The following is a 72,089-nucleotide window of genomic DNA, read 5'->3' on the forward strand; positions in this document are numbered from 1 at the left end:
TTCTGCTTGTGATGTACTATATTAGTCAGTCAAGTTTAGCTCAAAATGTATAAGTTTTCCATTAATGCGTTTAACTTAGAATTGTGGTAGATTGGGAATTGTTTGCTTGAACTCTGTGGTTTAAATTATGCATATTGAATTTGGGGTATGGATTGTTTGGAAGAACTTTACCATGTTGATCTTCATAAAAGGTTCCTCTTCATTTCTTTAATATTTGGTTCATATATATTGCTAAATATGTTAACACTATATTTTTAAACATTTTATGGTATAAGAATTTGAGAAGTTCTAGTCGTGTTAACATTTAGTGTTAACGCTCTTAATATCGTTCTTTGTAATTAAAGGTTTGAAAGAAGAATCATTCCAAGAAAACGAGTATTCTAATAAATATAGTCGACAGAGTGTAAATGACCGAGCTATTCTTGTAAGCTTAAATCATTTCCGTAAATTGTTAATTTGATCATGCATTTAGTCTTAAAGGGAAAGTATAAAAATAGTATATATATATATATATATATAAAGGAGAAATATATAACAGAGATAATACTAGGATAATTTTGTTTGAAATAGTTTCAAGAATTGGATTAGTTTGTTGATTCCCATTTTTTTAGAGTCAAGAATCGGTTCTCTTGATTGTGATAGTTATGTGACTGTATTTTCAAATTAATGTCTTGTTATTACGTTAATTAGTTACAAAAGGTCATGGCTGAATTTTGGCCGAGTTGTTGCTCGTGTTTATATGTCAATTTTAACAAAAAGGTTTCACGAAGAGTATACTAAATAGGCATAGAATATTTTATGCCTATTAGTGAAAAATAATCATAAGAGAGGAAGTGATGCGGATTGCGAATTAATTCAAGAACATTGCAAGAAATAAAAAGAGTGCTAAAAAATTATGAGAGGATGAATTAGGAACTAATTTAAGACACTTTGTAATAGAAACAAAATATAATAATACACAACTAAATGTCTCGAATCTAAAAAGAAAAATAAATGGAATATCCTGAATACACTAGTATGCTTCAGGTTGGTGTTAACCAGTCAATTTCTTTTTTGATTATGTACACGTCCGCGTGACATAGTTATGATTTTTCAAGTTAAAATCAAGGTATGCGTTCGCGCAACCTCAACCAAACTTGTCTTAATAAAATAAACAAAGCGTTATTGATTGTGGACACGTACGCGTGACATGATTTTGACGCGCCAAAAGAAAAGAGTATACGTACGCGTAACTCAATTCTTTAATTACGCATAATTCAAGTGATTTAAAAGTGATAAAAAGATAATTGGACATAGGTTTTAAAAATGAGTAATTAAACAATAAAGCCAAGTATAAATTGCTAAGCGACCATGCTAGAACCACGGAATCCGGGAATGCCTAACACCTTCTCCCGGGTTAACAGAATTCCTTATTTAGAATTTCTGGTTCGCAGACTTCAAAAGGAAAGTCGAAATTTCCTCGATTCGGAATTAAAAATAAACCGCTGACTTGGGACACCATAATTTATTCCAAGTGGCGATTCTGATAAAAATAAATAAATAATTCCATTTCGAATAATGTCACTTTAATTGGAAAAACACTCCATTATATCATCTTTCGGGTGGTAAAATGGAGGTGTGACAACAGATTCAACTTATAATTTTACCCAAAGGCTTGCCTAAGCGTTGGACAAGGATCTTATAGGCATAATATCTACTAGATTTAGAAAAGCAATGAAATAGTAGGGTCTGAAACATACTGGTTAAACTCGCTAAATAAGGGTAATCAGATTGTTAAAAGAGAGGCAAGCCTTAATGAATTGGTTACAAGTTCTGCAACTAGCAGTACCCATTATTACCAATTTTAGCTCTATACGTGAATGAAACGGCTCAGGTTCGATTAGGAGTTCCTATAGGCATGCTTTATACGCGTTGTTGATTTTGAACCTTGTAGACATGGTGTAAAAATGCAGAAAACCTTATTGGCATAGTATCTAAATGCATAAGACTGGTTTTAATCCTACAAACATGGTATCTAGTTTGCAGAACTTTGCTTAAGGCTTATGCACATGGTATCTAGGTGTAATTGAATACGCAGAATTAAACAATCCTATAGGCATGACTTCTACATGTATTTGAATATGCAGAATTCAAAATACCTATAGACATGATTTGTATATGAGAATTGGATATTCAGAACAACTTATAGGCATGATGTCTATATGCATTTGAGTATGCAAAATTCAAAATACCTATAGACATGGTATCTATGTGAGAATTGGGATATACATAATTCAAACTGACCTATAGCCATGATTTCTATATGCATTTGAATATGCATAATTCAAAATACCTATGGTATCTACCCTTTTCATACATAGTTACCCACCTTTTTCACTAACCATCCCCAAGAGTTTATTACAAATTATTACAGACCGAAATAAAATAAGAATACATTAGAAAAATATAAATAAAAGTACAACTAGAGGAAGCCTGATTCTGACTTCCTCACTGAGTTATGAGGTAAACCAACTCCAAGAGATCATGATCCAAAGATTTTCTCCCATTTGAGTGTGTCAAAGTTCCCTAAGAGTCGCAATGGGACTCCGGGCAATGCTCACACCCAAATTTATTATTAGAATAGGGATAAGTGTAGTGTGGAAGGGCCAGCCCTCAAGTGTCCAAGTTCAGAGAGAGCTCAAAGGGTCCCAAGGCAAGGCTCACAGGAGGGGGGCAGAACTTAAGACTAAGAAGGTGTGCAAGTGAAGAACAGAATGCTAAAGGGGGAAAGGAGAGGGAAACAACTACAAATAAGTACCCATAAGGGGTCCAGGAGAATAGGGAAATTGTGAAGAGCCTATTGCTTAGGCAAGGGCAGGCTTTAGGCATGCCCAGCAATGGAGAATGCTAGCATACCTATAAGCCTGCTAGAACACACATTATTAGAGGCTAGGATCCCAGGGGATCAAGTTTGATTCATGGACAATAATTTGCAGTATTGTCGTGCCTTAAACCATAGCATGAACACATAGGGATAGGGGTTTGGGATTCATAATAGAACAGGCAGAAAGAAATTTCAGCATGCTAAAGTAAGTGTTGAACTATACAGAAGCAGTAGGCAGACATGCATACAAAGGTAGTAAATAAACACAGTGTTATAGTGTTGAAAACCTTAAATCAGGACATACCAGTTTTTAAAGAAACAAATAGAGAAAAGCAGGCAGCAGGATTTACAAATAGACCACAGTACAAGTAACAAGAGAAAATACTTTTGAGTATGGGTATAAATTCAGAAAGACTATGAGTGTTGGTGTGTTTGTGTCAATGAAGAGCAGGTATTTATAGTGTAAAAACAGGCAGAAAGAAGGTAAGAAAATAATTAAGGAACTGAGTATCAATTAAAATCAATTAGTACGAGACTTCCTTTAATTAATGAGTTTAAACTTAAACGATAATGAACAAAATTATTTAAGGAAAGGGATCAAGTAAGCATCTTATGCAAAATAGGCAATTAGGAGTAGATACATAAGAGTTTACTTAAGGGAAAATTTTTGAAATACACGATTAAATAAATAATATAAAAATCAATTAGTACGTAGTAAATCAAGGAGTCAGAGATTTGTAATTACTGGTCCATGAATAAACTAAGTCAGAAAGGCTAAGGAATGTTTTCGACCAAGTAACATGGAAATCAGCAATAAAGGAAAGAAATCAATCAGGCTTACGAAAAGGAAGTCTGAAATTAATCAAAAATTAAAAGTCATTTTAGAGGGAAGTTTAGCACTTATAAAGAGCACACAAGTATGCGAGGCTAAATTTAGGACAAAGAAAAACGTCATGCAATTACAAAATCAGTAAGTAGTAGACTATAGGAACATGGTAGTCACATAGGTCAGTCTCAGTAACTCAGCAATGTAAAAGAGAGAGAGAGTATCAAATAGAATACAAAGGGTCCAGTAGAAAGACCTTAGAAGAGTTTAACAGGGAATCAGAACCATATAAAGAAACAAAGGTCGAAACAAAGCTTTGGAAGCCTAATCGAGTAGTAGATGAGATAACTTCAGAAACTCGAAATAGGTTTAAAGAAGTTAGGGCTTTTTTTTCTTTTGAAATCAAACAAGTTCAGAGATTTCAGAAAGGAACTGAGACCTTTAACATGCATCTTTCAGTAGAAGAAACTCATGAGAAACATAGTAAAATAACAATATGCAAAACACAGTAGAAGAACTCATAAGAACATAGTAGAAGAAACACATAGGAAGACACAGTAGAAGAACTCATAAGAACACACTAAGAGAGACACATAAAAATCACAGTAGAAGAAACTAATAAGAAACATAGTAGAAGAAACACACAAGAGAAAAATAAAATCAGAGAAGCATCTAAATAACTTAACAAAAACCCTAAATCAGAAAGATAAAGGTTTTAAAGCATAGTTTGTTGAAAGAAATCTCGAGAAACCGTTTAAAAGTTTGGGGAAAACACGGATCTAGAACAGATCTAAAGAAATCAGAAGAACCTCAAAAGTTAGAGTTTCAGAAGAAACCAGATGGTGAGAAAGGCTTGGAGAGTCGTTGATCTGAGCAGGAGAAGTCGAGATCAGGCTCGAATAGTCATAGCTTGTCGGAGCAAGGCCGGAGGTGGCCATAGAACTCGAATCAAACAAGATCTGGGACAAGATTCTTCGTGGTCAGGCCTTGAAACTTCAGTAACCAAACGTGTAGGAGTTATAGGAGGCCAGTATAGGACTTCTATGGCCTTGGAAGCCATGGATTCCGGTGGTTTTAGGGTGGAAGTGGAGGAAGACAGCTAGGGTTTCTGAGAGAGAATTTGGGAGAGGGTAAACCCGGGGGCGGCTACCGGTGAGAAATGATTAGGGGTTAAGGGGTATTGGGAAATTAAAAAGGAAAGGGTGAGTATGAGCCGTTGATCTAAATGATCAACGGCTGGGATTGAAAGGGGGATCCGGGTGGGTTATTAAGAGGGTCGTGGGTCGGGTAAATTTAAGATTTGGGCCAGGTAATGGGAGCTGAAATTGGGTTCAATTAGGGGTGCCCAATCTGGCCAAAATTGAAATACAAATGGGCTATCATTTAAATAGTCATTTTCCCTTATTTATTTTATAAAAAATAGTAAAATAATTTCTGGAAATAATTAAAAGGTACTAAAATGATTAATAATGTATAATTATAAAAATAAAAATACTCGAGTCAATTTTATAATTATAACCACAATTAAATTTTAAAATAGGCTAATATTGCAATTATATGCAATTTAGCTTTTAAAAATACTAAATAAATTTGTAAAATTATGAAAAAATTATGTTAGCTATATTTTAGTATAAATATGAGAATATAATAAGTGAATTGCCAAAATGACAATTTTGGGAATAATTATTGAGTTTTTCTTGATAAAATAGGGCAATAAATTGATCTAAAAATCTTTAAAAATTAATAAAAAATAAAAAAACCCTTGAACATACTTATATATGTATATATATATACTATTTTAGCGGTAATTTGCATATAAAATATACAGGAAAACTTGGGTATCAACAACAGTATCAACAAATCCGCCCATCGAGTAACATCTCAGGACTGTACTAGCCCTTCGGGCTCAATCTCACATCACAATGGGTACCCGTGCTCACTAGGAGTGTGCAGACTCCTGGAGAGGCCCCTTACGGCCCAAGCATAATAACAAGCCATCTCGTGGCATCAAATCTAAGCCCTCGGCCTCATATCAATCAAGCCACCTCGTGGTGTACATATCTCAGTCCCTCAGCCACAAATCAGTATCAGTGTTTCCTCACAATGTAGGCCCCCGGCCTTACTCAGTCAAAAATCATCACAAGCCTCTCGGGCAATAGTAAAACAGTGTTTCTCAGCCCAAACATCATTTAAAATATCATTTAAATCTTAAAAGCTGAGTAAACATGGCTGAGTAATAAAACAGAGGAAATTAACATGACTGAGTTCAAGTATAAGGTCAAAACAGTGAGAAAATATCAATAAAAATCCCCAAAGGGTTCAAATAGTTGGCACTAGGCCCAAATATGGCATTCAGCCCAAATAATGATGATAGCAAATAGTTTTCAATCAAATATGCGGTAAAATAGTCATTCAAGACGGACCAAGTCACAATCCCCAACAGTGCACGACCCCACGCTCATCATCAAGTGTGTTCCTCACCTTAATATAGCACTACGATGTGCAATCAGGGGTTTCAAACTCTCAGAACATCATTTACAATCATTACTCACCTTGAACCAGCTAAATCTCTAACTTGTAACGCCTTTCCCCCTCGAATCGGCCTCCACGTGCATCGAATCTATCTAAAATCAGAACAAGGACTTCAAAATATGCTAAGGGAACAAAGCCCAAGCGAAAATAATTAATAAAGGGCACAAATCCCGAAATTACCAAAACCCAACCTCCGGGCCCATGTCTCGAAATTCAGAAATTTTTACACCAATAGATTTATTATCTTCCCACAAGTTCATACATATCAAAAGTTCTCAAATCCGACCCCAAATGGTCCTTCAAATCCCCAATCAAAAGTCTAAATTTTCAAGCCCTAATTCTTCAATTTTAGGCTTAGATTCCATGATTTTCTAGGGGGAATTCACATAATAATCGAGTTTTAAGTCCAAGAATCTTACCTCCCAACGATTCCCCTTGAATCCCTCTTCAATCTCCTTCAAAAATCTCCCAAAATGACGAACTATGGAGGAAATAAACCCAATCCTCGCGGACAAGATGAGTTTTAAAACCTTCTACCCAGGGATAAATTCCTTCTTCGCGAACGCGGTCAAAGCCTCACGTTCGTGAAGCACAAAAATAATTTTGACCAAAATCCTCTTTCGCGAATGCGACACAACCATCGCGAATGCGATGCTTTACCCAGGCAAACCTCCGCGAATGCGTTCAGCCCCATTGCAAATGCAATGAGTTAAATCCACTGAAGATCAGCCTCACCATTCTTTCTATGCGAACGCGACACCTATCCTGCGAACACGATGCACCAATCCTCAGCCCTTTGCGAACACGGAACTCCCATCGCGAACGCGAAGGCTTAATCTTTGCCTTCCCCAACTGACTCTTTGCGAACGTGAGGGTCCACTCGCGAACGCGAAGGGTAAAATCCCTGCAACAGCTGAATAGATTTTCTGCAATTTCTCAACTTCAAAATGATCCGAATGACCACCCGAAACTCACCCGAGGCCCCCGGGACCTCAACCAAAGGCACAAACACATCCTAATACCTTATTCAAACTTGTTCCAATCACCAAAATACCTCAAACAACATCAAATCACTCAAAACACATCGGATTCAAGCCAAGCTTTCTAAAATCTTCCGAATTATGCTTTTCATCAAAAACCCAACCAAACCACGTTCGAATGACCTAAAATTTTGCACACATATCCCAAATGACAGAACGGAACAACTGAAACTCTCGAAAGTCCATGTTGACCCCTATATCAAAATCTCGCCTATCGACTGAAAATCGCCAAAATATCAACTTCACCAATTCAAGCCTAAATCTACTCCGAACCTCCAAAACTCATTCCGATCACACTCCTAAGCCAGAAATCACCTCCCAAAACTAACCGAACCACCAGAATTCACTTTCGAGCCCTCTAACACATAAGTCAACATCCGGTTGACTTTTCCACTTAAGCTCCCTCAAAAGAGACTAAGTGTCTCAAACCTTACCAAATTCCTTCCGGACTCAATCCGACCAACCCTATATCACATAACACGGATAAACAAAGCATAAAAAACAGAAATAGGGAAAACGAAGCGGTATCTCATGAGACGACTGGCCGGGTCGTCACATAGGTGCTCACACTCCTCTTCTTTTTATTATACTTCTTTTGAATTCAATTAATTTGTACTTAATAGCAAACTATTTCTCTTTTTACTTTTATCTTTTTTTGAATTCAATTATAGATTAGTTTTAATATATAACAGTCAACTTACTTAACTTCTTTTGAATTCAACAAATTTGTACTTAATAGCAAACTGCTTCACTTTTTACTTTTATCTTTTCTTTTGAATTCAATTATAGATTAGTTTTAATATATCATAGTCAACTTACTTAATTTTATTCTTTTTCAAATTCCTCCCTTAAAATTAAAAGCTTCAAATTATAATTTATCGCGCTTCAGAAGTAGAAAAATACAAATTTTTCTGCCACAATTTTCTTCAACAATCACTTTGACAAAGTAGCGGATATCCGTCAACTCTGACTCGGCAATGACAACTAATTAAGAGTTTGAGGCTTTTCTTCAGTTCTTTAACTATTAGCACACCCTTAATCTTGATTTGTTTAGTAAGTTTTTTGATAGTTTTTGAAGTTTGAACACCTTTTTGACCATAGACACCTTTTTTAATTGAGAAAGATCAAGAAATTTTAATGTTTGAAACAGTCTTAAATCAAATATCTTCCCTTTCTATAGCACCTATTTTGCGAAGAAATCTCTCTTTGTTCGATGTTTTCTATTTTTTTAGAGCTTCTTTTTACTTGTACTTGGATGATAAGTCATCATAATCATTGAGCTTCCAAAAAGTTGTCCGTCACATTTTATCCCTAGTAATAGTAGCATATAATGGTGTCCACGTCGTGCTCAAATCCTGGGACCACCTCTGCTAGCTTGTTCACTATTGACTTTGCACACCCCTTAGGAAATAATAAATAAAGTGTATAATTTATCATGATACTCATATTAATTGGTGTATAGTCTTAATGGATTTGAAAAATGATTTGGAATGAGAAATTAATACTAAGGGCAAAACATAAAAAATAAATTATTTTTCTCTTGAAATGCGAAAAGTGACAAGTAAAAATAAAAATTTATTTTTAGAATACTTAACAATTAAAAGTGAACGAAGGAAGTAATTGTTAAGAAATGATATATCCTTCTATCTTTTAAATGGAACTGGTAACTACTTTTGAACAATATTTTCTGATGAGTTAATTTATTTTATAGGAAAAATTCACAAGTATTGATTCCATGAGCAGGAAGTCTTGTCGCCTCTTTTTGCAAATCCCATGGATACTATTTTTCACTTTTTTTATTTTCACTCTAGCGTTCATCATGTCTTGTGATGCTGTTGTGAGGGAAAAAAACTTATTACACACGATGTATACACTAAATTTAGTTAAATTAACTATATGAGATAAACTAAGGTCTAGGTTTTATTTTTGATAAATAAACAATTTATAAACGGTAATACAGTCGTAAGAATTACTAACGTTAAAAACCTTTTAGGGTTGTCATCTTTGTTTTGTTTCTCGCGCCAGTCATCTTCTTGCTGCATTTTGTGAGTTGTGTCCTGTTCTTTTATTTCTTCATTGAAGATCGAAAAGGTAATTTCCGAAACGAAGTGGTAGGAGTTCAAATTAAAAACTATAAGCATAAATGAGTCGGCTTATAGCATGTTAGTATATTGTAGAAGAATGCTTCTTTGATGTCCAAAATTTGTATTGTAGGAGTGCTAAGTACATGTGCATGTTGAGAGAACTAAACTTCATACTTCTGTTATACTTAATATATTACAGAAGAATGCTTCTTTGATGTCCAAAATTTGTATTCTAGGAGTGATAAGTACCTGTGCATGTTGAGAGAACTAAATTTAAGGTCGTTCTTAAAATGCATAACTTCAATATTCTGATGACTTGATCTTTTATATTTTAATGCATGAATTTGGGTGTATTTTGTTGATGCGATTTAATATATATTTTACTTTTAGGTGGTTAAATAATTTATAAATATTTAAGACTCTTCTTTTGAATATCAACATTGTGAAAAAATAAAGTCGATTTTTTGGAAGAGTAAAAATTATAGATAGATGAAGTTTCTAGAAAATTATGGAGTAATATCTTTGATATTTGTTGTGCTTAAGAAATATCCAAATATTCTAGAGTCTTGAATATTTAAGGAAGATATTAGTAGGAGATGATAGAATTGTCTAGATTAATATTTTATCTAGAATCATCCATATACAAGTATGAATAGGAGCAGTTTTCGGCATTTGTAACTAAGCCAAAAATCAAGAAAACCGTTCTTTCCTAAACAAGTTCTCCTATATGAAAACTCTCTTCTTTTTTCAAGATTCTCTTCTTTAGTTGAATCCTCCAATCTTGGTTAATGATCTTGGGCTAGTAAAAGTTATCCAATAATACTTTTCTTCTGCTATTCTTTACATGGTATCTGAGCCATAGTTGGCTTCTAGATATATTTGCAAGGTCGGGTTAGTGGTTGATTCAAATAGTTTCTCTAAATGGATTTGGTGGTCGTGCTAATGGACTGGGGATGGAGTTATTGAATCAGTCTAACTACAAGGTATGGAAGACTTGTATGGAGTCATACTTGATGAGGATTTGTGGGAGTTGTCAATGGGATTAACACAAATCCTCATGCTGATGCACCGAAAAATAGCAATGCGCGTAAGAAGTAGAAGCAGATTAATGATAAGGCGGAGTTTATCCTGAAGGGTTTTATCTCCCCTAATTTATTTGATCATATAATAAGGTGTAAATTATGTCATGAAATATGGAGGACCTCGATCGGTTGTTTAACAAGAAAGACGAAACTTGACTACAGAGAGAATGAATTGATTAATTATTCCATAGATTAATGAACAAGAAAGATGAAACTATGCATAGATTAACTATTCCATGTTGAGAATGGTATAAAATTGTGCCAAAGTTGGCGTATAACTTTGTACAAGGATTAACCAACATGGATAGAAAATATATATCAAACATGGAATAACTATAACAACTCCCTTATACCATGATTATTTCTTCTTATACACCATACCAAACTGACCCCTACCTGTAAGCCTAGAAATCAAAATGTTGAATCAAGTCAAACTTGGTTATCTTAGGCCACTATTAAGGAACTAGGTGTTTCAATTTCAACCCGAACCAATCATTCTCGCAAGTTATAAAATAGTAAAAGCATATACGGGAGTCTTAATTAGAGGAACGGGGATCTAAAAAGCAAAACGACCGATCGGGTCACTACACCTATATAAATATATGGTCCCATTAATATTATAAATTAATAATTCTTTAAAATTATAAAAATATCTAAGACAATTTTGTAAAATATAATTCTAGTATTTTTGTTTTTTATTAAAATTTAAATCTAGTTGAAGCTCATCTCTAACTTTTCATATTGCAGCCAAAAGTTCTGGTGTTGTCTTCTCGAACTGCACCAAAAAATTGGGAACATTTCTAGACGTGATAAGTACTTCCTTACGCGTAACTGGTTCCAAAGGTATTGTATCGTCTTCAACTTCGTCATCAATATTGTTTTCTCCGATGGTATCCATAATTTCTTCTAAGCTCTGGACCTCTGAACATGTATCATTTTCATCCGGATAATTCAACAGGCTTGACATCCATTTTATTGCTATAACCAAAATGATTAATCATGACCTCAAGTTCATTAATCTGTCATTGTTGATTTTGTGACACTTTTAGATGAGAAGCCATTGTTGGGTAAGTTTGAAGAAATTCTCTACGTTGCTTATATAGTTATTCTCTCACCGTCATACATTGAATAATTTTATTAAAAATACAATGACTAATATTTGATTATTAAGAACAATAAACATTACAATAATTTATTAAGTACAATGAATAAATAATACAATGAATTATTTAACAAAAAATATTACAATGAATCATACATCATACATTGTACATTATGTATAATTTATTTATTTTTTATATTAATTCAATAAATATGATACATAAATTAGTAAGATACAATGATTTTGATGTAATCAAAATTAATCTTCATTGAATCTCGAAAATACTATTTAAATTAATAAATATTAATTTATCTATTAAATAATACCTCTACAAAATAATAATAATATTCCATGGTCCCGACAATATTAATTTAGAGGGGTTCTACTGTAATTAGTTTTATATAATTTAATTATCTTAGTAATAATAAAAATAAAAATATATAGAGAGATTTTTTATGAAAAATTGTGTTTCATTCTCTGGTTATATACAAATACAAATACAAATGCAAATACTTCTAAATACTATTATTAGATATAACTTATCCCAATGTTCATATTTATTCTACTCTCCAACTCAACTTTAAATTTTAAACTGCTATCCAATGACACTTAATAATTGCATGTAAGATATATAAAGTTTAATAATATGTATATAAGTTTTTAAATGATATAGGGTACACGCGCAAAACGCGTACCGTAAGACTAGTATAGTAAATAACCATCAAGTATTAATAATAAATATAAGGCCAAATACATATACAACTCATCCAACTTGGCACCATTTTTTATTTTGGCACTCTATTTCTACCTTGTTCCGTTTTGGCCCTCCAACTCTATTTTATATGCTCAATTTTGGCCCTCCAATTCTATTTCTTATGTTCCACTTTAACACAAAGGCTGAAATCAATGCAAAAATATTGCGCGGGTGTATACACAAATCTAAGGTGTAATAAATATCCAATTAAATGTTGCCACCTGGTTTTTTCATCCATGTCAAACGGGTAAATACTAAAATACTTGAACTCGGCCGTATTTTTTGTGGATTTATTTCATCTAAACGGGCCAGGTATGAAATCGGAAGATGAAAGCTTTGGAACATAGAGAATGAAGATGGGGCAACAGTGGATGAAAAAAATAATCGGGTTCAGGTATTTTAGTATTGACCCGTTTGACATGAATGAAAAAACCATGTGGCAATATTTAATTGAATATTTATTACACCTCAGATTTGGGTATACACACACGCTATATTTTTGTACTTGTTTCAGCTTTTGTGTTAAAGTGGAACATAAGAAATAGAGTTGGAGGGCCAAAATGGAACAAGGTAGAGATAAAAGTGCAAAAATAAAAAATGGTGCCAAGTTAGATGGGTTGTATATGTATTTAGCCTAAATATAATTTTAATTGCCGAATCTTATTCTATAAGTATATTATTTTGTGTTGCAATTGGATCATTTTGTCAATAAACATGTTTGTCTTAGAGATTGGCTGGGCGACTTTTAAATTTTTGTATGGGGATCTTTTGCAAATACCCACCCACCACAAACTATTTACCCATTGTTTATTTTAAAATTTGAGTAACAATTAAACTTATATTGTGATTTTAAAGATATGCGATTTAATCTAATACCAATTGATAAACAAGGAATTAAACAGATAAATTGGAGAATGAAATAAGTCAAACCAGTACACAAGCTAAATATCGACCTTGACCTATGACAGTCTCGAGGTGGGATAGCAAATTATAAGACAACTCTGATGAACAGTAAGCAAGAAAGTGATGAACATATATTTCTTATCAATGAACCGTCCATTAGAGATGAATGAGCTCCCCTTTATATAATAGGGAATCCTAAATAAGTTACACTTCTAATTATAGTAGGAAATTATATTGGACAACTGTCTAACCGCCAAGGACCAACCCGTTCCGAAATTTACACTGTGATCTTTGGGCCATTATGGGTATCTCGCTCTTTCTCTTAGTAAATTATAACGGTATTATCTCGAAGTAGGCCTTCTTCCGACCTCAAAAAATGATATGTACCTCAACCTCGATATTGGAAAGGAGCTTCGACCCGATCTCGGTGTCCTGGCCTCCCGATGTGGTATCACTTTTTCCATCGAAGAACGAAATTGGGTAGTCCCGATTTCCACCATATACAGATAGTCCCATCATTTCTTAGAATAAAATAACAAGAAACGACTTGAACCTCGATTTTTGGAGGCCCTGATGATGATGTCATCCCCATGACGTAAGCACTTGAGGTGACCGAAACGTCCCATCGGTTCATTTATCCAAAACATTAAATGTTTGCCAGTGGCGGTCGGCCACTAGTGCCGCCGAACTGTCACCGTGCGCCTATAAATACAGGGTTTCTATTTGAATCAAATATTTTGCTTCCACCTTCAAAATTCTTGATCTCTCCCTCTCTCCATCTCTTCTCTTTCTCTGCCTATTGATCCAACCCTTTTAGCACCAAAAAATATAAGACTCCACCTCTTTCTGCTTCCTCCAACCTGAACCAATGGCAAAAACCTCCAAAACAATTCCTCAAAAGGAGAAAGCTTCCTCCTCTTCTTCCCGACAGGACGGTGATAAAGCGTCGGCCCTTCACGAGTTTGTTCCTAGCCCCTGTGTTACAAAGAATGACTTCAAAGTCGAGAATCCCCCATCCATCCCTAGCCGATGTGAGCACATGTCGAGATATTTTTGTTCGATAACGGAGAAACACCTCAAGGCTATAAGGAGGGATTGTGGCTAGGGAGATGAGGTTGTGGTACAGATCCCTGCTCCCAAGGAGAGTATCACCACTTATGTAGAGGTGTTCCTAAGTGTCTACAATTACCCCTTCACACTGGGTCCCATCGATCTAGTCATCATTGATTTCTGCAAGAGGTACCAGGTCACTCTTGGCTAGATTTACCCCTCGTTCTGGCGTATAGTGATCATGCTCCGTTTCTTTTACAGCAAGGCCGAGGGGTTGGAGTTCACCCTCAACCATCTCATTCGATTATATCGACCTCGGCTTTTTCGAGGGTTGATCAAGCTCTAACGCTAGGCGACCAAGGCCTTTTTTGCTAGCAAGGATGAGGATAAAGATCGGGGTTGGATGAGCTGGTTCGTGCGATTGAGGACCTGCGACATCATCCTATAGGAGAAAGTGCCATTCCCGGAGAAGTGGAACCTCGAATATAAGTGAAGTTTTTACCCATTAGCCTTCGTACTCCGTTTTTTGCATTATGTAATGCTTTCATCTATTTCGTAGCGGTCACTTGGATGCCTCATGCGGTCACCGACCACTAAGACCGGGGTCCGTAGACTAGCCTCGACTTCCTCTTATGCCGAGCGCTGCTGGCGTGACTTGGCGAGGGGCATATAGGAAGCTAAACATCATGGTAAATTCATCTTGTAAGCTTTTGACGCTTTCCTCTTTATCGAAGATGCCTCTTTACTCATACTTGATTCTCCTTCATGCAGGCATTGGAGATGTCTCTGAAATGAGGTCGGCCCCGTTTGGGGAAAAGACCGAGTCCCCGATTCCAAAATCAGGGAAAGATAATAAGAGGAAAAAGGTCTCAAAGACCGAGGACTCCCAAGATAAAAAGGCTCCAGCTCGAAAACGCAGGAAAAGTCTCATTCCAGTGGATATAGAATCGTTCAACCAGCTAGATGATGAAGAAGAAGACGAGGGTGAAGACTCGGTGCTGGTAGATCGAGCCAGGAAGCCGCTTGAAGCTGCCAAGCCCTCCGAGCCGGAGACCCTGCCTCGTGATGATGAGGCTTCGAATAAAGATGCGAGCAAAGCCCCTGAATCGCCCGAGGTCGAGATTGTTCCTCGGCCATCAACAAGCACACCGGAAAGGGCAGGTTCCGAGATCCCTAGGGCTGAACAGAGCGCCCCGAGTGATTTGCTTGGGGCCATGACAATAGGTCACTCTCCCTCGATGCCGACTTATTATAAGGAGGCCATAAGGGAGGCTCAGGCTCTGCAAATGCCTGACTTAGGCGGAGTCCCCAGTGAAGAGGATCCCTTCCGGGATTGCTTTACCAGGGTTGATACCGCCGCCGATCTCAACGATGCATCTACCCTTTTCGAAGAGACTCAACGTCTTTTATCTTAAGTAAGTATTAATTCCTATTGTTGCAATTTTCTTTTCCTTCTCCCTTTACCCTAACTTGTATCTTTCTTTCTATGTAGGCTTTCACCAAGTTTAGGGCCGACCTGAGCCAATGTGAGGCCGAGCTCCAGAAGACCTCAGAGGAGAGGAACGCTTTGAAACTCCTTTGCGGTCAAATGGAAAAGGATCTCAGGGACCTCCGGGCAGACTTGGCTAAGGCTCGTAAGGATGAGGCCGAGCTAGATAAGTAGGTAACTATCATTTTGAAAGAGTACGGTTTACTCGACCCAACTATGGAGGCTAACACTTCAGTATCTCAGTTGCAGCAAAAGCTGGAAAGGATCAAGCTGCTCCGAGGGGAAGTCGATCAAATTAAAGCTGACTGTGATCGATGGAAGGAGAACATGGACTGCCTTGTTGCGGAGAAAGAGGCTACTTTGGCCAAACTGGCATAGGCTGAGGCCTAACTTCGGGGAGCTAAAGATAAAAGTTTGGCCCAGTCCAAAAGGATCGACGAGCTCGAGGTCAAGCTTGTTGAGGCCAAGGCAGAGGTCGGGGAGACGAAGATCGTGGCTGACAAAACCATTGCCATATACTTGGACGATGCTGAGGCTACTCAAATGTAGCTAAGGGGGGCCTACGACCTAGAGAGACGGAGCAATGATTTGGCCAAGTGTCAATCCCGGAGGGAGACCCTCGAGGAAATCCACGCTCGAGTTTATGACCTCTCTGAAGAGATAACTCAAGCTAAGGCGCTTGAAGATGATGCCAGATTTCTCGTCTCCTCCTCCTCCGACGATGATGATGATGATGATGATGAAGGCCTCCAAGGCGGGTATGACAATAACGAGGGGCCGAAGGAGAAGCTGCTCTTGAGGGAGAAACCAGCCCCGGGCATAGTTAGGATTTTTTTCTTTTTCTTTTTGTAAGACCTCTGTCGGTCTCTTGTACATATCTTTTTTCAAATATATGAAAGAAAATTTCTCTTGAATACCTTCTCGATCTTTATATATATATTTTTTCCCTTGTAAAATTTTAGCACAATCTTGTGCTTTGAACGTTCAAGACTTTGTCTCGGGTGGCTTCCTCGAAGTTACCATGGTCGAGTTCGAATAAGGTTCGAAATTTGAGGCATAGACCCTTAAGGGTTTGTGTCGGATAATGGTGAGTCCCCAAGCCATAATCAAGTTATTGTTTATTTGGGCTCGGGATAATCGAACCCTTGGGTTTGGATTAAGTGAGAACAAGATCTCGAACTCTAAGTGTATTTGACCTTAGGCTCTTTTAGATTGGGCCATTATGGCCTCTAAAAGATGGTTACTATTCCCCTTTTTGGCTTTAAAATACTTAGTGAAAATTTCTTTATGCCTTAGCATGTATGTTTTACCCATTGGGTTTTCTTAAGGGTTCGATGTCGATTGAAACCCTTATATTTTTTGTGCCTTAGCATGTTTGTGTTAAGATAATTTTGATACCTCTTAAGGTTTTTTAAGGGTTGATTTTATCGAAGCCCTTTTATTATTTGTCGAGGGTATCCTTTTTTAACCGGCTTTTCAAAGAACTCGAAGGCCTATTTTGATTGTGGGGTTCGGACGTCTCTGAGCCGCATTAATTTGGCCATAGCCTTTGGGTATGCCTCTTGGGCTTATTCCCCAATAACACTTCGAACTTGTTCGAGGTGTTAGTTCCCGAGAAAGATTGACTTAGCCTATAGATCGAGGGGAGCCTCTTCAAATTTGGATAACTCGAATATGTTGACTGTCAATGACAGTTCCCGGGTGTTCGAGGTATATTTACGCTTGGCCCTTGAGCAATTTTTCACAAAATCATAAGTATGAAGCTCGTATAATAACAAATTTTCTTTGAGACACAAAGTGTTTGATATAGAAAGAATGCTTCTTTGAATAATTCATACATGTGTACATGTTTTGCCATCGGGGCTCGACTAATCTATATGGACACGGTTCATTCGACCGTTTGGCATGACGTATTTTTCTCGAAAATATAACCCTCAAGGATGATGCCCCCCGGTATTCAAGGTTGATTGAAAATAAGACTTGGATACTGTTTAATTTTCCTCAGGTAGCACATAATTTTTGCCTCGCTAAAAACCTCGCCGGAAAAACCCATTTGGGAAAAAACCGATCTAAGGGAAAAAGAGTGAAACGCGTGCTTTAAAACCTAAGGTTTTCATTTTGAAGCATTTTTTTGACGTGTTCGATTGAACACCTGCAATAAGTTAGTATCAAATACAAATGGAAAAGGGAGAAAGCCATACCTTAACAATAATATCGTTTGAGTAGTGATAATTCCAATTGTTTGGCAATTGTTCGCCCTCCATTGTGCCAAGTTTGTAAGATCCCTTTCTGATGATACCGAGGACTCGATATGGTCCTTCCCAATTTGGGCCTAGTTTCCTTTCGTTTGGGTCTCAAGTATTGAGGGTGACATTCCTTAGAACTAAGTCCCCGATTCTGAAGTGGCGAAGGTTGGCTCTTCTATTGTAATATCTCTTGATTCTTTGCTTCTGTGCAGCCATCCGAAGAAGCGCAGCTTCTCATTTTTCATCCAATAGTTTGAGGCTATTATTCACAGCCTCATGATTTGATTCTTCCATTGCATGTCGAAATCTGGCACTAGGTTCCCCGACCTCGACTAGAATTAAGACCTCGGGGCCATATACTAAGGAGAACGGGGTTGCCCCTGTGCTGGACTTCGATGTCATTCGATATGCCCAAAGGACTTCGGGTAGAACTTCTCTCCATTTCCCCTTAGCATCGTTCAACCTTTTCTTTAAGTTTTGAATGATAGTCTTGTTCGTCGATTCGGCCTGTCCGTTTCCGCTTGGGTGATACAACGTCGATGAGATCCTCTTTATTTTGTATTCTTCGAGGAACTCTGTTGCCTTACTGCCGATGAATTGCTTTCCGTTGTCGCATACAATTTCGGCAGGTATCCCTAATCGACACATGATATAGTCCCAGATGAAGTCTATAACTTCTTTTTCTCTGACCTTCTCGAAGGCCTGTGCTTCAACCCATTTAGAAAAATAGTAAGTCATAAACAAAATGAATTTAGCTTTACCTGGGGCCGTTGGTAGAGGGCCAACGATATCCCTCCCCCATTTCATGAATGTCCATGGGGATAGGACTGAATGAAGTTGCTCTCCGGGCTGTTGGATCATCGGTGCAAACATTTGACATTTATCACATTTTCAAACAAACTCTTTAGTGTCTTTTTCCATGCTATCCCAGTAGTACCCTGCTCTGATGATTTTATGAATCAAAGATTCAACACCGGAGTGGTTCCCACAAGTGCCTTTATGGACCTCTCGTAAAACATAATCGGTGTCCCCCGGCCCTAGACATACCGTTAATGGTATGTCGAATGTCCTTCTGTATAATGCTCCATCTTCATCTAATGTGAATTGAGCAGCTTTGGTCTGAAGGGCCCTCGATTCTTTAGGGTCCAAGGGGAGCTTTCCATTCTTCAAATATTCGATAAATTTATTCCTCCAATCCCGGGTCAAGCTTGTAGAGTTTATTTCGGCATGACCTTCCTCTATTACAGATCTCAATAGTTGGACGATAGTCCCCGGGCTGATCTCGTCTTCCTCGACTGATGACCCAAAATTTGCAAGTGCATCGGCCTTACCGTTTTGTTCTCGAGGTGCATGGTTTAAAGTCCACTCCTTGATGCGATGCAAAGTTACCTGTAGCTTGTCCAAATACCTTTGCATTCTATCCTTTCGGACTTTGAAGCTTTTATTTACTTGGTTCACCATCAATAAAGAGTCATACTTGGCTTCAATGACTTCTGCCCCCAAGCTTTTAGCTAGCTCGAGACCTGCAATCATGGCCTCATACTCGGACTCATTGTTAGTCAACCTAGAAGTTTTTTTAGACTGCCTAATAGTGCTACCTATGGGTGGTTTTAAAACGATGCCTAGCCCGGACCCCTTCACATTAGAAGCACTATCAGTGAAAAGGGTCCATACCCCCGACGATGTGCCCGATTTTAACAAGAGTTCCTTTTCAACTTCGGGCATGAGGATTGGCGTTAAATCGGCCACGAAGTTTGCTAAAATTTGAAACTTGATGGCCGTACGGGGTTGATACTCAATATCGTACCCACTGAGTTCAACGGCCCATTTGGCCAATCGACCCGAAATTTTGGGCTTGTGCAATATATTACGAAGTGGGTAAGTACACACATATATGGTGACATTGAAAGTATGATTTTAACTTTCTAGAAGCGCTTATATGTGCAAGTGATAATTTCTCTAAGTGTGGATATCCAATTTCTACTTCTCCTAAGGTTCGGCTTACATAGTAAACGGGAAATTGTGTACCTTGGTATTCTCGAACTAGGACACTACTTACCGCGATTTTTGATACCGCCAAGTATAAGTAAAGTTTCTCATCTGCCTTCGGAATGTGGAGCAGTGGTGGGCTCGATAAATATTGCTTTAATCCCTCTAATACTTGTTGGCACTCCTGGGTCCAGGTGAAATCGTTCTTCTTTTTTAGTAAATAGAAGAATCTGTGGCTTCGATCCGATGACCTCGAGATAAATCGGCCTGAAGTAGCTATCCGTCCAGTCAGCCTCTGCATGGTTTTTATATTGTCCATGATGGTGATGTCTTCGATGGCCTTGATTTTATCGGGGTTGATCTCGATCCCCCGATTATATACCATGAAGCCTTGGAATTTGCTCGAACCGACTCTGAAAGCACATTTCTCGGGGTTGAGTTTTATGTTATATTTCCTCAAAATCTCGAACGTTTCCTGCAAATAAGCCAAATGGTCCTCTGCGCGCAGGGAGTTAACTAGCATGTTATCAATATAAACTTCCATTGACTTACCTATTTGTTCTTCGAACATCTTATTTAGTATACGTTGGTAAGTAGCTCCTACATTTTTTAGCCCGAAGGGTATTACATAATAATAATATGTTCCATACTTGGTGATAAATAAGGTCTTTCCCTGGTCTCCCGGGTTCATCTAAATTTGATTGTACCTGGAATAGGCAACGAGAAAGGTAAGGATCTCGTGGTCAGCCGTGGCATCGATCATGCGATCAATGTTAGGCAGTGGAAAAGAGTCTTCAGGGCATGTCTTGTTCAAATCCTTGTAATCTACACACATTCTAAGTTTGTTCCCTTTCTTAGGGACTACGACTACATTAGCTAACCATTCTGGATATTTCACCTCCCGACGCCCATCACGAGTCACATGGGCAGCCCCGCCAGGTAGAATAGTTGTGATATCCCCGGTAGGACATCTATTTCTCAATTCTATAAACTGGTAAGCTCCATTTTTTATGGGACCTCAATTGTTTGATGAGCTAAGCCTAAGCGACATATAAGTCAAAACCTAGCCTGAGACCTAAAAAAGAAAGGTCAAAATCCATCCCACCTGCCCTTTTGCAAAGAAAAAGTCCCTTGCTTTTCAATCAAAACGATTTCATAACCATAAAGAAAGACCTCTCTTTCGGGATAAGTCCTATCCCTGGACCCTATTATGAGAAGTTTAGTTACCTCGTCCTTTGTGAATGCATGATTTACTTCGGACTAAGGCCTTCTATTCTGTTTCACCGGTTTGAACCTGAGGTCAAGGCTTAGCCGATATGTTGTTATCTCCGATGGGATCCCTATCATGTCTAAATGGTACCAAACAAAACAATCTATGTTATCAATAAGAAATCGAATAAGTTTTCTCCTAAGTTCGGGGGTTAACCCTGTTCCCAAGTATACCTTTCGTTCGGGTAGTGTCACGACCCGGACTTCCCACTCTTGGGAGTCGTGATGACACCTACTCATGAAAGCTAGGCAAACCAAGTATTATATATCTTATTACCCTTTTTCTTAACCTTTTAACAATTTTAAATCAACATGCGATCAACAGCGAAATAATAATAATAATTAAAGAAATGCGGAAGACGAAATTTGATAACTTAGTCAAATACTAATACGAAAAATGCAAAACACATCTCTATCCAGAACTGGTATCATAATATCACGGACCATCTACGAATACTACAAACAATTGTCTAAAAAGAAAGATACAACTCTGAAGTCATTGAAAACATAATATAAAAGATAGAAGGGGACGCCAAGGCCTGCGGACGTCTGCAGGACTACCTCAGGTCTCCACTGCACTGAAGGCAGCAACCACTCTAAGGTCCAAAAGGTCCGGTACCGAGATCTGTACATAGTGCAGAGTGTAGTATTAGCACAATCGACCCCATGTGCTGGTAAGTGTCGAGCCTAACCTCGGCGAAGTAGTGACGAGGATAGGACAAGACTACCAAATAAACCTGTAGAGTTAAATCATATACGACAAGTAATAATAACGGGAACTAGCAGTTAAAGATGGGAAGGGGAACATGCTATGGGGGAATATCAATTACCAACAGTAACTCAGGAGAAAAGCATAAAGAACATTTTAAAGTTCGCATTAGTAATAATAAGGAAACAGTAACAAATCAATATCCACTATTATTCTTTATTGTTGCGGCACGCAACTCGATCCAAATCATATAACACTGTTGCGGCGTGCAACCCGATCCAATCATATCTCACTGTTGCGGCGTGCAACTCGACCCCTCCTGTCCTCCCTTATTACTCCATGTTGCGGCATGCAACCCGATCCCATATAATATTGTTGCGGCATGCAACCCGATCCCAATATACAATTCAACACCAATCACAAAAGAATCCAGCAAGGGAACAATAAGGAACAACAATATCCTGGCAAGGGAATCAACAATGAGAATAAATACATCCCGACAAGGAAACCAACAATAAGAATTAAATAGGTCCCGACAAGGGAATCATCTATAACCAAACTTGTACCAACATTTAACTTCACAAATGAAACCTCAACTGGAACCAATACTCAATCGTAAACAATTACCATGAGAATAATCATAATTCTTGCCCAACACGGAGAATCAACAACTTAGACATTTGTAGTACTTATTAAGAAACCCAACGATTACAATTTAAGACTCACGGACATGCTTGACAACGACGTATAGGTACTCATCACCACACCTATACGTCGTACACTACACTAGCACATAGCAAATAAAGCACAATACTTATTCCCTCAAGCTAAGGTTAGACCAAACACTTACGTCAAACTTTCACGGCCAACTCAAATAGAACTGAAACATCTCTACTAATTGATTTAATCCAATACCAATTGATAAATAAGGAATTAAATAGATAAATTGGAGAATGAAATAAGTCAAACCAGTACACAAGCTAAATCTCGACCTTGACCTATGACAGTCTCGGGGCGGGATAGCAAATTATAAGACAACTGTGATGAACAGTAAGCAAGAAAGTGATGAACATATATTTCTTATCAATGAACCGTCTGTTACAAATGAATGGACTCCCCTTTATATAATAGGGGTGTCCTAAATAAGGTACACTTCTAATTATAGTAGGAAATCATATTGGGCAGCTGTCTAACCGCTAAGGACCAACCCGTTCCGAAATTTACGTAGTGATCTTCAGGTTGTTACGGGTATCTCGCTATTTCTGTTACTAAATCATAACAGTATTATCTCAAAGTAGGCCTTCTTCCAACCTCCTCAAATGATATCGACCTCGACCTCGATATTGGAAAGGAGCTTCGACCCCGAGCTCGACGTCCTGGCCTCCCGACGTGGTATCACTTTTTCCATCGAAGAACGAAATCGGGTAGCCCTGATTTCCACCGTATACACCCATTCCTTCCCATAAAGTTTTCTCCCTACCCATTTATTTTTATCCAAGCCAAGCCGAGCCAAGCCGAACCAAGCCAAATCAAGCTACGCTAGGTTAGGTAATTAGTTTTAAATGGATAGATATATATATCATAAATAGTTTTTAAATGGGTTGAGAAGTGTAATTATTTTAAGCTCAATGGGTATTTTGCGCAAATTGCTCATGTATTTGCTCTGTATGTTGTATAATTTTGGGCTATACAATTATATATAAGTAAAAACAAATATAGTAAAATTGCACTATTATATAATACTAATAAGATATAACATGTGAAATTGAATAATTCAAAGGTATGCAATGTATATATGTGCTGAAATTTTATAAATATTTTTATCTAAATAAGTATGAATTATGATATTTTCTAAAATAAATATTCTCGAGTTATTATTTTGACTGCAAGAACATTTCCTTAATTTCTCCAAAAAAAGTAAAAGTAACAGAAATAAAAACACATGCATGACTTGTGATATTTGCCACCGCGTGCACGACATGCAACAAGCTGTTTCTTGGTTTCCCTGCTATACATAAAGACCTAAATTTAACGAATAACGAGCTAAGCTTGCCCGCGGCTACACGCCAATATTTGAAACCAAAGAAAAGATTCTCAGATTACCATAACCCCACCCCCTATTTATTTACCAATCCACAACAAAGATATTCATGATCTTCAATTTGTGTGGAATTGGAAATTTCTGAATTAATCGGGTTGGGTCTGAGAAGAATAAGAAGAAGATATTGTTAAGGATTTAATTTAAGCATGAAGTTTGGAGAAACTTTTATGGAATATCTGCAGGGCGATCAAGGGAAAGTTTCGGACAAATATTCGCCGCATGTTGAATACAAAAGGCTGAAGAAGGTTCTCAAGAGTTGCAGAGCTTGTAGGGCTTCCGCTCTAAAGGAATCCAATTCTATTAATGGAGAAGAAGATGATCATGAAACTTCGAATTGCCAATTCGAGTCTTGCCAATGTACGTATTGTCCTTTTTCCTCCCCTTTTTAATTTGAGGGTAAATTTTATATTCAGGGACTTTGGGGGTTGGAGGATGTCTTTTGTGGATCAAAAAGCACTTGCATTAATATAGGAGTTATACCTAGTAAGCTTCCGAATTTGCTTTTATGGTTTACCCATTCCGGTATTCCGTATGGTGAGAATATATAATAAATTGGATATTTGCCTGAGATGAGGTTAAATGGAGCGATATGATCAAGGATGATTCATAAAGCTTCAGAAATGTCTAATCTCACATATTTGACTATAATTTTGTAGCCGTGAACTGGTTACATTGAACTTAGGAGGTGTTAAGTTGGCTGAACCTTTGCACTCATGTTTAACAGCTCCATCTATTTCAACACATGCTATACGAGGTGTTTCAAAATAAAAATCTGGAACCTTTACTTCGTACAAAATTTAGGGAGAAATTCATGGGCGGCAGATTGTTTTCTTTTATATGTTGGAAAGTATAAACAGGGGCAGTATTTTTGAGTTATGTACGATAGTGAAAAAGAGAAAGGAAATGATAGGAACAAGATATAAAAATTACACATTCGATACCTCCAAAAGGAGGAAACCAGAGGCAATTTTTATGTGAAGTATGAAATTGCAGCTGATAGCTCAACCAATACTAGCTTAACTTGGCCAACTTAAGATTATGGCTAGTGGAGAATATTCTCTTTGTACAAAGTATCTGTGTGCATCGAGTGAGGCCCTACGTAGAAAAAGCAGAAGGACAATCATATAGTTGTAATCTATAGATTAGATAAAGCAGAACTTCCCATTAAAATTAGGCAAGTAGTCATATATAGCAATACTTAATATGAAGTCTATTTCATGAGAATAGACCCATCGTTGAGCTCTATAGTCTATACTTAGGATAATTGCAACGTCCTCTAAAGGTCTTGAGAGAAGGAATAAGTTAGGTGCATTTTTGTGTATAGCTGTAGATATGGCCCTACACTTTTGCGGGTTTTATCGTGGCTTTTCTTGAGGCTGTTAGGGATGTTGCCAGTTAGATCTTAAATGACTATTTTGAGAAGAAATTGTCTCGAAAGACCTGTAATCTCTTGGAATCAATGCTGACTTAGCGAAAGAAAGGACACGATAAGGAAGAGAAGATGTATATAGGCGAAATTAGTCGGGAATATGTTTTAGTCATATTAATTCATTTACTTTAGGCCATATACTTCATAGGAGTTTTTCGCGCTATTAGAGATTCTTATGTTGGTAGGTAATATAGAGAACCTTTAGTAATTTTTATTTTTATTTTACTTTGTATAGTGTTTTGGTCTGAGATGAAGGGAAAACATGGTCAGTGAGGATTCATATAGTCGACCCCAATTTGTTTGCCACTGAGGGGTAGTTGTTGTTTTTGTGAGTGTCAGGAAAGATTTATCACCTCTACTTTGATCTGGCCTTTTCAGCGGTAACTCAATTTCCATAAGAATAATGATAAGACCTACCAACCTTGTTATTAGCATCTTAAAGATTGCGACCCAGGTGTTGCCTTTTAGATTGTGTTTGATACTAGAGGGTATTACGACATTGGGTTCAGACAGATTTTGTGTTATGCAGGCAGAAACCTGATGCGTCATGGTTGATAATGAATTGGCGGATAATATTAGGAGCACAGATGATTCAACTGTTTTATTCAAACTGGACTTTGAGAATGCCTGTGAGAGGGGTAACCTTCACCAATATCCAAAAACTATCTTGGAAAATGAAAGCCTGACGAACAATTTATTCTTAGGAATTACTAAAATATCCCCTAAACTAGGTGTTAAATAAGCTTGGACCAAAATTAGTCTTCTTTTTGGTTTCTTCTCGCTCTGAGCCTTGACTTTCTTCCTTCAAACATCCATTTGAGCATATTGTAAATCTTATGTCTTCCTTCCAAGCTCTTTTGAAACACTCCAAACTCTTGATGTTAAGATGGAAGCCTCCACTATCATGAGTGCCACTTGTGCATCTTCAGGAATTAAAATCATTTTTTAGAAAGCATTATTATCTAAATTATTTTTTAGAAAGCATTCATATCTTTTTCGCTGTCAATGTACAAGTTATAACAGGTAGTATTGTGTGTATTCAGCAGTGAGCATTGTAAGAGCATTTGCTGCATTGGTATATCCACAAATAGGATCTTGTTGCAGTTAGTAATGAGTATTTTGGACTCAAATTTTCTTTTTCTTCTATTTTCATTACATTTTGCAGATTCTTTTTCATTCATTTTAGTTTATACCTTAAGATAGCATTTCTTTTCGCTAGTTTTGCGGGATCTATATACTTTCCTTTTAAATTTTTGGATACCTTTTACATTTAACATGCTTCATTTGATTCTCCTCTGCAACAGCCTTTAACTATGAACTTTTGAATTCTTCTAGTGTGTGATCAGAAGTTCTTTTCTGAATTGAAGAAGGAGGCTTCTGATATTGCTGGTTGCTTCAGTTCTAGAGTGAGAAGACTTCTCCAACTTCATACTGCTCCCGGTATGCAAAAGTACCTGGTAACCTTGCGTCAATGTTTCAAGAATGATCAGCAAGCCATGATGCAAGAGTGCCAAATATTAATTGAATATGCAATGATGAATGCTATTGCTATGCAAAAGATCCTTAAGAAATATGATAAAGTAAGTGACAGTTTCATGTGTCATGTTTTTCTTGAGCAGCAGTTTGATGTGAAACCTTTTTTCACTTTATTCTTTTCTTTTTAAACGGGCACATCTCTATGCAGGTTCATTGCTCGGTGAATGGGAGGAACTTTAAATCGAAGATGCGTGCTGAACGCCTAGAGATTCTACAATCACCATGGTTGATTGAACTAGGGGCTTTATATTTGAATTTCAATGAATCAAATGGTGGGAAGTCTAATGAGCTTTTCAGTCAATTTTCTTGCAATCTCAGTGATACAGAGCCTATTATGACTTTGATGTTTCCAGATTCTGTAAAACTAGAGTACGATCTGACTTGTCCAATCTGCTTGGTAAGCAATTCACTTGATAAAACCATGATATTTGTATCCTTTCCTTGGCATGATATCACTCACTTGTTCATGAATTCTAGGATATGGTCTTCAATCCATACGCTTTAGGCTGTGGGCATCTTTTCTGCAAATCTTGTGCTTGCTCTGCAGCTTCTGTGATGATTTTCCAAGGTATTAAGGCTGCAAGTAAGGAGTCAAAATGTCCAGTTTGCAGAGAGGTAACCTTTTCTTTGCACTATTGTACAATCTTGTTTCTCAGTAGTTTTTCCTGTCACTTTGAGGGCATATATTGCACAGTAGCATCATTACTTAATTGTAGAATGCAACACTAACTATGCATGTATGTATATGTGTGTGTGTATATATATATATATGGCATCTTTTGTAACAAACTCCGGAATCTAGCAAATGCAGAAAGAGAAAAACATGAACCAAGATACGGATTTGGCGAATGCAAAATACTGTCGGGAAAAAATAATAATCCTGCCCAGGAATAATATCCACGGCTAATAATAATAACACAAGAGAGTAACAACGACACCAACTCTTTTATTGGGGTAAAATACAATACCCGAGCGGAGCAATATAACTACTATAATATTACAACTTGGTAGTGTCAAGAGACTACTACAATTTTTAAAGAAATAACACTCTTTATTTAAAGACACCTCACTATAATATTACTACCACTCACTATTTATCTCACAGACAACAATCTGTGGACTACTCTCATTGCTTTGCTTTCTGCTTAGCTTATCTCGTTTTTTTGGAGTATCTTCAATGAGGAGCGAATAGCTCCTTTTATAGGCACAATTTTCACCTACCCAACCAATCTGATTGGTTCAAAATTTACAAAGTCCAGCTGCCCAAACTTTTGCAAATTTTTCAGCCTCCTATTTTGTCTTCTCCAACTTTACCACATTTTTCTTTATTTAGTAGGTGAGGGATGGACCCCACAAATCTCTCCCTTAATTTTGATTTTTTTTCTTCAATCCAAGTCTTGTTCTCAATCTCTGAAAATCTTCAAACTTGAGAGGCTTTGTAAAAATGTCTGCAACTTGATCATGAGACTTCACATATTTGAGCTCGACTTCCTTCTTGGCAATGTACTCTCTGATGAAGTGATATCTTGTATCTATATGCTTGCTTCGATCGTGATACACCGGATTCTTGGCAAGTGCCTGTGTAGATTTTTTATCAATACAAATCTCTATAGCCTCAATTTGTGGCAAATTGAGCTCCTTCAATAATCTTCTTAGCCAAATAGCATGACAGATACATGATATTGCTGATATATATTCCGCTTCACAAGTCGAGAGAGTAATTATGGACTGTTTCTTTGAGCTCCAAGAAATAACAGAATCACCCAAGAAAAATACAAAATCAATTGTACTTTTTCTATCATCAATATCTCCCGCATAATCACTATCACAATATCCCACGAGGTTGAAAAATAACCCAAAGTCGATCGTACCTTTTAGGTAACGAAGAATTCTTCTAGTGATCTTCAAGTGAGTGGAGGTAGGAGCTTCCATGAACCGGCTTACTACTCCAACTGCAAAGAGTATATCTGGCCTGGTACAATTCAAGTACCTCAAACTTCCACAAGACTTTTGAAAAATGTGGGATCCACTTTTTCGCCTTCATCAAACTTGGACAATTTTGTCCCACTTTCCATCGGTGTGTTCACGGGGTTGCAATCGAGCATGTTGAACTTCTTCAATATCTCTTTTGTATAGCTTTCTTGAGAGATAAAAATTCTATCCTTCATCTGCTTCACTTCTAGGCCCAAGTAGTATGACATGAGCCCTACGTCCGTCATCTCGAACTCACGAGACAAATTCAACATCGCGACTTACCACCACCTTGCCACTGCTTGGGTTGTATAACTTGTAGCCTTTTGAACTCGTATCATAGCCAACAAACACATGCTTGACATTTCGATCGTCAAGCTTTGCTCCCCTTGATGTGGCACATGAGCATAGGCTATGCTTCCAAAGATTCTCAAGTGCTTTACACTTGGCTTTCTTCCACTCCATGCTTCTTGAGGGGTTTGATCTCTAATATTCCTTGTTGGGGACCTGTTGTTCAAATAAACTGCACAAGAAACAGCTTCGGCCCAAAATTCCTTGGGCATACTTTTAGCTTTCAACATACATCTAGCCATATTAAGAATCGTTCGATTCTCTCTCAGCAACTCCATTTTGTTGGGGTGAATAAGGTACCGTTAGAGGGCGACGAATTCCATGAGACTGACAGAAGTCATTAAAATCTTTTGAAGTGAATTCGCCTCCTCTATCGGACCTTAAAGCTTTAATTTCATAGCCACTTTCTTTCTCCACAAGTACTTTGAAATTTTTAAAAGTAGCAAAAGCTTCAGATTTTTGGCTTAAGAAATAAACCCAAGTCTTTCTACTAAAGTCATCAATGAAAAGTAGAAAGTATTTACTTTTACCAAAGGAGGGTGGATTGATTGGTCCACACACATCAGTATGAACAAGCTGGAGCGGCTTGGTTGATCTTGACATGGCCTCCTTTGGAAAACTCCTCCTTGCATGTTTTCCAAGAAGACAAGCTTCACACAATTGATTAGGATGGTTGATTGATGGTATCCCATGCACCATGTTCTTTTCTCCTATTGATTTGAGTGCTTCAAAATTCAAGTGCCCAAATCGCATGTGCCAACACCATGATTCATCTTGTATATTAGCCTTCAAACACTTTGCATCAATTGTTTTAAGATCCAGAGAAAATAATCTATTCTTTGCCATATGCACTTTAGCAATTAGAATTCCACTTGAATCTCTAAGCCAAAGATGCATATTTTTCATGTGGATGTCATATTCCTTTTCAAGAAGTTGGCCCAAACTCAAAATATTACTTTTTAATTTTGGCACATAATAAACATCTTGAATTAGCTTGTGACTACCATCTTTACAGGAGATCAGAATCGTACCTATCCCTTCGATTTGAACCTTTGAGGTATCTCCAAAGGACACATTACTTCTCACCGTTTTATTGATCTCCACAAACTTCTCTTTGCATCCACACATATGATTGCTTGCTCCATTATCCAAATACCACGAGCTGCAATCATCTCTGTCTTCTTCCTTGAGTGCCATCAACAATGTTGACTCATCTTCTTCTTTCTTGTTATCAACAAGGTTAGCTTTGTCTTCAATATTGCTACGACATTCCCAAGAGTAATGGCCAAATTTATGACAATTATAACACTCAAATTTTGATTTGTCATACCTTTGTCCATTATTTTCTTGGTAATAGCCACGTCCTCTTCCTCCTTTATATCTACGACCACGACCTCTGAATGTTTGGTGGATTTTAACTTCATTGTTGAAGTTGTTACCATTACTTCTTCCTCCTCCATGATCGCCACGGCCTCATCCTCGTCCGTTTCCTCGATAGCTTGTTTCACCTCCATAATCCTTGAAGGATGCCTGAGTTTTAAGAAGTTGTTCCAATGACACTTCTTGTCTCCTTTTGATATTTTCTTCGTGGGCCTATAAAGAACCCTCAAATTGCTCCACCGTCATAGAGTCTAAATCTTTTGACTCTTCAATAGCACACACCACAAAATCAAATTTAGGTGTTAAAGTGCGAAGGGTCTTTTCTACCACACGGACATCTTCTATGTCCTCCCCGTATCTTCTTAGTTGATTTACAACAGCCTTCACTTTTGAAAAATAATCCGAGATGCATTCGGATTCTTTCATTTTAAAGCTTCAAAATCAGCCCTTAGAGTTTGAAGTTTTACCTTCCTCACCTTGTAACTCCTTGAAGAGAATTTTGTAAAATCCTCCAAGCTTCCTTTAAGGTGGTAGCATCAGCCACCTTCTAAAACATGGCATCATCCAAACATTGGTGAATGAGCGTGAGGGCTTGTTGATCCTTCTTCCTTGTCTTTGCCAAGACCTCTTTTTCATTTTGAGGCAGAGATTCCTCATTATCGGGTTTTGCATACCCTCTGTCTACGATTTCCCATACATCCTGAGAGCCAAGAATGACTTTCATACGTAGACACCATTTCTCATAATTATCTTTTGTGAGATGGGGTACTGAAAAGATAGCAGACCATTATTTGCCATGACTCTGATACCACGTTGTTGGGAAAAAATAACAATCCCGCCCAAGAATAATATCCACGACAAATAATAATAACACAAGAGAGTAACAACGACACCAACTCTTTTAATGGGGTAAAATACAATACCCGAGCGGAACAATATAACCACTATAATATTACAACTTGGTAGTGTCAAGAGACCACTACAATTTTGAAAGAAATAACACTCTTTATTTAAAGACATCCCACTATAATATTACTACCACTCATTATTTATCTCACAGACAACAATCTGTGGATTACTCTCATTGCTTTGCTTTCTGCTTAACTTCTCTCGTTTTTTTGGTGCGTCTTCAATGAGGAATGAATAGCTCTTTTTATAGGCACAATTTTCACCTACCCAACCAATCTGATTGGTTCAAAATTTACAAAATCCAGCCGCCCAAACTTTTGCAAATTTTCCAGCCTCCTATTTTGTCTTCTCCAACTTTACCACATTTTCCTTTTTTAGCAGGTGAGGTATGGACCCCACAAATACCACTGGGAATTTCTGGTTTAGCCCACTTAAGGTTCTGGTATTCTTCATAGTGAAGCTCAATTTGATTTTTGAAAATCAGTTTTCAGTTAACCTCCCTGTATGAATATCGAAAGATATGCTGAAGTAGAATTTCTCTTTGATATTTTCTATCTTGCTAAGTTGATTCTGAGGGCAAGCATATCTTTCAGTTTGGAAAAGAACCATGAGAATCTCTTTGCAAAAACCTCTCAAGATGGTCTCAGTTTCGCATGCTAATTTAAAATGTATTTCCAGAAGAACGAGGTAGATATTCCTTTTACCACTCCACTATACAATAACGTTTCGTCCTATTGAGAGATTATTCCAATCATAACCACTTCCAGCATATCCTCCTCCGTCCTTTGTCACATGCTGCCGACCTCTCTGTCTAAAACCCAAAAACAAAAAAATTAAGATTTTTCTGTGGTAGAACATTTTCAATGGAAAATGGAATCAAACCTTACCAAAAATAAAAGTACTTTTATGTTGTCTGCTAGAAGTGGAGAAATCTGAAGCGTTGTCAAAAAGGTTTATTCAAGAGCCATCTTATACCAATATAGCAGAAAGAAATAATTGCTTAAACAGTACGCAGGAGTGTAGCTCTTCTGAGACATTAAAGAAATCATTCCACGTTGAACACTAAAGAACAATTTAAGTGGGAAATGAGAGGTGCACTCAAAGCTAGAGCAGAATAGTAAGTGGCTATCGGCTCCTGAGGAATGAATTAATCAGCATGTCCTCCTATTTTACTGTTGCAGGTTGGAACTTATGCTAATGCTGTGCATATGATGGAATTAGATTTGCTTCTGAAGAAAAGGTCTGTAACATAGAGTAATGGAGTATATATTTTTTCCTTATCAACAGAGATGGTTCATTTTCTTATTCCTATTCATACTCAACTTTTACAAAAGGGGATTACGTTTTTAAATTCTTAGCTTATAATGTGTGTGACGATTGTTTGAATTTTCAGATATAAGCAGTATTGGAAGCAAAGACATGCTTCTGAACGAGCTGAATCAGTGAAGCAATCGAGGCAGTACTGGGATCTCCAAACGAGATATGTTATTGGTTATTAGATACTGTGTTCATTAATCTGATATCAGCTTTTGGCCGATTCATCTATCTTAACATAACAGCATATGAGCGCGATGGAGCAGTCTGGGGGATCTATTTTCTCTAAGCTCCAACTTTTTGAGGAAACAAAATCACTTCATCTGGACATTAGCAAATAATCACCATCTGGTCTTTTTGGTTCAATTTAGATGAATATTTCTTGACACTGCTAGGTTTCTGATTCCTAGATTATTGGAGTTTGCCAAAGTGGCTCGAATTCAGCATTGTGATTAGATGTTTTCCATGCCCTTTATTTGCAAATTTCTGAGACATCACAATGAGGAAAGCGGCAATTTTGAGTTGGATTTCAGATGTAACGTTAATCAGAGCCTTAATGAAGTTTATCCTTAAATATAATTCGTTTTTTCTGTCTCTTATATGTTTTCTTCTTTCCTTCATGCTATATAAAGTTTTCTCACTTGTCACAAGCTTGAAATTTTAGTCGAGATTTGCTGCCTTTAAACTTGCTGCTTGCGCTAAGTTTCATTTTGTAAAATCATGTGTCTGACTTCAATTCTTTCCCCTTCTCTTTTTTTTCCCATGACTTATCGCATATTTTGCTTGACAGATGCGGACTGAGACATAACTCCCAAAGGTTTTGCTAATTTCTCTAATCAAGCGTGCAACAATTCACACGTAAGATCATCGGCAGTGTGACCACTTACCAGTAGTCAGTAGACTACAAAGCCATCTACAAGTGTTGCAATTTCATGTTTTCGAAATCTATGATCTTTTATTTACATATGACAACATAGAGTTGCGGCAAATTGGAGATTTTTTTTTTCTGTTCCTTCACGAAAGATGAGAGTAAAACTTCGTTACAACTAATATGACAAATTTTAAACTAAAATCAAAACAATGGGTTATCAGAGCACTCAATGTTACTCTTCTCAACACAATTTTTCGTACGCCCCACATATGAAGTTAGAGGATCTATGAGGTTTAAGTGCAACCAATCAGATGGCTATGCGTCACCGGGCAGAAGAGCCAACTGCATGCGACCAGGTTTCGCCAGTTGTCCCATCGGGCACGACAACCAATGCGTGCCGACCCATTTTGCATGTGAGGCGGCGGAATTTCCTAAGCTGGATATGGTATAAAAGGTAGAATAGCTCTTTCTCTTGCATTTTTTTAGGAAGTATCACTTCACGCACTCTAAGTTCACTCAAACGCTTTCAAACCCCCTATTAGAATTTCCCAAACGGTCTAAGGCAAAATCGAAGGTAAATCTAGTAGATTGAGCTTGAGGAAGCTTTAACCATCACTATAATATTCATTGCTTTGTTGTGTTGATTTTGGAGATTCGTTGGAGGCGGAGTTAGCCACCATAGGAGTGTAGCTAGTTCTTCAATAAGGTCAGCTTTCTTCTTGGTATGAGCATTTCTCCCTCCATCAAGGATTTCTGTGTTATGAGATTGATTCGTTCTATGGTCTTCTCTTTCTCAATAGTGTTGTCGGCCGAGTATGACACCTATTGTACAACCACAAATTAGTTGGGTATGATGAAGCATGATTTGAGATATAACCGAGCCCTTATGTGGCCGGGTACAATGATATGAGATAACCAAGTCCTCTTGGGGTCGGTTACGCCGAGTTATGTTGATACCGGGTACAATCGAGACCTCCTAAGATCGGGTATGACTGAGTCCTCAATGATGCCGGGTATGGAGTGATGTGTGATATGAGGCTACTGAGTCCTCTTACGGTCGAGTACGCCGAGTCCTGTTAAGGCCGGGTACAGTCGAGACCTTCTGAGGCCGGGTACAACCGAGTCCTCTATAAGGCTGGGTATGGAGTGAAATATGAATGATATACCCCAAAGAGTGGTTGAATATATATACATATATTATAATTAATGCATGGCCCCAAAGAGTGACTTCATTTCACAAAAGCTTGCATACATTCATGTTCCATGGTTATAGTAGTATACGCCACCGATAAATTGTCCATGATATCCAGGTTAAGCTAGTGTACTTCTATCTCTTATGTTTATGCCCTTGATTCACATACGTTATTGTCTTACATACTCGGTACTTCTTTCGTACTGACGCCCCTTTCTTTGGGCGTTGTGTTCATACACACAGGTATAGACAGACCCAATGACGTCCTACCCCAGTAGGGTGTTTGTCCCAGCTATTGGTCGTTGCACTCCACTTCTTTGGAGTAGCTGTTCAAATGCTAATAAGTATCGAAGTGTATGTTCCAGTTATTTTTGGCACGTTGGGACCTGTACCGACCAAGTTATGTATATGTATATGTCCTTTGGTATTCTTATAGACTTGCAGACTAGTGTTTGGACATGTATAAATGATGGTTGTAATTCTGATGGCAACAGATGTGTCTATGCGTAAATGAATTAATGTTCAAGTCTCTTCCGTTGTCTGTTGTGATCATTTGAGTATCAATCCATAGGCATTTTTGACCCATTTTGCATGTTGAAGAAATGTTAGTATGGACGTCGGTTCGCACGGGCCTTTGGCAATCGTGTGCCGGTCGCACCTCCTAAGGTTGGGGTGTGACAAACTTGGTATCAGAGCAAGTCAGTCCTAGGGAGTCTTCAGGCCGTATCTAGTAGAGTTTTGTTTATGGGTATGTCTTGCAACATACTTATAAGTAGGAGACTACATGGTATTTAGGATAAATACCTTTTCATCTGATCTAGATCGTGCACTAGAGCGGGGTCGTAAGTGTTCATTTATTATCCCCATCTTTTAGCGAGGCCTACCATGAGACGTTAGGAAATTATTCAAGGATTAAATAAAAAAGTAGGAGAAGGTACCATCTGAGTGCCACCTCCCCCCGGAACATCAAGAAATTCCTAATGAGGGTGGTACCCAGGTTTCAGGGACAACACCATTACCCCCCGAATGGTAAAGAGAAGCTAATAAGCCTCCGATTCCTCCCTCGATTGTGCTCGAACAGGATCTAGATATGGGAAGTGTATCTCGATTGCTGACCCGATTAGTAGCCTCCCAGGCCTAGCGTCAGGCCCCTGCCACCTCAGATAGAGCAGTTAATATGAGAGTTCGGTATTTCATATATTTGGAACCCCTGGTGTTCACAGGAACATATTGAAACGAAGATCCCTAGAATTTTCTAGACCAGATGCAACATACCTTGTGAGTTATGCATGCCACTAATGCGGAGTCTGTGGAGCTTGTTTCATATAGATTGCGGGATATTGTTGTGATTTGGTATGAAACATGGGAGCAATCTAGGGGACCTCTTGCTCCACCAGTAGGATGAAAGGAATTTTATGAGGTGTTTCTGCAGTAGTATTTGCCCATCGAGCTTTGTTGAGCTAAGCAAGATAGATTCTTATGCTTGGAGAGGGTAACATGAGTGTCCGAGAGTACAACATTCAGTTCATCTCCTTGGCCAAGTATGTCCCTTTGGTTATGGCTAAGATGAGTAATATGGTACAACGATTTGTGGGTAGTTTTGGACCACATTTGATCAATGAGTGTACTACTGCTTCTCTGAGTCCGAACATGTACATTGCTCGCATTCAAGCTTATGCGTAGAGTTTGGTAGATCGAAAAAGGCAACAACGAGCTACTCGAGAGCAAGATCGGGGTCAACATAAGATGGCTTGATCTACATGTGATATGAGTGAGTCTCAAGGTGTGTTCAAATCTCTATTCTCTTGGTACCCATCTTATCTAGTAACTAATGCAACCACACAGTCCCAGGGTCAGCATCGTGATCGAACCCCTCATTCTGGCTAGAGTTAGAATCCCCGAGGGCAGAACTCGCAATTTGGTAGAGACCCTAGTAGTATAAGTCCCCCAGAGCCGCATTGTAGCCTGTGTGGTTGAAATTATTTTGGACAATGCCGTTAGGGTTCAAATTTATGCTATTCTTGTAGACAGCCTGGTCACATAATGGGTTATTGAACAACAAGAGATGTGTGTAACATGGTGCCACCAACGAGATCTGCAGCAGCTTCATCATCATCAGCACGCCCTCAAGAGAAAGGTATGCAACCATTGGTAGGTAGGGGTATAGGTAGAGGTTGACCGTCTACCTCTGGTGAACATTGTCGGGACAACATAATCATGAGTCATCACCGGATGTGGTCACAAGTATATTATCCATATTCTCCGTTAATGTGTATGCTTTGATAGATCCATGTTCCACCCTGTCGTACATTTCTCCATTTGTTGCTATTAAATGTGGTAAAGAGCCTGAAATATTACATCAGCCGTTTGAAGTGTCCACATCCTGGTGAATCCATGATAGTTAGATGAGTATATCGAGGGTACGATGTGATGATTCATGACCACCACACTTTAGTTGATTTAAATGAATTAGAGATGATGGAATTTGACATCATTATGGGGATGGAGTTGCTGGATTCATGTTATGCCAATGTGGATTGTTTGGTGAAAGTTGTTCTCTTTAGTTTTCCAGGAGAACCCGTTATTAAATAGAAGGGTGATGTTGTAGTGCTAAGAGTGAAGTTTATTTATTACCTCAAGGCTCGAAAGATGATTTCGAAGGGGTGTATTTATCATTTGATGCAAGTACAAGATGCGAAAGCGAATCCTCCCACCCTCCGATGGATACTAGTTGTTAGTGAATTTCCCGAGGTGTCCCTGATGAGCTCCCGAGTATCCCTCCTAAGAGAGAGACCGAGTTTGCTATCAACGTGCCACCTAATACACAACCGATATCTATTCCTCCGTACAAGATGGCTCTTGCCGAGTTGAAGAAATTAGAAAATCAGTTGAATGACCTTCTTGATAAGGACTTCATTCGACCCAAAATCTCCCCGTGGGGAGCCCTAGTACTGTTTGTTTGAAAAAAAGATGGCTCATTGAGAATGTGCATTGATTATCGACAACTGAATAAGGTAACCATTAAGAACAAGTATCTACTCCCGAGAATTGATGATTTGTTTGACCAATTGCAAGGTGCTAAGTATTTTTCGAAGATTGATTTCAAATATGGGTACAATCAGTTGAGAATAAAGGAAGAAGATATTCCGAAGACAGCCTTTCGGACCAGATATGGCCATTACGAGTTTCTCTTCATGTCCTTTGGCCTAACAAATGCACCAATGACTTTTGTGGATTTGATTAATCGAGTGTTCAAACCATTTTTGGATGTCTTCTTGATCGTGTTCATAGATGATATTCTGGTGTATTCTTGATCAGAAGTGGAGCACGCAAAGCACTTGTGAAAGGTCCTACACACACGACGGGGGTTCACAAATTGTACGCCAAGTTTTCCAAGTGCGAGTTCTAGCTAAACTCGCTTAGCCGGTTACTACCAAAGATTTGCAAAAAATTTCTCATCCATAGCTTCTCCGTTAACGAGTTTGACGCATAAAGCAACAAAATTTTGGTGGACTGATCATTGTGAGAAGACCTTCCAAGAATTTACAGGACAAGTTAACCTCGGCGCCAGTGCTAACCCTTCCTGAAGGACCCAGGGTGTACGTTATATATTGTGATACCTCTAGAGTAGGATTGGGCAGTGTTTTAATGAAACACGAGAGAGTTGCTGCTTATGCCTCAAGACAACTAAGGAAGCACAGACAAAACTATCCCACTCATGACCTGGAGCTAACACCCGTTATATTTGCCTTAAATATATGGTGTCATTACCTATATAGAGTTCATGTCAACATATTCACCGATCTTAAGATCTTGCAATACATATTCAAGCAAAAGGAATTAAATCTGAGGCAGCGGAGATGGCTTGAATTGTTAAATGATTACGATGTTGATAACTTGTACCACCCCGGGAAGGCCAATATTGTTGCTGATGCATTAAGTCGGAAGTCCATGGGCAGCTTAAGACACGTGGAAGATTATAAGTTGGAAATAACTAAATATTTGTAATGGTTGGATAACTTAAATGTGCGGCTAATCGATACTGGTAACAGGGGAGCCACAGTTCGAAGCGCTTCCGAATCCTTGCTAGTGGCAGAACTAAAGACACGACAATTTGACGATCCAACTTTGGTAAAAATAAGGGAAAGCATTCCCTTTCAAATAGAGCTAGCATTCGAGCTATTCGAGGATAGGGTCCTTAGATATAAAGACCGATTATGTGTACTCAATATTGGGGGACTCCGAGAGCAAATTATGGCAGAGATTCATTAATCCCGATACTCTATTCACGCGAGATCAACCAAGATGTATCAAGATCTTTGGCAGTTATACTAGTGGAATGTCATGAAGAGGAACATTGCTAAATACGTCGCCCAATGTCCAAGATTCCAACAAGTTAAGATTGAACACCTGAAACCGGGAGGATTACTACAAAGTATGGAAATTACGACCTGGAAATGGGAGATGATCAACATGGTTTTTGTTACCGAATTACCATGATCACGCAGAAGATTTGATTCCATATGGATTATCATGGATAGACTTACTAAGTTAGCTCATTTTCTACTGGTTAAGACTACCTTCTCCACAGAAGACTGCGCCAAGCTATACATCAGAGAAATAGTTCGACTCCATGATTCCATCATATCGGATAGAGGTGCCAAGTTCACGGCTAAATTTTGGAGATCATTCAAAAAAGGATTGGGTACGAGGATCAACCTCAGTATGATTTTACATACACAAATCGACGACCAGGACAAACGCACCATTCAGACGCTCAAGGATATGTTACGAGCTTGTGTTCTCGACTTTAAAGAGAGTTGAGAAGATCATCTGCCACTTATCAAATTTGCTTACAACAACTACCATGCTAGTATTCAAATAGAACCATATGAGGACCTATGTGTATGAAAGTGAAATCCCCTATCGGTTGGTTTGAAGTTGGGGAAGCTAAGTTAATGGGTTCTGAGTTAGTACAAGAAGCTGTGTGAAGACAATTCGTAATCGATTGTTGGCCACCCAAAGTAGGCAGAAGTCTTACTCCGACCGACGATGAGATTTGGAGTTTGCTATGGGAGATTGAGTGTTCTTAAGGGTGTAGATTATGAAAAGCATAATGAGGTTTGGTAAGAAAGGTAAACTCAACCCTTGGTATATCAGACCGTACCAAATTATTCAAAAAAGTGGTCAAGTGGCTTATAAGCTTGAGTTGCCCCCAAAATTGGAAGCAGTGCATCCAGTATTTCATGTGTCTATGCTTCGAAAGTGCTTGAGTAATCCATCATGTGCTACCGCAATTGAAGATATTCAAGTCATATAGGACCTAACTTACAAAAAAAATTCCGGTGGCCATCTTAGATCGTCAAGTGTGCTAGTTGTGAACCAAGGAAGTAGCTTCAATTAAAGTACTTTGGAAGAACAACAATGTGGAAGAAATGACTTGGGAAGCTGAAGAAGATATGAAATTCAAGTATATACATTTATTCCAAACCACGGGAGGCGACAATGGAACGACTATGGTGAGTTCTACTCAGAATGACTAAAGGAGTGAGTATAATTCAACATTCGAGGAAAAATGTTCCGAGGGGTGGGGGTGACGTTACACCCCATATATAAAGTTGGAGGATCTATGAGGTTTAAGAGAAACCAATCAGATGGAGACACATCATCGGGCAGAAAAGGAAACTCCATACGAACAAGTTTTGCCAGATGTCCCACTGGGCACAACAACCAATGTGGGGCGACCATTTTGCATATGGGGCGGCAGAATTTCCTAAGATGGATATGGTATAAAAGGTAGAATGACTCTTTCTCTTGCATTTTCTTAGGAAGTATCACCCACTCTAAATTCACTCAAACTCTCTCAATCCCCCCATTAGAATTCCCCAAATAGTCTCAGGCGAAATCGAAGGTGAATCTAACAGATTGAGCATGAGGAAGCTTTAATCATCAATATAATATTCATTTCCTTGTTGTGTTGGTCCTGGAGATTCATTGGAGGCGGAGTTAAACACCATATGAGAGTAACTAGTTCTTCAACAAAGTAGGTAGGATAACTTTCTTCTTGTCATGACTTGGTATGAGCGTTTCTCCCTCCTTCGAGGATTTCTTTGTAATGAGATTGATTCGTCCTAAGGTCTTATCTTTCTCAATAGTGTTGTTTCTATTCTTGTATTGAAATCCTTACTTGACAATTCCATTGAGTCTAAAAAAATATGATTCATTCTAAGTTGGTCCTTGTATTTCTTGAAATTGACTATGCATTGCACTATGTATTTTACTTTATCGAGCCGCGCTATAGTCGATCAGGTATGACACCTATTGTGCAACCACTGATTAGTTGGGTATGGTGAAGCATGATGTGAGATATTATTGAACCCTTGTGTGGTCGGGTACGATGATGTGTGGTTAACAAGTCCTCTTAAGGCCGGATACACAGAGTTCTATTGAGACCGGGTACATCCAAGACATTGTGAGGCAGGATACAAAGAGTTCTATTAAAACCGGGTACATCCGAGACATTGTGAGGCCGGATACGATCGAGTCCCCAATGAGGCCGGGTATAGAGTGATGTGCGATGTGAGGATACCAAGTCCTCTTGTAGCCGACTATGTTGAGTCCTGTTAAGGCCAGGTATAATCGAAACCTCTTGAGATCGGGTATGACCTAGTCCTTTATGAGGCCGGGTATGGAGAGAAATGTAATAATGTAATGACCCGGCTGGTCGTTTCGTGAGTTACCACTCCATTTTCCCGATTTATGCTTATTATTATCTTGTTCAGTTGTATTATGTGTTATCAGGTTGGTTGGTTCGGGTTCGGAGAAGTTCTGGTAAGGTTTGAGACACTTAGTCTCTTTTAAGTAAGCTTAAGTTGGAAAAGTTAACCGGATGTTGACTTATATGAAAAGGGGCTCGAATGTGAATTTAGATGGTTTGGATAGCTTTGGGAGGTAATTTGGGACTTAGGAGCGTGATCAGAATGTGTTTTGGAGGTCCAGAGTATATTTAGGCTTGAATTGGCGAAATTGAAATTTTGGAGTTTTCCTGTTGATAGGTGAGATTTTGATAGGGGTCGGAATGGAATTCCGGAAGTTAGAGTAGGTCCGTTGTGTCATTGTGATGTGTGTGCAAATTTTCAGGTCATTCGGACGAGGTTTGATAGACTTTTTGATCGAAAGCGGAATTTGGAAGTTTTTGGAATTCTTAGGTTTGAATCCGATACAAATTTGGTGTTTTGAGTGTTCCGAGGGTTGGAACAAGTTTGAATGATATTATGGGATATGTTGGCATGTTTGGTTGAGGTCCCGAGGGCCTCGGGTGAGTTTCGGGTGGTTAAACGGATCGAATTGCATGTTGAGGAGTTGCAGATTTCTTTAGGTCTGTTGCAGACGTTTTTGTTCATCGCGATCACGTATAAGGGGTCGCGATCACGTAGGCTTTTTGGGGGCTAAGGAAGAGTTGCCCTACGTGATCGCATGAGGCGTGTTGCGATCACGTGGGTCTGTGTGGTGTAGCTTCACGATCGCGTGGTGTTGGTTGAGATCGCGTGGGTCTGTGAGGTATTGCTTCGCGATCGCGTAAGGTTAAATGAGGGAAGCTAGATTTTTGTGCTTCGTGATCGCGAGGCATTTTCTGCGATCGCAGTGAAGGAATTTTAAAAGCTGGGCAGAATGTTTAAAAGACCCACTTTCGCGATTTTGGCCATATTTCACCATTGATGAGTGCTTTTAGAGCTTTTTGAAGAGGATTGAAGAGGGAATCAAGGAGAAACACTTGGAGGTAAGATTTATGGACTTAATACTTGATTGTAATGTGATTTATACCAAATTTATCATGGAATTTGTGGAATCTAAAGCCTAAAATTGGATGTTAGGGATTGGAAATTGGAGACCTAAATCTAGGGATTTGAGGGGCCATTTGTGGTCGGATTTTAATGTATTTGATATTATAAACTCGTAAGAGTGTAAGGATTCTAGTTTTATAATTTTTATCGGAATCCGAGATGTGGGCCTAGGGGTTGGGTTTGGCCAATTTTGGAATTTTTGATGTAAATTGATAAGTTTCGAGTGGGCTTTGTTCTCTTAGTATATTTTGATGGTATAAATCTGTTTTTGAATAGATTTGGAGCATCCGGACGCTGATTCAAGGGGCAGAGGCATCGCAGGCTAGAGTGTAGGCCGGATAGAGGTAAGTAATGATTGTAAATGCTGTCCTAAGGGTATGAAACCCCGGATTTCACATCGTTGTGCTACTTTGAGGTGACACACACGCTAGATGACGAGCGTAGGGTCGTACACCGTTGGGGATTGTGACTTAGTCTATCTAGTATGACTGTTTAACCGCGTATTTGGTTGAAAATTGTTTGCTATCATCATGTTTTGGGCTTAATGACATATTTGGGCCTCGTGCCAACTATTTTGGACCCTTAGGGGATTTTTACTACTATTCCTCACTATTTTGACTTCATATTTGTACTCAGTCATGCTGTATTCTACTGTTTTCATAACTCAGCCATATTGACTCAGTTTTGACATCTTAAATGATATTTTGGGCTGAGCATCATATTTTACTGTGCCCGAGTGGCTTTGAGAGATTTCTGACTGAGTGAGGACGAGGGCCTGTGTTGTGAGGTTATTATAGGATCGGGCTGCGCGCCGTAGCAGTATTATACTGATTCATGATTATGAGGCTGAGGGCCTGATTTGTTACGCCACAAGGTGGCTTCTTATCAAGGCCGAGTGCCTGTTTGATCATGCCACGAGATGGATTGATATTGTGCTTGGGTTGTATGGAGCCTCTCCCCGAGTTTGTACACCCCCAATGAGCGTGGGTACCCAGTGTGAGATGTGATATAGCCTGAGGTACTGATGTTGTTCTGTGCTATTGCCCGATGAGCTGATACGAGTGATTGCGAGATAGCCCGAGAGGCTAATTCTGTTGGTATTTTGCCCGAGGGGATGATTTTATGTATCTATCTTTTCTCCATGTTTTTCATTCACTCGTTTAAACTGCTAAAAGATGTTTTAAAGAGGTTTTTACTGAACTAAGGTGTTTCTATGAGCTTTTTACTGTTTATTGCATTGTTCTGATTTTATACTGCCTCATTGTAACATTTTGCTGTGTTTTACGTATTTTCTTATCACTCGGATGCCTTTACTTTTATTACCTACTGAGTTGACATACTCACATTACTCCCTGCACCCTGTGTGCAGATTCAGGAGTCTCGGGCCACGCTAGCGAGGGCTGATTTTCTTCCACTGCAGGCTTGTTCGGAGTTGACTAGGTAGTTGCTCGGCGTTTGCAGCCCAGTGCTTCTCCTTCCTATCCTTATTTTCCTTTGTAATAGCCTTGTAATAGACTATGTAATCTCTTCATACTCTTAGACTGATGTTTAGACGCTCATGACTGGTGACACCCCGATGTCGGGTTGTGTTTATTTTTTGCATTGTTCTATTCTACTATATGTTTTGGGATTTATAGCTTATTTATGACTTGAATATGAATTATTATAACTGTTTAATTGATTTGGGGGTTTGCGTCGGCTGGCCTTATTTCATGATAGGCGCCATCACGATCGGGTCCGGTTTAGGGTCGTGACAAGTTGGTATCAGAGCCTAGGTTACATAGGTCTTACGAGTCCTGAGCAAGTTTAGTAGAGTCTCGCAGATCGATATGGAGACGTCTGTATTTATTCTCGGGAGGCTGCAAAACCTTTAGTAAAACTTCATATTCTTGAAATTCTTGTCGTGCGAATCTGTTGACCCGAGTACTAAACTTCTGTTATTCTATTCTCTCACGGATGGTGAGGACACATGCTACCAGTTAGGATGGATGACCACTAGTACCACCAACTGGGGCCACTAGAGGCCGAGGATGTGGTCGAGGCCGTGGTAGGGGCAGGGGTGTAGCCCGCACAGCGGCTAGGGCAGCACCCGCAGATCCACTAGCTGCCCCAGTTCATGATCAGGTCCCAGTTGTGGACGCTCCAGCACCACCAGCTCAGGCACCAGTTGTGTCCATTGTGATTCCAGGTCTTTAGGAGGCCCTGGCCCAGATTCTATCAGTATGCACTAGCCTAGCTCAAGCGGTCTCAGTTATTACAACCGCAGCTACTTCTCAGGTCGGGAGAGGCACTCAGACTCCTGCCGCTCATACACCTGAGCAAGTCGTGCAGGGACTTCAGACACCGGGGGCACATCCAGCCCAGCCGGTTACAACTGTTCAGGACTATGTAGCTCCTACTATGCCAGAGGATAGTAGCGCAGGTTGGAGAGGTTTGGTAGACGTCAGCCTCCGACGTTCAGTGGTATAGAGGGCGAGGATGCCTAGAGTTTCTTGGACAAGTGTTAGAGGATTCTTCGTACAACGGGTATTCTGGAGACCAGCAGGGTCGCATTTACTACTTTTCAGTTTTCTGGAGTTGCCTTCATTTGGTGGGAGGCTTATGAGAGGCGTAGGCCTGTTAGTGCAACACCCCTTACTTAGCAGCAGTTCTCCGTTCTCTTTTTGGAGAAGTATGTGCCACAGTCTCACAGAGAGGAGCTGCGCAGGCAGTTCGAGTGGTTGTGTCAGGGAGATATGACTGTGATACAGTATGAGATGAGGTTCTTGAAGTTAGCTCGTCATGCTGTTTGGTTGGTTCCTACGGAGAGAGAGAGAGGATTAAGAGGTTCTTTGATGGCCTCACGTATCAGCTTCAGATTCTTATAACCAGCGAGAGGGTGTCTGGTGCTACTTTTGAGGAAGTTATTGACATTGCTTGTGAGATTGAGTCAGTTCATCGCCAGGATCGAGATGAGAGGGAGGCCAAGAGGCCTCGAGGATCTGGTAGTTATGGTGGTGCTCCTTCGAGGGGTCAGTTCTAGCATGGTAGAGGCCGTCCATTCAGACATGCTCAGTCAGCTCGCACAGGTTATCATGGGGCATCATCGGGTCATGGTTCTCACAGTTCTCATCAGGGCCATTTATCACTCAGTGCCCTTCCAGCCTAGAGTTCGTCCCGTGCTCCATCAGTTCAGGGCTCTTCTATGCCAGGTGCATCTGCTAGTCATTCCTTTGCTAGGGGTTCCCTTTAGTCCCCGTCTCAAGCACTCGGGGGTTGCTATGAGTGTGGAGATTTAATTCATATGTGGAGGTAGTGTCCTCGTCGTCTTGGAGGTTCATCTCAACAGAGAAGTCAGCTATTGGCTTCAACACTAGTTACTTCACCACCACCTACCAAGTTAGCTAGGGGTGGAGGTCAGTCAGCTAGGGGTCGCCCTAGAGGGGGATGTCGATCAGGTGGCGGTCAGGCCCGTTTCTATGCACTTCCAGCTAGACCCAATGTTATTGCTTGCGATGTTATTATTACAGGTATTGTCTCAGTCTGCCACAGAGATGCCTCTGTGTTATTTGATCCCGGTTCCACTTTTTCATATGTGTCATCATATTTTGCTCGTTATTTGGATACGCCCCGTGAGTCTCTTATTTCATCTGTTTGTGTATCTACCTTGGTGGGCGATACTGTTGTTGTAGACCGTGTGTACCGGTCGTGTTTGGTGACTATTGGGGGTCTAGAGACCCATGTGGACCTGTTATTACTTTGTATGGTAGACTTTGATGTGATATTAGGCATGGATTGGCTATCTCTATGTCATGCTATTTTGGACTGTCATGCTAAGACAATGACGTTGGCTATGCCGGGTGTGCCATAGATTGAGTGGCGAGGTTCGACTGATTTTGTCCCTAGTAGGGTGGTTTCGTTCTTGAAGGCCCAATAGATGGTTGGGAAAGGTTGTCTTTCATACTTAGCCTTTTTGAGGGATGTCAGTGCAAAGACTCCTAGTATTGATTCTCTTCCTGTTGTGAGGGATTTTCCCGATGTGTTTTCTGCAGACCTGTCGGGCATGCCACCGGACATGGATATTGATTTTAGTATTGATCTTGTGCCGGACACTCAGCCCATTTCTATTCCATCGTACCATATAGCACCATCGGAGTTGAACTAATTAAAGGAGCAGCTTCAGGAACTCCTTGATAAGGGTTTCATTCGGCCTAGTGTGTCGCCTTGGGGTGCGCCTATTCTTTTTGTGAAGAAGAAGAATAGCACAATGAGGATGTGCATTGATTACAAGTATTTGAACAAAGTAACAATCAAGAACAAGTATCCTTTGCCTCGTATCGATGATTTGTTTGACCAGCTCAGGGAGCGAGAGTGTTCTCCAAGATTGATCTCCGTTCAGGTTATCACCAGTTGAAGATCAGGGACTCGAATATTCTTAAGACAACTTTCACGACCCAATATGTTCATTATGAGTTCCTTGCGATGTCTTTTGGGCTGACCAATGCCCCAGCAACATTCATGCATTTGATGAACAGCGTGTTTCGGCCTTATCTCGACTCGTTTGTCATAGTTTTCATTGATGATATTCTGGTGTATTCGCATAGTCAAAAGGAGCACGCGAAGCATTTGAGAGTTGTGTTGTAGAGATTGAGGGAGGAGAAGCTTTATGCAAAGTTCTCCAAGTGTGAGTTTTGGCTCAGTTCAGTGGCATTCTTGGGGCACGTGGTGTCCAACGAGGGTGTTTAGGTTGATCCGAAGAAGATAGAGGCGGTTCGGAGTTGGCCCAGACCGTTCTCAGCCACAGAGATTCGTAGCTTTCTTGGTTTGACGGGTTATTACCGTCGGTTTGTTCAGGGATTTTCATCTATAGCATCACCCTTGACCAATTTGGCTCAAAAGGTTGCTCCATTCAGGTGGTCGGATGAGTGTGAGGAGAGCTTTCAGAAGCTCAAGACTGCCTTGACCACAACTCTAGTGTTAGTTTTGCCATCAGCTTCAGGTTCATATACCTTGTATTATGATGCTTTGAGAGTTGGTATTGGGTGTGTGTTGATGCAGGAGGGTAGAGTTATTGCTTATGTTTCTCGTCAGTTGAAGCCCCATGAGAAGAACTACCCTATCCATGATTTGGAGTTGGCTGCCATAGTTCACGCATTGAAGATTTGGCGGCATTATTTGTATGGTGTGTCTTGTGAGGTGTTTACTGATCATCGTAGCCTCCATTACTTGTTCAAATAGAAGGATGTCAATTTGAGGCATCAAAGACGGTTGGAGCTACTAAAAGACTATGATATTACTATTTTGTACCATCCGGCGAAGGCCAATATGGTGGTCGATGCCTTGAGTAGGAAGGCGATGAGTATGGGGAGTTTGGCGTATATTTCAGTTGGGGAGAGACCTCTTGCAGTTGATGTTCAGGCCTTGGCCAATCGATTCGTGAGGTTGGATATTTTGGAGCCTAGTCGGGTATTGGCTTGTGCGATTTCTCGGTCTTCCTTATTTGATCGCATCAGAGAGCGCCAGTATGATGATCCCTATTTGGTTGTCTTAAGGATAGAGTTCAGCACAGCGATGCTAGAGATGTGACTATTGGTGATGATGGGGTGTTGAGGATACAGGGTCAGATATGTATGCCTAGTATAGATGGGCTTCGGGAGTTGATTCTGGAGGAGGCCCATAGCTTGCGGTATTCCATTCATCCGAGTGTCACGAAGATGTATCATGATCTAAGACAACATTATTGGTGGAGGAGAATGAAGAAGGACATTGTAGGATTTGTAGCTCGGTGTCTCAATTGTCAGCAGGTGAAATATGATCATCAGAGACCGGGTGGCTTGCTTCAGCAGATGGATATTCCAGAGTGGAAGTGGGAGCGGATCACCATGGACTTTATAGTTGGGTTCCCACGGACTTTGAAGAAGTCGATGCGATTTGGGTGATTGTGGATTGGCTGACCAAGTCTGCGCACTTCATTCCTGTGTGTACTACCTATTCTTCAGAGCGGTTGGCAGAGATCTATATCCGGAGATTGTTCATTTGAATAGTATCCCAGTTTCCATCATTTCAGATAGGGGCACTCAATTTACTTCACAGTTTTTAAGGTCTGTGCAGCGAGAGTTGGGTACTCAGGTTGGGTTGAGCATAACTTTTCACCCTCAGATAGACGGGCAGTCCAAGCGCACTATTCAGATATTGGAGGACATGTTGCGCGCTTGTGTCATTGATTTTGGAGGGTCATGGGATCAGTTTCTATTGCTCATAGAGTTTGCTTATAACAACAGTTACCAGTCGAGTATTTAGATGGCTCCATATGAAGCTTTGTATGGGAGGCGGTGTGGATCTTCAGTTGGTTGGTTTGAGCTGAGTGAGGCTAGGCTATTGGGTACAGACTTGGTGCAGGATGTTTTAGACAAGGTGAAGATGATTCAAGAGAGGCTTCGTACAATGCAGTCTAGACAAAAGTGTCATGCTAATAGGAAGGTTCGGGATGTGTCCTACATGGTTGGCGAGAAGATTTTGTTGATGGTTTCGCCCATGAAGGGTGTTATGAGATTTGGGAAGAAGGGTAAATTGAGTCCTTGGTTCATTGGTCCTTTTGAGGTGCTTCGGAGGATTGGGGAGGTGGCTTATGAGCTTGCCTTTCCACCCAACTTATCGAGTGTGCATCCGGTATTTCATGTTTTTATGCTGTGGAAGTATATTGGCGATCCGTCTCATGTTTTGGATTTCAGCACGGTTCAGTTGGATGATGATTTGACTTATTATGTGGAGCCAGTAGCCATTTTGGAGCGTCAGGTTCGAAAGTTGAGGTCAAAGGATATAGCTTCAGTAAAAGTGCAGTCGAGAGGTCGGTCGTGGAGGAGGCTACCTGGGAGACCGAGTGGGAGATGCGGAGCAGATATCCTCACCTGTTTGAGGCTTCAAGTATGTTTCTTTACTCGTTCGACGATGAACGTTTGTTTAAGAAATGGAGGATGTAACAACCCGGCCGGTCGTTTCATGAGTTACCGCTCCGTTTTCCCCATTTTTGCTTCTTATTATCTTGTTCAGCTGTATTATGTGTTATCAGTTGGTTCGAGCTTGGAGAAGTTTTGGTAAGGTTTGAGACACTTAGTCTCTTTTGAGTAAGCTTAAGTTGGAAAAGTCAACTGAATATTGACTTATGTGACAAAGGGCTCAGATGTGAATTCCGATGGTTCAGATAGCTTCGGGAGGTGATTTGGGACTTAGGAGCATGATCAGAATATGTTTTGGAGGTCCGGAGTAGATTTAGGCTTGAATTGATGAAATTGGAATTTTGGCGTTTTCTGGTTGATAGATGAGATTTTGATATAGGGGTCGGAATAGAATTTCGAAAGTTGGAGTAGGTCCGTTGTGTCATTGTGACATGCCTGCAAAATTTCAGGTCATTCGGACGAGGTTTGATAGACTTTTTTATCGAAAGCGGAATTTGCAAGTTTTTGGAATTCTTAGGCTTGAATCCGATGCAAATTTGGTGTTTTGATGTTGTTTTGAGCATTTTGAGGGTTGGAACAAGTTTGAATGATGTTATGAGATATGTTGGAATATTTGGTTGAGGTCCCGAGGGCCTCGGTTGAGTTTCGGGTGGTTAAACGGATTGAATTGCATGTTGAGGAGTTGCAGATTTCTTCAGGTCTGTTGCAGACGTTTTTGTTCATCGCAATCGCGTATAAGGGGCCGCGATCGCGTAGGCTTGTTTGGGGCTGAGGAAGAGTTGACCTACGCGATCGCGTGAGGCATGTCGCAATCGTGTGGATCTGTGTGGTGTAGCTTCGCGATCGCGTGGTGTTGGTTGTGATCGCGTGGGTCTGTGAGGTATTGCTTCGCGATCGCGTGGGTTTTGTTGCAATCGCGTAAGGTTAAATGAGGGAAGTTGGCTTTTTGTGCTTCGCGATCACGAGGCATTTTCCGCGATAGCAGTGAAGGAATTTTAAAAGCAGGGCAGAATGTTTAAAAGACCATCTTTCGCGATTTTTGGCCATATTTCACCATTGTTAAGCGCTTTTAGAGCTTTTTGAAGAGGATTGAAGAGGGAATCAAGGAGAAACACTTGGAGGTAAAATTTATCGACTTAATACTCGATCGTAATGTGATTTCTACCTAATTTATCATGGAATTTGTGGAATCTAAAGCCTAAAATTGGAAGTTAGGGCTTGGAAATTTTAGACCTAAATCTAGGGATTTGAGGGGTCATTTATGGTCGGATTTTGATTTATTTGATATGTATGAACTCGTGAGAGTGTAAGGTTTCTAGTTTTGTCATTTTTATCGGAATTCAAGACGTGGGCCCGGGGGTCGGGTTTGGCCAATTTCGGGATTTTTGATGTAAATGAAATAGTTTCGAGTAGGCTTTGTTCCCTTAGCATATTTTGATGGTATAAATCTGGTTTTGAATAGATTTGGAGCATCCAGAGGTTGATTCGATGGGCAAAGGCATCACGGGCTAGAGTGTGGACCGGATATAGGTAAGTAATGATTGTAAATGTTGTTTAGAGGGTTTGAAACCTCAGCTTTCATATCGTTGTGCTACTTTGAGGTAACACACACGCTAGATGACGAGCGTGGGGTCGTGTACCGTTGGGGATTATGACTTAGTCTGTCCCGTATGACTGTTTAACCGCGTATTTGGTTGAAAACTATTTGCTATCATCATGTTTTGGGCTCAATGTCATATTTGGGCCTCGTGCCAACTATTTTGGACTTAGGGGATTTTTACTACTATTCCTCACTATTTTGACTTCATATTTGTACTCAGTCATGTTGTATTCTACTATTTTCATAACTCAGTCATATTTACTCTGTTTTGACATCTTAAGTGATATTTTGGGCTGAGTATCATATTTTACTGTGCCCGAGTGGCTTTGAGAGATTTATGACTGAGTGAGGCTGAGGGCCTATGTTGTGAGGTTATTATGGGATCGGGCTGCGCGCCGCAACAGTATTATACTGATTCATGGTTATGAGGTCGAGGGCCTGATTTGTTACGCCACGAGGTGGCTTGTTATAAGGCCAAGTGCCTGTTTGATTATGCCACAACATGGCTTGATATTGTGCTTGGGTTGTAAGGAGGCCCTCCCGGAGTCTGTACACCCCAGTGAGCACAGGTACCTAATGTGCGATGTGATATAGCATGAGGGGCTGATATTGTTCTGTGCTATTGCCGAGGGGATGATACGAGTGATTGTGAGATAGCCCGAGATGCTGATTTTGTTGGTATTTTGCCCGAGGGGCTAATTTTATGTATCTATCTTTTCTCCCTGTTTTTCATTCACTCGTTTAAACTGCTAAAAGATGTTTTAAAGAGATTTTTACAGAACTAAGGCGTTTCTCCGAGCTTTTTACTATTTTATTGCATTGTTCTAGTTTTATGCTGCATCGTTGTAGCATTTTGCTGTGCTTTATGTGTTTTCTTATTGCTCAGCTGCCTTTACTTTTATTACTTACTGAGTTGGCATACTCACATTACTCCCTACACCCTGTGTGCAGATTCAGGAGTCTCGAGCCATGCTAGCGAGGGCTGATTTGCTTCCACCGCAGGCTTGTTCGGAGTTGACTAGGTAGCTGCTCGGTATTCGCAACCCAGTGCTTCTCCTTCCTATACTTATTTTCCTTTGTACTAGCCTTGTATTAGACTATGTAGTCTCTTTGTTTACCGTGAAAATGGTAGTAACAATTAAATTTAATTTAGTGGTTCTAAAAATACGTGATCTAGTTTTATGCTAGTTGTTAGGCAGTAGATGCTATGTGAAAGACTTAGAAACGAAATAAGAGCTTAAGAACGAGGTGATAATCAAACCGAATCACTGTCAATCGAGGCCCCGAGCTTGCTCATTCGAGGGCCTCGGGGTTGAGTCTGAAGTTTAGCTAGGAGCTATCGAAGGCGGTCAATGGCGAATAACAGTTACAAATAGATCAAGGGTGGCTCTTTATGGCCAATAATAAGCAATAAATGATGAACAATGAATATAATCACAATAAATACAAGCAATAAATGAAGTAATAGGATCAAGAGAATATGTTAAAGAGCAGAGATAATGTTCTTTTATATTTAGTATGGAGCAACAGATGTTTACAAAATGACAAGGATCCCTTTTATATCAGAGAGGGAATCCTAACATAGTACAAGTACATTTATTACAAAGATATGGAGATGGGACATCTAACTAATTCCACGATACATGCTCAGACTAGCCTGATAGATTTTGTCGGCTCTAGCTTCACACCTTGGTCCCATACTGCCCCGAGGTCGAGCATCGATGGCCCACGAGGGGTGAGACTCGACCGTGACTTCGAGCCTTCGAGATTCTATAACGATGGAAAATTGGACCCCCCCCCCGATTTTATCGCATACAGATAGTCCTCATGTTTCTTAGAGTAGAATGACAAGAAACGACCTTGATAACCATCTTTCCGAATTTCCCATGATAATGTTGTACTTATGACATAATACTCATGACATAGGCTTTTGTGGCAATCGAGGTGTCTCGCTAACTTGTCCTTTCAGCGTCTTTCGATGCACAGTCAATTCTCGTCCTCCTAGGTGATAATATTATCGTTGATTCAGTTCCCAAAATGTATTAATTGCGTCTTCCGATACGTCTTTCAAGGACATTGATGGTGCCATCGGTTGCGTTTTCTAAAAGAGTATTGATTGTGCCCGCCGGTTACTCTGCCCTTTCCCTATAAATAGGGTGCTTTCTGGTACCAATCCCTCACTCAAGTGTTCTTCAATCAGTCTTTCTCCCATTTCTTCTCTCCATCCTCATCCACTGTAGTTTCCCATGTCTGAGGCCCGTGGCCTCAAAGTTACCTGGTGGCGTTCTCATCAGTTACACCATGGCTTTTTCCCGGGGCCCCTCCTTATCAATCAAGATTATACTAGATTTTTGTTGTTGTTGTTACTGCTATCGTCGTTGGCTCGAGACGAGGTGATAGGGAGGCCGATCTCTTCCGTCTCAGGAAGGTATTTGGACCATACACCACTGCTCACGAGGGTGTTCGGACTATACACCACTGCTCACCTTCCTACCCCGGCCTGGTGTGGCACTTCACCCCTTTTGCTTTCCAAGTGGTGTAGTGGTACCTCTGGCCGGATTTTGCATGGCACAATGTTCCAAGAAATGGACTTAAAGTAGCCATGCAAGCGAGGCCGACGCCCGCCAAGTCTTCTACCGGGCCATGATTTTCCTGGCCTAGTGAAATCCTTTGCTCTTTAGCGGGCTATGGCATTTTTTTTATCCCTTTCTGCCTCTTCAATTTCCTCTTCTTCATATTCCCCCTTTCCTCTTCTTCGTCTTCTCCCTTGGAGATACCATTTTGGAGGACCGATAAGAGACCCCTGAGGAGATGGCAGTCGAAGACACTGCCGCCGAGGAAGTATACCTGAGGAGATGGTGCTCGAAGACATTGCCGACGAGGATGAACCCTCGAGTAGAGATTAGACTCTAGGATTTTCTTGCATATGTACCTTTTTTGCTTCTTTGTTTCTGTGTAAGGACCCCTCGTGGGCTTTTGTAATCGAATGTTTATGAGTGAAAAATGTTTCTTTAATTTTTATCTGGTGCATACTATTTTACCTTTATCTATGCTTGTGTAGAATCTAAGTGCATGACCCCATCGGTTGGTGAAAAGATCGAGCCTGGGTTGGACTAATAAACTTAGGCTGTCGGGACCCTAACTTCGAGTTGAATGAGAGTAGGGCTTCGGACCCTCAAATCAAGATTTAGCCTTTAGATCCAGCGATAATCTTCAAGGAGGGATTCACTCGGAATCTCGAGAATGGAGACTGCTTTAGGCTTTCTAGAGTAGTCCTCGAGTGAGGGTTAACTCGGGTCATCTGGAAACTTGTCTTGAGCTTAGTGTATATAGCCTTAAGGCATTGTAGATAGATCCTGGATAAGGGACTACCCGGGTTTAGATGGTATCTCGAGGCCAAGCCCATGCGAAGAGAATTTTAAGTGCTTATTTTTCTCCTTGAGAGGAGCCTTCGAAACCGGGTACCATCTCGAGTTGTAATGACGTCGACAGCCCCTTGGAGAGATCCCCGAGATCGGGTACCATCTCGGGTCTGGCGGTGATCCTAAAGGCTTCCCGGAGCCTAACTTCTTTATTATGGAGGTCCTCGAGGTCGGGTACCACCTCGGGACTTGTAGTGATACTAATGGCTTCTTGGAGCCTTTCTTCTTTTTGATGGACGTCCTCGAGGTCGAGTACCACCTCGGGAGTTGTAGTGATATTAATGGCTTCTTGGAGCATTTCTTCTTTTTGATGGAGTTCCTCAAGGTCGGGTACCACCTCGGGACTTGTAGTTATATTAATGGCTTCTTGGAGCCTTTCTTCTTTTTGATAGAGGTCCTCGAGGTCGGGTACCACCTCGGGACTTGTAGTGATATTAATGGCTTCTTGGAGCCTTTCTTCTTTTTGATGGAGGTCCTAAAGATCGGGTACCACCTCAGGACTTGTTTGGTGCGGGGGTCTCCGACCCGGAAACATCACACAATGCTTGTCAAACGGGCAACAGGGCTGTAAAGTGACCGAGGCGACCCCGCCGACACATCTTCCCAATGTGATTTCGGCCAACATTTTAATAGGCCTTTGGGGCAGGCGGATCATTGCCGCTTTTTTCCATATATAGGAATACTTCCCCCCTTTTGGAGATTCTACCATTCTGAGCAGTCATTCTTCTTTATCCTGCGTTAGGCCTTTTACTATTTCAACATTATTTCCCTTGCCAAAATTCCTACTCCAGTTCTCTAATTTAGTTGTAGCCATGACTGCTACATTAGGACCTGTTCGGCTGGGAGGAGAGAGTTCCAGCTCCGGTTTTTGCCTTGTTGGCTCTGTATATTTTGCTTCGAGAGGGGACTTTTCAACAGAAAAGTGCCCCGATGCTCAGGATTAATGGGAGCATACCTTGAAGTTTACTTCTTTGATAGGAGCGGGACACCTTAGGTCGGTAAGGAAAGACTGTGGATGGGGGTAAAAGGTAGTACTGCAGGTACCTTCCTCGAATGAGAGTATTACAGACCGTGCCGAGGGGTTTCTGAATGTGTTCACGTATCGCTTCATGCTGGGCCCCCTTGATAGGATTGTGCTTGACTTCTGTCGAAAGTATTAGGTTACCTTGGCCCAGATTCACCGTCATTTTGGTGGATAGTGTTGATGGTGACGTTTTTTGCGGAGAAGGCAGGGCTTGAATTTATGCTTAGCCATCTTATTAGACTATACCGGCCCTTTCATCATCGAGGTCTGCTAACCTTACGATGCCGGTCGACCACTCCTTTCGTTATCGATGATGACAAAGTTGGAGGTCGGGAGTGGATGAGTCGATTCGTCCGAGTACGAACTGCAGATATTATCCCCGTGGAGTTTATGCCATTCCCCGAGGAATGGAATTATACACGTAAGCGATACGCTCGTGCCTTCACAGTTCTTCAATTACGGCGAAGGGGTGTTCCGTAAGTGTGCCTTCTTTTTTTTTCTACAGCGATTTCGTATATGTCGGGCGAGGTTCCCGATCTACCGGATTAAGTTTGGAACTTGGCGACCTGCTCGTCTCACAACGAGCGTAAGTGGAAAGCTTTATCTAAGGATAGGTAGGAGGCAAAATACAATGGTATATGTTGTGCGATCTGTTCCCTTCTTTTAGGTAAAAACACTTTCTCTTTCTGCATGCTAACCCTATTATTGTAGGCACCGGGGAGCCTTCCGAGGTGAGTGTCCGTGTCCCCTTGGGGGGTGGGGAAGAAGGATTGCTAGCTTCTTGGTTAAAGAATGATAACAATAAGCAAGAGATACCTTTGCAGGGCGATGACGCTCGAGGCGAGGCGAACCTGGGCCGGGGGCCCGGAGTGGAAGTATTGATTGAGCCTACTGCGCCCGTGTTTTTGGTTTTGGGGAGGCGGTTTATCCTCCATTGTCGCCTTCTTTTTCGTTGGAGGCACCTCGAGGGATACTCAAAACCCGGGATCATATGCATCGAGCGATCGTGCCTCGGCTGGGGTTGACTTTTTCGGAGTTGAGAGAACTAGGTTAGCAGACGTGCGCTCGACCTTCAAGGAAGCATGGCGTCTTCACTCTGTGGTGAGTTTTTGGCACATGCCTTTTGAGTTTCGCGCCTTCCCTTCCTTACTGAGTTTTCTTTTGTAGGCCTTCGACAAGCTTAAGTCCGAGCTGCTTCGCTGTGAGGCCAGGCTGCGGAAAGCTCTGTATGAGGAAAAATCCCTGAGGCTCTTTTGCCATGAAAGGGAAGTTGAATTGGCATACTTACGGTATGAGGCGAATTGGAGCTTAAATTATGAGAGCTACTTGAAGGAGCAGGTAATTTTTATTCCGTGCGAGCGGGCATTCCTCCTTCTAGCTCCCAAAGCTAACGTCCTATTTATTTCAATTGTAGAAAAAGGCGGAAGGCTTGGAGCGCCTTCGAGATGAGGTTGGCCGAGCCAAGCGTAAGTATGATGAGTTGAAGGCTCAGGCGGATGCTCAGGCTTCGACGGAGGAGGGTGATCTAGCTAAGGTTTCTGTCCTTGAGGTTCAACTTCGCTTAGCTCGTGACAATAGCTTGGTACAAAAAGATACGATTGCGAAGCTCGAGACCGAGATCTTGAAGATAAGGGCCGAGATTGTGGATACCCGAGCTGAAGCTATAATGAGCCGAACTAAGGCTGACCAAAAAGTGGCGGTCTATTTGAAGGGCGCTGCCGATGCTCAAGCTAGGCTGAGAAATATCCTTGGACGTGAAGATAGGAGCAAAGAATATGCTCGGTGTAAGTCTCGGAGGAAAACCCTCGAGGAGATCCGCGCTAGGGGATTTGACCTCCCAGAAGAGTTGGTGCAAGCGAGGGCGGACGAGCGTGGCATTTGGTTGCTTCTGTCCAGCGCCAAGGATAGCGAAGGTTAGGCCGATGGTCCATAGCCCCCCGGGGGAATGTATATTTTTCTTTTCGATTCTGCATATAGCATTCTCAAAGCACGTTTGTAGATGGAGCTTGTATTTTTCCGCATGTCTGTATAAAGAAGAAGCCCTGCGGTTTTATTTCTCCCGCATTTCTTTTTGCCTTGATTTTAGCCAGATGAACTGGTCTTTGAGCTGAGGGGAATCCTTAGATTCATGGTATGGCCTTGAGGCTCATTGGGCTGGCCCGTAGGCTCTTACGCGCTTTTGCTCTTAGGCATATATAGGCCAACTGTTTTGGGCTCAGTCCCCGAGTAGGGCATTGACTCGAGCTTATTTGACCCTCAAGTTTTCAAATTTTTAGGCTGGCGACAGTGGCTCTTATGCTTTTGGTCGATGCAACCTTTTAGTGTATGTGGGCTGGAGATAATGGCTCTTACGCTTTTGGTCGATGCGACCTATTAATGTATGTGGGCTGGCGATAATGGCTCTTATACTTTTGGTCGATGCGACCTTTTAATGTATGTGGACTGGTGACAATGGCTCTTACTCTTTTGCCCTTAGGCATATTTAGTTAACTGTTTTGTGTTCAGTCTCTGAATCGGGTTATGACTCGAGCTCATTCGACCCTCAAGTTTTTGAATTGCAAGCTGGCCCTTAGGCTCTTACGCGTTGGTTGGTACAACCTTTTATATATGAGGGCTAGCGATAGTGGCTCTTAAGCCTTGGGTCGATGCGACCTTTTATGTAGGCTTTATTTTTCCCTCGATAAGGATTTTTTGAAATAGTGTTTGCATGACTCTTCGACGGTTTAACAAAAAACCTCAATTGTGAGTCGTTATATGGCGATGATCGAGCACCTCGGGAGGTTTGGCTCGGAGGCTGAGTATCTCGAAACCAGTGTTTAGGAGCTGACATGGTCGAAGCTCTTTTGCCTATATCAAAGGTAGCCTGTTTAACCGGTTCTTTACGAAGTATATTTGTAGTAATTGAAGGCCTATGATTTATAGCAACAGTCGGGCATCCCCGAGTCGCTTTAGTTTGGCTAGTACAGCCTTGTGACCGGAGTCATTTGTGTTTGGCCGGAGCCTTTAAGTCCCTAGTGAAGTAGTTTCGGCATCTATAATGAGGGTATGCCTTTTTAGGGGTCTTACAAGTTCGATATATAGCCGAAACTTTGAGATCGGGTTTATGCCTTTAGTAAGGTCTTACAAGTTTTTCATGCCTTTGAGGTCTTACAGTTTTGGATACTTGGTACAAGTATTGTTCATGCCTTGCTTGAGGTCTTACAGATGTTGTTGTTGCCTTATGTAGGTCTTACGAGACCGAGACTACCCGCATGTGGTCTTATGGCCTCGGGTTTTGATAAGTCGATGGTGCTGGCGCTTGATGGCAATCCTCGAGGGCTTCTTGACTCAGGAGCCATTACTTGTAAACTTGGTATTGCCTCATTGAGGGCTTACAATTTTGGAATTTCCGACCCGAAGGTCATTTGAGTTTTTGACGCCAGTCCCCGAGTATTCGGGTTGTCTTTTGGCTTTGGAGCCGTCTTGTGATCTTATTGTTGCCTCATTGAGGGCTTACGAGCTTGAAGCTCTGACCCGTGGGTCGCGTTTTTGTGAGTTGTTGATGCCAGTCCCCGAGTGTTCAGGTCGTCTTTTTGCTTTGGAGCTATTTTTTGCAAAACATGTCAAGCTTTCTTGACACACAAAGTGCTTTTGTGAAGGATTCTTTGATACTTGGTGTAAGTATACATATCTTTGCTGTTTAAGGGCTTAGTTGTTCTATACGGACACGGTTCGCTCGACCGTTTGGCCCGGTACATTATCTTCCTATCGAGACCCCACTTGATGCGTCTTGGCTTTCTCCGAGTAGGTGACCACCCGGGGGGATGCCTCCCAGTCTTCGAGGTTGATTGCAATGGAATCCTTGAATACTTGTTGAGTCTTCCTTAGGTAGCATATGGATGTTTCCTCATTAAAAACCTTGTCGGTAAAACCCTTTTTGGGATAAAAACCCAGTCGAAGGAAAAGAGTGCAACGCATGCTTTTGAAACCTAAGGCCTTCTACTTGGAGAGTTCTTTGGCTGTTTCGATCGGGTACCTCCAATCGGGTCAGCATAGAATATAATTGAAAAATAAAGGAAACGGTCATACCTTAGCGAACGATGCGCCGACGATATTTCGAGCCCTGATATGTTTTAGTTGCTTGTGATGAGGACGCGGTACGGTCCCCTACTTTGTTTAGTCTGGATTGCCGGGAGTGTAGTTTGTTATTGTTATTTTACTGTTTGCTTATCCTTCGACTCCATCAAATATGGAGGTGCTAGTGTCGGGGCCACATCGTGTACCGTGAACATTTCTTTCGCCACATGATATTCCCTGTAGACGGTCTTAATCCCATCCTTTGTGGAGAATTTCATCATCTAATGTAGGGTGGAAGGTAATGCTCTCATGCAGTGTATCCACGGCCTTCTGAGCAAGGCATTGTACCTCATGTCTCCCTCGATGACATGGAATTTGGCATTTTGGATTGTGCCGACCATGTTGACTGGAAGGGTGATTTCCTCTTTTGTTGTTTCGCTCGCCATGTTGAATCCTCGAGGACTCGAGAGGCAGGTACGATTTGGTCAAGCAGTCCAAGCTACTCTACCACCCTCGACCTAATAATGTTGGCTGAGCTGCCTGGATCCACAAGTACACGTTTAATCTGAAATGTATTCACAAGAAAATAGATTACCGGTGCATTGTTGTGGGGCTGAGACAAGGTCTCGATGTCTTTATCGCTGAATGTGAGGGCATCCTCGGGTATGTAATCCCGAGTTCGCTTTTCTCTGGTGATGGATATTTTTGTTCTTCTCATCATGGGCTCTTGTGGGGCATTGATGCCTCCCAAGATCATGTGTATGATGTGTTGTGGCTCATTCGCTTAGTTCTTCTTGGCTGTTTCTCTTTCCCGAAATTGGTTTTTGGCTCGGTCGCTAGGGAATTCTCGGAGGTGACCTTTATTGAGTAGTCTGGCTACTTCCTATCGGAGCTGGTGGCAATCCTCGGTCCTATGACTGTGTGTGTTGTGAAACTCACAAACTAAGTTATGATTTCTTTGTGAAAGATCTGATTGCATAGGCCTAGGCCAATTGGCGTCTCTGATTTTACTGACGGCGAACACGATGTCTGATACATCTACGTTGAAGTTACACTCCGACAAGTGAGGTTCCTCTGTTGGCCCCTTGTTCCTATCGAATCCGGCTCTCTTGATGAATCCCTGGGGGTTTTGACCTCGGTCTATCCTTCAGTCATTGCGGGGTATGTTATTCCTCGGGGCGTTTCTCCTGTCATCGGTGTATGGTTGGTACCTTTCTTTGTTTGGCTTTGGCTCCTTTGCCAAAAGCCTGCTTGGGTATACCAAGCCTGAGGGGGCTCCTAGTTGGTCGCCCTCGGCCCTTATTTTTGATTGATATCGATTGTGAATGTTTGACCAGGTCACGGCGGGATATTCGACCAGGTTCTTTTTCAGTTGCTTCGAAGCCACCGAGCTTCGCTCATTCAGACCTTGAGTGAAGGCCTGTACTGCCCAGTCATCGGAGACTGGCGGTAGTTTTATCCATTCTATTTGAAAGCGAGATACAAACTCTCGCAGCATTTCGTTCTCCCTCTGCTTGATCTTGAAGACGTCAAATTTCCTTATTGCTACTTTGATGGCACCGGCATGTGCCTTTATGAAGGAATCTTCCAACATGGCAAATGAGTCTCTGAAGTTAGGAGCTAGGTTGTGATACCACATCATGTCCCCCTTTAAGAGTGTTTCCTCGAACTTCTTTAGTAGGACAGACTCGATCTTGTCATCCTTTATGTCGTTGCCCTTCACTGCGCAAGTGTAAGCAGTAACGTTCTCAATGGGGTCTGAGGTCCCGTTGTATTTTGGAAGGTCTGACATATTGAACTTCTTTGGAATAGGTTTTGGAGCCGCTTCCTCTAGGAACGACCTTTGTATGAACTTCTTCGAATCCACACCTTTCAGGATCGGGGGTGCGCCCGGAATTTGGTCGACCCTGGAGTTGTAGGTCTCGACCTTTTTGTCGTTGGCTTCTATATTCTTTTCGCCCGATTTGATCCTCTTTGTAAGGTCCTCGAGCATTTTTACAATGGCAGGGTCAGCTACTGACCCGTTGTCACTTGACCTCTTCGGTATCTGCTCAGCTCGGGGAGACGTTCTTGGCACTACTGTACTGGGAGTTTTCTGGTGACTTTGCAGCTGAGAAATCGCTAGCTATTGCTCCTATAACATTTCAAAAATAACGTGAAGGCTAACCTCCCGTTCTTCCCTAGCTGGGTTTCGTGGGCTTCTTGTTGGTCTCCTCGGTGTACACTCCTGTTAGTGTGGGAGCTTACATTGACGTATTGAGCATCGCATGAGACCGTGTCCACGGTGATCGATTCTGGAGAGTTCTCAGGGTTTCATGGTGGTACACCAGCACCTAGAACATCTACTCCATTTTCTCCGCAGTTCTCAATATTGTTGTTTACTGAGTCGCACAATTTGTCTTGAAATCAAAGATCTTGGACAAGAAAAGGCATGAAAGATAACTTGCGTTATGTAGTTAAACCAACAAGAAAATAATCACTATTATTTTTAGCCCCACGATAGGCGCCAAACTGTTTACTGTGAAAATGATAATAACAATTAAATTTGATTTAGTGGTTCTAAAAATACGTGATCTATTTTTATGCTAGTTGTTAGGAAGTAGATGCTATGTGAAAAACTTAGAAATGAAATAAGAGCTTAAGAACGAGGTGATAATCAAACTGAATCACTGTCAATCGGGCCTCGAGCTTGCCTATTCGAGGGCCTCACGGTCAAGTCTGAAGTTTGGCTGGGAGCTATCGAAGGCGGTCAATGGCGAATAACAGTTACAAATAGATCAAGGGCGGCTCTTTATGGCCAATAATAAACAATAAATGATGAACAATAAATAGAATCACAATAAATATGAGCAATAAATGAAGTAATAAGATCAAGAGAATATGTTGGAGAGTAGAGAGAATGTTCTTTTATATTTAGTATGGAGCAACAGATGTTTACAAAATGACAAGGATCCCTTTTATATCAGAGAGGGAATCCTAACATAGTACAAGTACATTTATTACAAAGATATGGAGATGGGACATCTAACTAATGCCACGATACGGGCTCAAACTAGCCTGATAGATTTTGTCGGCTCTAGCTTCACACCTTGGGAACTCCCCATTTTCTTCCCGTAACCGTCGATCCCATACTGCTCCGAGGTTGATGGCTCTTGAGCGGTGAGACTCGATCGAGATTTTGAGCCTTCGAGACGTTATAACAATGGAAAATTGGACCCCCCAATTTTACCGCATACACTCTTCATACTCTTAGAGGGATGTTTAGACTCTCATGACTGGTGACACCCCGATGTCGGGCTGTGTTTGTTTCCGCATTGTTCTATTCTACTCTATGTTTTGGGATTTATAGCTTATTTATGACTTAAATATGAATTATTATAACTGTGTAATTGATTTGGGGGTTTGTGTCGGCTGGCCTTATTTCACAATATGCGCCATCACGACCGGGTCTGGTTTAGGGTTGTGACAAATAAAATGCCCTAAAGAATGGCTGAATATATATACATAATATTATAATTAACACATGTCCATGAAGAGTAGCTTGATTTTACAAAAGCTTGTATACATTCATGTTTCACGGTTATAGCAGTGTACACCTCTGGTGGCTTGTCTGCGATATCCAGGTTAAGCTTGTGTACTTCTATTTCTTATGATTATGCACTTGATTCACATACGTTATCGTCTTACATACTCAGTACTTCTTTCATACTGATGCCCCTTTCTTGGGCGCTATGTTCATGCCCACAGGTACAGACAGACCCGGTGATGTTCCTCCCCAGTAGGATGTTTGTTCCAGCTATTGGTCATTGCACTCCACTTCTTTGGAGTAGCTGTTCAGAAGCTAATAAGTCTCGAAGTATATGTTCCACTTGTTTTGGGTATGGTGGGCCCTTTTTCCGACCAAGTTATGTATATGTATATGTCATTTGGTATTCTTAGAGGCTTGCTGATGAGCATTTGGGCATGTATAAAAGATGGTTGTAACTATGATGGCAACCGATGTGTCTGTGTGTGTAAATGAATTAATGCTAAAGTCTCTTCCGTTGTCTGTTGTGATCATTTGAGTATCAATCCATAGGCCTTATTGACCCTGTTTGCATGTTGAAGAAATGTTAGTATGGACATCGGTTCGCACGGGCATTCGGGCATATCGTGCCGATCGCACCTCCCAAGGTTGGGGTGTGATAATTTTATCCTCTAATTTATTATTTCTTCTTTAATACGAAAGTCGAAATATGACGAACTTGCTTTTCATCAAGTATTAATCAACTCTTATTTTCAACGAATTCATCATAATAAGGCTAAATCAATCAAAGAAGGACGGGCATGGCATCTCACTAGTCATTACGGTGATTAATTAGTGGTTACTTTTTTTCTTCTTCTTATTCTTCATAGTCTACATTCTCCTTACCTTATTTTTATCCAAATGATCCATGTGGACTCATATATCTTTTCCGATTTTGAGATGTTTTAACAACACTTCTTAAAAGTGATAAAAGCATATCATTAGTTGTTTAAGTTCCATATTGAGTTTTGGTTCTATAATAATAAAAATTGGAGGCATTGGCTTATTCTTTTTCATCATTGAATATGGTTAACCTTAAAAATGTATAAGAATGTAAGCTTTCTATTATCTTAAGCGAGGGACTAATGATCATCCATGTATTATGAAGAAAACTTTTACACATTTCGATAGATTGTAAATTCGTCAATTTGGTTAATTCTTCGTAAACACATATTGGCTTATGGAAAAGTGTAATTATAACTCGAATAATTGAATGGATTGAATGTATTTCACATGTCAAGAAAGAAAACCCGCCAAAACCAAAAACACCAATAAAATGGAACAAAAAAAATTAGTTTAGTGATTAAAAACTAAACTAAATTAGAATTATTTTATACACTGAATTAGAAAAGAGAAGGTACTCAACCTAGAACAAGGAAAAGTATTAAGTAGAACTGAGGCTTAGAAGTTTTCTATGAATGACCCAAAGCTGGCAAATCTATATCGTATTGCATAATATTAAAGATCTCATGGACGCTAATGCTTCATGCCTTTCAGAATCAAATCCCTCCCAGTTGAATGATCTTACAAGCTACAAAGCACTTTATTATCAGTAACGACAATAACAATGTGAACAAGAATGTCTCCCCCGGAGAATAAATTCAACCAAATGAAAGAAGGGGGAAAGGAAAATAACATTCTTCCGACAAACATTCAACAACCATTTTTAATAACTTCTCGATATTGGCCAAATACTCTTATTGTTGTCATTTGTATTGTGGATACTCTCTGAAAAAACCGTCATTATACAATGGATCGACTCTCATATGAAGTACTCAATTCAGCCTTAATGTCCAGATCAAGCCTCGTCTGAAATATTCATTTCATCCTATTCCTAGACATACAAATCAAGCCACTTGCTAAGGGAAGTTGTACACAGGATTCAACATCAAGATGAAAAGTAAAAGAACGTCTGTCACAAATTCCACCCAGGTAAGGGGAGTTGGGATATCTTTAGGATGAACCTTGATGATATCATCTAACCACATTAGAGAATGGAGCATTAGTGTTATGGGCTACTTTCCATCCTTGACCTAGGACCCCTTGGTTGTTCCCCATGGCACCATAGCAAGCCTCTCAGTGCTAAGTGTCATGGACGGTCCCGTGGTCTTGGTTGCGCCAAACAACAAGTGTGCTTCTGCCTATATTTCCCCACCGATAACCTGCGCCCACACCCAGCAACAGGTGATGCTTACAAGCGCCCGTTAGAAGGCAGAGCCCTCTGCGCATGCCCACAGCCAGCGCCTACAAGCAAATGTCGCAGCCAGCGCCTACAAGAAAATGTCGCAACCAGTGCGCGTGCACAGTGTGCATTGAATGAAGCTATTGACAAGGACACCATTTCCATGTAAATATAGAGTAACTTTAATTCTTGGATTTGTATTATGATTTTCTAGTTTATTTATGTTTACTTCTGTAACGTAGGCTTTTATTTTTAATACATATATAAGGGGGTTATAGTTGTTGAAAATTTCCGCAAGCAATCAAATCTTTGTATTGGTGTCTCCTCCCCCTTGCACCGTGTTGGATTTCCTGTAATCATTATTCTTGCTAATACAAGCAAGCTTTCATTCAAATCTCTTTTCAATTTTCTCGTTGTAAATTGGGATCTTGATATTGGATTTCTCACATGACACTGACAGTCTACTCTAGCGTTTGGAGGGTGCCTTTGGTTGGAAAAAAGTAATCACACAAAAGTCAGTTGCTTTGGCTTACGTAGACCTTTCAAGACATCTTAGGAAGGCATCATGTAACAGTTGGAATCAGAGCTTAGGTTGGCTATCGGACAAGGGAAAAATATTGTGACAGATACTAGTGTTGATCATGGTTGGTCAGATAACTAATATAGACCACATTGCGGTTCTGGAAGAGGTAGTCAAAGAACTGAGACACCTCAATAATATTATACCCGGTATGAGGGCCAGTATGGATGAAAGGATTAACGACATGGACCGCAGGATACGGCAGACCGAAGGTGACATTGCAAACATGAGTCGAGACTTTAAGAGGAATCGGTACACGATTGAGGTTCTATGCCAAGAAAAGACTGATGACTTAGCCTAAAGGACTCAAGGTGCAGCCAAGATGGCTGCAATGCAACAAGCTATCGATATCTTGACTCATTAGTTCAATGTTGTCCAAGCTGTACTACAAGGCCTACTCCGAGGAGGAGGTAGTAATTTGGGTAGAGGTGTAATGAACCACGCACCTATGCCACACAAGATTAAGATATCTCAACCAAAAGGCTACCACAATGCCCAAAATGTTAAGGAGGTCGAGAACTTCATCTTTAAAGTCAAATAGTATTTTGAGGCCGTTGGGGAATTAAAGTAAGCAAAGAAAGTAGCAACAACTACTATGTATTTGCAAGGGGATGCCAAGATATGATGGCGAGTGAATTATGAAGCCATCAGGGCTGGTGAAGAAACTCTTGAAACATGGAAAGAATTAAAAGCGGCCATCCAATTGCAGTTCTTCCCAGAGAATGTCGAGCATAATGCACGCAAAAGACTCTGGGAGTTTTGCCAGACTAAGACAGTGAGGGATTATGTGCGTAAATGTTCTGCACTTATGCTGAGCATCCAAGAAATAGGGAAGAAGAACAAGCTCTTCACCTTTATGGAAGGATTGAAACCTTATGCCTGTATTAATTGCAAAGGCAACGAGTGGATACAATAATAAAGGCAATACAAATTACGGAGTGTCTTGTTTATTATTAAGTTGAGGCCTGGAGGGACATACCATAATAACCTTCTCGAGGGGGAGGTTTCAAAGGGGAAAACCTATTAGGGTAGGTCCTATTAAAAGTGGGGGAGATAGAGAGGGTAAGCAACTCCAAGACTTCCTCGTCTGTCAGCAACAATGCTGCATCATACAACAACTATCGCGAAAAGGCTCCTTATAACCCAGGGCCAAGGATTGGCTGCTTTAAGTGCGATAGTCCTTATAATGTTTCTGAGTGTCCTCAACAACAAAAATGGAACACCCAACAAACTCAAGAAGGTGAAGTAGAGGAAGAGGTAAATGAGGAACAAGAGGAAGAAGTACCATTTGGTTCCTTTTCTCATGCCCTCTTTTCGATTGCTCAAGAAGAGGGTGATTCTAATGCCAGTATATGGAAAAAGAAAGGACTTGTTCTTATTGTTCAGAGGTGCTGAAAGGAGATGACAAGCCCCGTGTCAGCAAAAGCAAGGAATTGATGTTTGTTGATATGCAGGTCAATGGCAAACCTACACGAGCCATGGTGGATACTGGGGCAACCCGTAATTACCTATCTCCCACGGAGGTGGAATGGCTTGGTATTGTCACGGAGAAAATCCAAGGTCATGTCAAGGCAATCACTCCCCAGCCCGTCAAGCTGGACGGATAACTAAGGGAGTCCCAGTCAAAATTGGCCCTTACAGAGGGAAGATGAATTTGACTGTGGTAATCATATATGACTTCAAGTTGATACTTGTCTTGGAATTCTTAAGGGAAATGAACATTATTCCATGGATGTTTGCAGATGTATTGTTGATGTTTGGAGCAAATGGGGCCAAGTCTTTATTCCAACAATAATAGTAAAGATGCTCGATGGGAACATTTCTGCCTTGCAGCTGAAAAAGGGAGTTAAAACCAGACGTGGGTTCCCTTTGTGTTGAAGACATTAAGTGCTCTTTCAATCCCATCCCAACGACCGTGAAGAAGATCCTGGTGAAATATGAAGATGTGATGTTGCAGGAGATTGAATTGGTGTCGGGTTCAAAGCCACCTACCCATGCACCATATAGATTGTCACAACCTGAGCTCGCAGAGCCTCGAAGACAAATGACGAAAATGCTTGATTCAGAAATTATTGTGCCATCGAAATCTCCTTATGGTTCTCCAGTATTTTTCGAAAAGAAACATGAAGGTACCTTAAGGATCTATGTTGACTATCGGGCCCTAAACAAGAATATTGTGAAGAATAAGTACCCTATTTCGTTGATGGTGGACCTGTTTTAAAGACTAGGAGGAATACCTATGTTTACCAAGATTGATCTGAAGACAAGATATTGGCAAGTGGGGATTGCCGAGGGTGATGAACACAAAATCGCTTGCGTGACATGGCATAGGTCGTTTCACTTCTTGGTCATGCCATTCGGTTTGATGAATGCTCCTGTTATGTTTCACACTTTGGTGGACCAAATCTTCCAGAAATACATAGATGAGTTTGTGGTGGTCTGCATGGTTGATATTATGGTATATAAAAAGATCTTAGCAGAGCACCTGGATCATTTGCAGATGGTCCTAGAGCAGCTAAAAGAGCATGAATTTTATGTGAAGCTTTCTAAATACTCATTTTCTCAAAAGAAGATTCAATTCTTGGACATGTCATTGAGGAGGGATGAATCAGTATGGACTAGCAAAAGATCCAGGCTATCACAGATTGGCCGCCACCCAAGGACATCCATTCCCTGAGGTCATTCCTTGGAGTATGCAACTTTTATTGTCGGTTTGTGAGAAACTACTCACTGATTGATTTTCCATTGATAGATCTATTAAAGAAAGCCACATCTTGGGATTGGTCTCCCAACCACCAGGAGGCCTTTGATTTGTTGAAAATGTCTATGTCCAGTAGTCCGGTACTGGCCTTTCATGATTTGGCTAGGCATTTTAAAGTGGAGACCGTTGATTCAAATTTTGCCTTAGGCGGATTTCTATTGCAAGATGGTCATCATTTTACGTATGAGAGTCGTAAGTTGAAGGATGCTGAGTGGTTCTATGACGACCATATGAATGAGTTATCGGTGGTCGTCCATTGCCTACGCCTTTAGAGGAACTACTTATCAGGGACCCCGTTCATTGTGAAGATAGACAATATGAATGTTAGTCATTTTATGACCTAACCAAAGCTGGATGGATGCCAAGCTAGATAGAAGGAACTGCGTTTATCGTATATTTGGTGTACAAAAGCAGGAAGACTAACCGGGTTGCTAGTGCGCTGAGTTAGGGAGCAGACTTAGAATTGGTGTGACTACTCGCCGCCCTTAGGGGGAGCAAAGTGGAGACCACTATAAAGGATCAGATATAGGAGCTGCTTAGCAAAGATCTTGTTGCTTGGTATTTGACTAGCCTTACAAAGCAGGGTAAAACTTGGCAATTTTACATGGAGAATGGGTTTCTTATATAGCAAAAGAAAACAACCTTTATGTTCATAATGAAGGTGATCTACGAAGAACCCTTATGAAGAAATGTCACGATACTCTTTGGGCAGGACCCTGGAGAGGAAATAACCATGGCATTACTACGTCGTGCTTATTATTGGTCCCATATAGAAGATGATATTTCTCAATATGTGAGGACTTTCTTGGTATGTCAGAAAGACAAGTCTGACCACTTGATCAAAGCAGGCCTTCTAGAGCCGCTACCTGTCCCGAAGAGGCTTTGGGAGGGTGTCTCGCTGGATTTTATTATCGGTTTGCCCGAGGTAGGAGATATCACCACTGTTCTTGTTGTGGTGGATTGGTTCTCCAAATATACTACTTTTATTGCAGCCCCAAAATATGTATCTGCTTAAGAGATGACCCGACTCTTCTTTCTCATATTGTCAAATACTAGGGGCTATCTAGAGATATTGTTAGTGACTGTGATTCTCGCTTTACTAGCAACTTTTGGACTGAGCTCTTCAAGTGTCTTGGGTATAAGTTAAGCCCACAATTTGAGTTTTTATCCCCAATCTGACGGCCAGATAAAACGGTTCAGTGGTATGATGGAGGAGTACCTTCGACACTTTGTTAATAGCTTGCTGAAGAATTGGGTGAAGTTTCTGGATGCTGCTCAGTTATGTTTCAATTCCCAAATAGCTCGAGTACCAAAAAGAGCATTTTTGAAATTGTTAACGGGCATTAACAACACCTCCCGCATACTGTAGATCCCCAAAAATGTGTCAAAATCTACTAGAGCTGCCAACTTCTCGAACGAATGGAAGCAGAACCTAGAGATAGTGCAGAGCTATCTTGAGAAGGCCTAGAAGCGGATGAAGAAGCATTCTGATCATAACTGCCGCTTCATGGAATATCAAGTTAGGGACAAAGTGATGGTGAAAATCCCAAAGTGATACTTATTTGCGGGAACTAATAACCCTCGCCTATTGCAAAAGTACATTAAACCTCTGTCCATTGTGAAACGCATTGAGTAGGTGGCATACGGTGATGATATCCCAGGTTGGTGGAAGATCCATCATGTTTTCCATGTTAGTTTGCTGAAACCATTTAAGGAAGGCAAGAATGAGCCCTCAAGGAGCCAACAAAAAAAATACCCGGTATTAGACAAAATCAATTAGCTGGGAAGAGAGTTGCCGAAGCTATACTTGATGACCGGGTGATTCATGCCTCACGAAAAGATCGTCAGGTGTTCCTTGTAAATAGAGACGATGTATTGGCGAGGAGAACACATGGGATAGGGTGAAATACCTAAGATCCATCAAGTGACCCATTGAAGATTAACTCGCAAGGAAGGCACCGAGGATGTCGCCAAATCAGGTGGGGGAGAATGTCATGGGCTGTTTTGTAGCCCCATAATCGCTGCCGACTCGACACTACACTATGGTAGGAAGAGCGGATCACAATAGCTTTTACCTGAATAGTGGTCCGGGATCGAATTTTCACAGGGAGCTAGTAATGGAGTTGTATTTTCTGTCTAGCCTAGAGTTGCGGTTGTGCTTCTAATGTAACTTCAAACATCTTTTGAGTTTTTGTATTTATAACTACTATTATAAAACTACGGATTAAAGCTAGATTATGCTAGAAGAATATTGCTAAGTTGTAATTAATGGGAAGGAGAGAACTAGGGTTGTAGCGTCACCTAGGTGGCTAATTTACGGGTAGATGTTTCTAAGGATAGATTGACATATTTGGGGATTATTCTATAACCGTTGCACACTTGCACCCACTCTCACACCTCTCGGTAGAGAGAGTGATTTTTCTCAATTGACTCTCTCGAGACCAAATGGGTAGGCCAATGAGACCAAGCAACTAGGGTTCAAGTAAGGTGATTACTCTCTCGAGATTTAATCCGTTAATTAGGACTACCATTACTCATGGGTCCATCCCAATTCCTTGTTGGGTTAATTTTGGGGTCATAGACTCTCTTTCTCAAGAAGAGTTAAACCCACTAAGTTTGAATCAGTGTTTGCAACCACTAATTCTTGAATGAAAACATAAAATCAACCCAAATAGCAAACACCCAATATCAATCTAACCCTAGATGGCAACACCTATCAATTACCCACACTAGGGTTGAGCCACAACCCTAGCTAATGAGTTTAGCTACACATAATTAAAGAAGAAACTGAAGAAATAGATGAAGAACTAAACATATTAATTAATTACTAAGAAGAAACTACAATAATCTATTGTTAATGAAAAACAATATATGCCAAAAAAATGGCTACAACACCAAGCGCAACTTTTTTCTCGTTCTTCGATCTGACCGTCTCCAAAAAAAATAATAAAATGTTCTATTTTTACTAGGCTAAAAAATATTGGACAAAAATACCCCTGTGGGGTCAGTGCGGGCCGCACAAAATGGACCGCAACTGCACTGGCAACTGGCGCGGTCCGCGTAGACGTGACCGCGGACCGCGTGATCAAATGTGCCCTTATGAATGCGGACCGCACAAAGCAGAAGTG

At 40.6% G+C, this 72,089-nt stretch overlaps 1 protein-coding gene across 1 annotated transcript; it reads left to right on the forward strand.

Moving 5' to 3' along the window:
• The first annotated feature begins 23,944 nt into the window (after positions 1–23,944).
• LOC107770570 (putative E3 ubiquitin-protein ligase BAH1-like) lies at positions 23,945–33,528 on the forward strand. The gene is made up of 6 exons (XM_016589891.2): positions 23,945–24,396; positions 26,804–27,048; positions 27,153–27,401; positions 27,482–27,619; positions 32,797–32,855; positions 33,009–33,528. The coding sequence occupies exons 1-6, from the start codon at positions 24,186–24,188 to the stop codon at positions 33,112–33,114; spliced, it is 1,008 nt and encodes a 335-aa protein (XP_016445377.1). The 5' UTR covers positions 23,945–24,185; the 3' UTR covers positions 33,115–33,528.
• The last annotated feature ends 38,561 nt before the right edge of the window (positions 33,529–72,089 follow it).

Source organism: Nicotiana tabacum, chromosome 22 (genome assembly GCF_000715075.1).
Source record: "Nicotiana tabacum cultivar K326 chromosome 22, ASM71507v2, whole genome shotgun sequence".
NCBI classification, from domain to species: domain Eukaryota; kingdom Viridiplantae; phylum Streptophyta; class Magnoliopsida; order Solanales; family Solanaceae; genus Nicotiana; species Nicotiana tabacum.

Bases quoted from the DNA above. Each gene is read 5' to 3' on its own strand.
- LOC107770570 (XM_016589891.2), top strand. From the start codon at position 24,186: ATGAAGTTTGGAGAAACTTTTATGGAATATCTGCAGGGCGATCAAGGG. The intron at 27,049-27,152 runs GTAAGTGACAGT...ATCTCTATGCAG, and splicing joins TCCTTAAGAAATATGATAAA to GTTCATTGCTCGGTGAATGG. The intron at 27,402-27,481 runs GTAAGCAATTCA...CATGAATTCTAG, and splicing joins TGACTTGTCCAATCTGCTTG to GATATGGTCTTCAATCCATA.